General features: G+C 39.1%; 4 protein-coding genes across 4 annotated transcripts; 3 read left to right on the forward strand and 1 right to left on the reverse strand.

The window, feature by feature from the left end:
- The first annotated feature begins 7,549 nt into the window (after nt 1-7,549).
- On the forward strand, nt 7,550-15,446 carry samd10a (sterile alpha motif domain containing 10a). The gene is made up of 5 exons (XM_062427801.1): nt 7,550-7,562; nt 9,317-9,498; nt 14,911-15,079; nt 15,189-15,329; nt 15,424-15,446. Exons 1-5 carry the CDS (start codon nt 7,550-7,552, stop codon nt 15,444-15,446), a joined length of 528 nt encoding a protein of 175 aa, XP_062283785.1.
- Nucleotides 15,447-15,934: 488 nt separating this feature from the next.
- Nucleotides 15,935-29,299, forward strand: uckl1a (uridine-cytidine kinase 1-like 1a). Its single transcript, XM_062427137.1, has 15 exons — nt 15,935-16,023; nt 21,016-21,203; nt 21,417-21,523; nt 23,734-23,904; nt 24,233-24,304; nt 24,464-24,653; nt 24,753-24,814; nt 25,419-25,435; nt 25,641-25,739; nt 25,829-25,922; nt 27,634-27,696; nt 27,802-27,924; nt 28,141-28,248; nt 28,510-28,666; nt 29,223-29,299. Exons 1-15 carry the CDS (start codon nt 15,935-15,937, stop codon nt 29,297-29,299), a joined length of 1,617 nt encoding a protein of 538 aa, XP_062283121.1.
- Nucleotides 29,300-34,337: 5,038 nt separating this feature from the next.
- si:dkey-70p6.1 (uncharacterized protein LOC570575 homolog) lies at nt 34,338-41,417 on the reverse strand. The gene is made up of 7 exons (XM_062427139.1): nt 41,284-41,417; nt 40,964-41,021; nt 40,705-40,783; nt 39,826-39,884; nt 39,128-39,649; nt 35,492-35,629; nt 34,338-34,877 (listed from the first exon to the last, which is right to left on the reverse strand). Exons 1-7 carry the CDS (start codon nt 41,415-41,417, stop codon nt 34,338-34,340), a joined length of 1,530 nt encoding a protein of 509 aa, XP_062283123.1.
- A 9,827-nt stretch (nt 41,418-51,244) lies between these two features.
- On the forward strand, nt 51,245-58,355 carry nkain5 (sodium/potassium transporting ATPase interacting 5). Its single transcript, XM_062427418.1, has 6 exons — nt 51,245-51,311; nt 52,653-52,790; nt 53,757-53,837; nt 54,989-55,186; nt 58,027-58,087; nt 58,300-58,355. Exons 1-6 carry the CDS (start codon nt 51,258-51,260, stop codon nt 58,353-58,355), a joined length of 588 nt encoding a protein of 195 aa, XP_062283402.1. The 5' UTR covers nt 51,245-51,257.
- The last annotated feature ends 2,593 nt before the right edge of the window (nt 58,356-60,948 follow it).

A 60,948-nucleotide genomic window follows, 5' to 3' on the forward strand; every position in this document is an offset into this window, starting at 1 on the left:
TAACGCTTACGTCATGCTGAAGCTGTTCGTGGACTTCTCAACATTGCCACTTTATGAACAGGGTGCGGCCTAATTTGCCTGCATGCTCATGAAAAAAAGCAGATTCAGAAACGTTTTACACTGGTATCTGTCTCTGTAACATACACGTTGATTTAAAGGTGCAGTGTGTAGAATTTAGCATTATCAAGCTGAACCAACCAAATTGGACCCATTTTAACGTGAGAGCTGTAAAAATACTCTACACATTTCTGCTAGGTGGACTTTTCCTAATGTGACGCCGAATATACAGAAATGGAGACAAAATGCTCCCTTTTCTTTTTTTTTTGCAGCTGATACACATTTTTGTACACGCAAAAGTCCGAATTTGAACTGTGTTTATTACAACATTTTTTCATATTCTATACAATGTCCCCCTGGACTATAACATAGTGATTGTGAATGTATTTTTTCCCATGAATAAATAAAATACATTCTGACGCTCTCTGACAGCTTCATTAAGGATTCATCAACATTTTTTTTATGAATTTATGAATTTTATGAATGTCAAGTGGTGTAAAGACTACTTATGAGTCAGAATATGAAAACGAGCCCTTTATATCTACACAGGGAGCAGGTCCGCATCCACAGAGTCCACTATGTAGCACCAACATGTCTCTAGCTCAGAACGGACAAAAATTGTCTCTAGAGAGGTCCTTTCACATTTTTTGCAAATTTCACGGTCACCGTGAGTTCCCCTACACACTTGGGAAGGATATTCAGTTTGTTGTATTCTGCAGCCTCACTGCTAGATGCCATTAAATCCTTAACACTGGTCTTTTTAATCACTCACACAAATAAACACTATGAATGAGTCTATGATGGTTTGTGGACTGTGGGGAGTTACATTTTTGTTTATCCCTTCCTCATTTCTCTGTGTCTATTTAGTTTTAACACCAGCTGTCCACATTCTGAGCCAGCCTGTAAATCCTGTTTTGTGTGTCTCGTGTTTTCAACAAGGTCAGCGTGTTACAGGACTGGACTGTGTGGCTTTGGCAGAGTTTTCACATCAGAGCCAGTTCACATAATATTTGCATATCAGTTTTTTGCATTCATTTTTAAATTGGATTGAATAGCAGATGAGTTCAGTTTGCCACAGAGAATAATCCAAACAGTAAGAGAGGGGAACACAATCAAACCGACAGGAGACTGATATAAATTCATTTATAATCAACACCCAGATCTGTTCATTATGCCAGCTTATTAAACAGGTCCACATTTTTTAAAAAGTAAGTAGTTAATGTTGCTTTTATTTATCAGTATAAAGAGGAAAATATAAGAGGTGCAGGTTTTGGGTACTGCTTGAACTCTTGTTTAATTTGGAGCACTGTTTGTTTGTTAAGGAGCAGCCTATATCCGCTCCTGTATGTTCACAGCCATGTAAAAGAACAAACAGGAGTAATTGGTCATAACACTTCACAGACCCGAACCTTGTTTCCTGTGCCAGTGACCCCATATCTGTTTTTTTTTAATTATTTTTTTTTTTATTTCTTCTTGTAAGCTTTTTCTTTTTTAGTTTAATCCGGTTTGGGACATGTATTGTCTTTTGATGCTTGTCAAAATTAATTAATTCTGGGTTGTTATCACTGTAAGAAATTAGTCATTTAGTAAGACAAATATTGTCCTGAACAAACGTAATTTGGTGGCCACATGGGGAGCCAAAGGTCATGGCACACTTCACACATTAGCCAAGAGGATTAGTGTGTTTGCTGTTGCCAGGCTCATGGCAGTGTGTACACATCTGGACAGCCCCACATGTGCACACACATACAAACAAACACACACACACACACACACACATACTCAAACACACACACACACACATACTCACACACACACACCTCTCCATAACACTAGAAACCCTTTTGCTCATAATTGGCTTTCAGAGCTTTCCATTGTGACCTCCATGTTTCCATATTAAAAGTGAAGATAAGTAACTGACTCTGTGAAGCTAAACTGCTCGCTGGCAGGTTTTCTTCCAACAAACCCAGAGTTTCTTTCTGTCTCTTCCTTAATTTACAGCCAGACACACATTTAATTTCCTCATTCATTCAGTCCGTTTCACAGCACATTCATTAGTGGAGGTTTACTGGCCGTTGGATATTAGTTTGTTACTGAAGACTTTATAAAGTTACCGCTTTAATGCACATCAGTCATTTCTTTGAATGGCAGTTTTTGCCTCCACATTCAAATATTAAACAGCGTGAATTCACCCTCAGCTCAGAATAAAACCTCTGCGTGTCTTTTTATAACTCTGTGACTCTGAACAAAGACAGCTGTTAGTTTGTTACAGCAGCTCCTCATAATGTGTAATCTCAGTTTAAATTTAAAAAATCAATATGAAGCTGAAGACACATAGGTAAGATCAGAGAATAATTATCTCCATCACTCATGATAGTGCAGTATGGAACATCATTTCTATACTGGAGATTATATGTTAATGTTATTTGAGTGAGCAGGATCAAATAGATTGTTAAAGATTTAAAATCCATATCTGTATTTTAACCTTAATGCCCTTTCAAGTACAAAACCCCAACGTATTTTACTGGATCAGATTGAGAGTTTATAGGCATGTCACTATGTCTTTAATCTATATAGTTTTTAAATCTTTAACTGTATGTTTAATCTTCAATTGCTGCCTGCTGTGTTTTGTCCAAATAAGATTAAAGCTGAACAAATATATTTAAAATGTAATGTAGCCTAATACACAGTCAGATTCCACTTTATCATCAGTAAGGAAATGTAAGTCAGGTAAACAATGAATTAATGGACAACACTGAATAAAACTTTGTTGTTTGTTGTACTTGATGAAATGGAGGCTCTGTCTTTTGTTTACCTGTTGCCATGGTGAATCATGGTATCGGAGCACCATTGATGATCGCTTTTCTTCACTTAACTCAGAGTTGATCGAACTAACTGAGATTAACTCAGAGTTCAGGGTTAAACTCGTTGAACCTACTTTCTGGAATGAACCCCAGAACTCAAAGATATTCAGTTTACTATCATAGATGACTAAAGAAACCAGAAAATATTTACATTTAAGAAGCTGGAACCAAAGAAATGTGGCTTTTTTTTCACTCAAAATGATGAATCAGTCTTCTGAATAGTTCACATTTAATTTTCTGTTAATCGACTAATCATTGCAGCTCTAATAGTATTATTCTATAGTATTAATAGTAAAATATATTTAAACACAACTCTCAACACTGAATTTACATTCTTGAAGTAATATGGAAAACAGCAGCGGACTGAACTGTGGATTATTGGATTATAGAAAAGCTTAAAATACATTTTACTTTTTACATTTGTTGAACTTAGATTCAAATGTGATGCAGCAAAACTGAATGACATAGTAACTCAGTGTTGCACTCTTGATGCCTTATTAAAATCCAAATATGTATCATACCAGTCAGATGTTTGGACACCTTCTCGTTTAATAAGGGAATGATAATCTAATTCATTACTATGTTAAAATGTATACGATCATTTCGGGTGGTTACTTAGTTTTTGTAGATATTACTTTGTTTTTTTAAGCAAAAATTCCCCCCAAAAATAAGAATTGTGTAGCATATTGAAGCATTTTCCCTTAATATAGACTTTAATAAAGACTTATAGTATAGAGTACATGCCTTAATGTGAAGAGGTGCCATTCTTGTTTTGTAACTGAATATTGGTTTATGTTAAAAAATTAGATACTTAAAAGAATAACGTGATAACCGTTTCGTCTTTTGAGTGCCAAATTTAAGTTGCTTTTGATGCACACAATATATTATGTGTTTAAGTACTTTGTGCATTTGAACTATTGTGTGAAGCTCCATGTTTTCCTCTGTGAACTTGACATGATGAAATAGTGTCACATAGTCCTCAAAACCATCACAAGTCTGACTGCTGACAGCATGTCACTGCCCCCTTGTGTTAACTTCTGGTTTAGACATTGACTGATTTAGTTTCTTCCTCCTTTCTGCCAAATGTTCTGACTTTTCTATTAACTACTAATATGTTTTAATGTTTGGTCATCTAAAAGTAATAGACTGGGCAGGACTTTCTGGATCTGGATCAGTCTGAAATGACCATAAAACAATTGATGAACAAGAACTTTTTTGTTAAACATTAAACAAAAGTCTGCTCAGTGTAAACCTCAAATGTATACTATTAATATTTGAGGCTCTTTGATGTTGTCTCCTGTGGAAACTGTTCAGCCCCTTTCATCTTGTAGCACTCTATGCAAGCCAAATGTGCCCACGCGTGAAGTTTAAGAGGAGCCCCAATGCTGCACACTGTCTTTTTCTTTTCTTTTTTTTCTTCAGAAACATCTGCAGAAACTACTCATGCACACACACTGGCAATTAAACTCAAACTAGTCAGCTGTGTTTATTATCCCATGTGCAGTTTGTGGTGTAACTTGGAGAAACTACAATGCATTTCTGTGGCGACTGTTTTTTAAAAATCAGGCTGATTGTGGGAGGATGTGGGAGAAAGCTGGCAGATGTTTTTTGGGGGGTTTTTTTTGTATCTAGTGTGAATTTCAAATTAAACACCAATCGCATGATGCAATGTCAAAAACAGCAGGGAGCCCCGGTACATCCACTCTTGGCATCTTTTGATTATATATTTTAAAAAAGAGACAGCATGAAACCATGACATTAAAGGCACCCAGTATGACACACCCTTCATCACAAACCGGCTCCCTGTTGTCGTTGTTGTTGTTGTTTTGAGCAGGAGTAACCACAGAAAGCCAGAAGGGGCCCCTCCTCTGACCAGGATCATGTAAAGTCAATTTTATTTGGATAGCGCAGCATCACAAATCACACATTTGCCTCAGGGCGTTTTACAATTTATACAGCAACACAACATCCTCTGTCCTTAGACTCTCAATTCAGATAATGATGAAAAATAAACTCTAAAACACCGGCTAAAACAGCACCAGAGCTGCAGCCATGACTAAAACTACAGCTTCTGTGTATATCACCATCAGACTCTATTGTGGACAATGCTTTTACTCACTATTTGTATTAATGATATGTTAATTTATCGTTCATAATGTTTATTTTACTATTTTTCTTTCTCTCTTTTCTTTTTTTGAATCGTCCTTGGCTAAGTTATTGACCTGCCCGGCGATTACAGATGAAAACTAGTCTCTTGGCTAAATACTCTAACTAAAATGTTGATTGATGTGTTACTGTACCTGCTAAATAAATCGTAAAACATAAATTAAAATAAATGAGAGAAGAAATTCTTTAAGAAAAAAATTAAGACATGTCAATTTTTGTTTTTTTCATAGTTAGGGTTTCAGCCTTGAAGGAATAATTAAACATTTTTGTGAATTTTTAACGTTTTTTTGAACGCAGAGTTGGATGAAAAGATCATAACCACTCTCTTATCTTAGCTTAGCAACTAGCCTAGTTTTGTATTGCTTGTTTGACACCTTTAATTCTCACTAAGCAAAACACAACTTGTCATTTTTACACTTCATATTATGTACAGATTAAAAAACAAGGTATGGAGTGTGTTTCCGTATGTTTTATGCTAAGTTAAGCTAACTGTCCCCTGGCTCCTGATTAATATTCAACAGACAGATATGAGAAAAAGGTTGAAACTATTTAAGTCCATTTACTCTAGCACAATTTTTCAACTCATCTTTTATGCAATGCAACTTAATACTTCTTTCCCACAACATTTTAGAGGAAAATATTGTACCTTTAACTCGACTTTGTGTATTATATAGTACACTAATGGAGCAGTTTATTATGAGCAACAGTGAAATGTAATACAATCCTATACAACAGCTCTGCCTTAAATTCTACTTTTACGAAGCTTTTACATTTTCAGTGCTTGCACATCAGTCAAGAGTACACTAGGTGGCGGTATAACATGTGTGGCTGTAATCTGCATTCTAACCACACTGTTTATAAGTAAATATTTATATATACAGTCTAATATTATAACCCAGAAGAAGAAAAAGAAGAAGGTTAACTTTGATTTTAGCTATTTCTGGCAGGAGAGTATTATTTTATTTCTTTTGGGGTGTCACTCAGAACTCATCGAAGTTATTAAACTCAAAGGATGCAGATTACCTGTGACAAACATCTGCGTCTGTCATCAGTGCACAACAGAGCACCTGCACACATTCACCGATCATACAAAGCCCTGTTTAATATTTTTGGGTTTTATGTGCTACCTGTCCTTGATCTCTCTAATCTGCTTTCATCATCACACTTTCACCTACTCTAGTCTTGTGCCAAAATCTGTCTCTGGACAATCATTTCCTCCTGCTTGTTCCAGTTTGATAACACAACAGCTGCAATGTCAGATTTTTTTTTTTGACAAGGTTTTGTTTTCTGTTTTGTAGATGTCAACCAAACCGTATCAAAGCCAGAGCAGCCTGATCCAACACTATTAAATATTTATACATTTACAGATGAGCACTACATATTTTATTTTAGTCAAGACCCTTTAGGGGCAGTCAGCTATCCCCTGAAGCTCTACTGGGGGTTGTAGCAGTGGATAAACAAAATATAGTTTGCCCCCCTTTTTAAAAAATACTTTTTGGGACTTTTCGGATGCAATAAGTCGCCTGGAAGCTGATGCATCGTGGTCTGAATTTGAAAGGTTAAAAATAAGTAAATTTATTTGTTTTTCTGAATAATTATGGGTGGTTTGTGTTTTTTTAGTGCTTTTATGCTCATAAACTGCGAGACTATATATATGTAATTATAACTCTCCATTACTGAACGACCAAAATGTGATCAATAAAGTGACTCTGTGTGGCAGGTGACAGCAGGATCAGTGCTCTCTTCATATCTGCTCTCATGTCCTCAAGCTCCTCTGGACAAAACTCCACACAGAGGGTCCATCACAGAGAAGGGCCCACTGCCCACAGGCCTGCACAGAGCTCCCTTTCTTTAAGAAAAAGGGGCAAAGGGAATTCCTTATGGTGGATGCTGCAGTGATGAGAAGGCTTTTCATCCGGCGGTTTTCAGAGTCTCCACTGGTTGCGTTAATTATAGGGCCCGCGGCTGCACTTTGAGCTTCCTGCGCTCATGCAGGCTCTTGAGAAAAAGCCGCGTGTCTGATTCTCACGACACCAGATAGAAGGGAAAAAAACAGAGAAAAAACAACACATGCAGAAAAACACACTGAGACGCACACTCATACACGCCTCACGCACGCACGCATGCATTATGTCAGAGCCAGAGGAACCAGTCAGCCGCTGGGGGACATTCCTGTCTGTCTTCAACAACTTCACCTCACACACAAACACACACCGCCAGCAGCTAATGAGAGCAGCGGACGACGTGAGCTGGTTTTAAGGCATTTTCCCAGTCAGACCAGTTGAGACTTCAAAGGATGTGGAGCAGCGTCACTACCACTGTCAGATCTCATTGAAACTTTTGTCAGTTAACACAGCGACCAGAGGAGGAAGAGAGGTGGACGCAGGACTCGCAGGGACTGGGTGTCGGTCACCGGAGACGATGGGAGACTTTCACTAGATCCACAACGGAGCTGAAACACCATGGCTGTGGACGGTAGGCAGCTTGTTGCGGCTTATTTTTCGATATAGAAACGAGAAATGTTAAAATAGTCATAGGAGAAACTTCAATTTTCCGCTGCGCATTTAGTTCGTTACTATAACCAAATACTTGCAAGACCGGTTTTCCAGGTCTGTTAATCCTCCTATATGTCAACAAAACGACAGCTGTAGGATCATTTCCTCATGATGAAGTATTTGAATGCGGTCAGAACATTCAAATAACTCCTAAAGACTCAGAATATCTAACAAAAACATAAAGAATAATAATAAATAAGCCCTACTACACAGCTCTTACATGTCATGTTACATCCAGTTCCTTTAAAAATATATTACAGGAGCTTTTAGGGAAATGATGGGGAGTTTAAGATACAGGGGTGTCTGCTGATGGACAGTGACTGGGTGCTGAAATGGACAGCGCACCAGTAGAGACCAGCATCACCAGTAACATGGTTTTACTACTGTGGTCAGTTTTTGGCAGCCGACTGCATTGAACCCCTGTGAAGCCCTCATGTAGAAATTGCATGTTTATTATAGCATCTTCTGCATCATTTCAGTAAAAATGGGCAATGCTGATGGAAATCAGTGTAGTCTATGTGTTGCTTTTTGTGCAAGTTTTTCCAAACCTTCAAATAGGAGATTTAATTCACACCAGAAATGCTTAAAGTACTGCAGGCAGGCTCTTCACAGTATGTGTTGTAAGAAAGAATTTTCCTATCCGGTGCTGCGAGTTAATGAGGACTTTCTCCTCATGTTAGACGTGCAAAACTGTGAAGAAAAAGACTCAGTCTGACAAGTGGTCTTAATTATCCTTATTTAATTCGGGGAAAGAGGCATATTTATGTTTACAGCAGTAGCCCGGAGGAGTAATAACCCTGTGAAAGAGGTTTCATGCATGCATGCATAGTCTTAAGAGGCATAGCTCAAAGAAATAAAAATCATTTGGAAAGAAAACTGCTGCAGAGTTTTATTCATAATAATCAGATGTTGCTGATTCGCCTTGATGATTGCAGAGCTGGGCTTTGCGCCGCTTTCATTGGGAGATGCTGAATGACAGAAAGGAGAAGCACAAAGCTAGAAATCCTAAAGACACTTTCATCTACTCAAACCCTGGTCCCCCTCTTGACAGTCTTGCTCACTGTGTCCTCCTTTCAAATTCTCTTAGTCAATTTAAGATATTGAAAATGCATGTTAGGCACAAACACAGCTGCACACATAGCTTCAAACACGATGAAAAATCCTTCCAATCTGGCACATGAATCAGTAATGACCCATGGCTTTCTGCCAGGATCTGTGCCAGTAACAGCATGTTTACTGTAGTTCCACACTTTCTTTAATCACTGGATGTTGGGAAGCCACCTGCTGTTGAGTGGGCTTGGATGTCTGCCTGCAGGCCTCCTCGTAATGATGAGAAAGTTGCTCGCCTAACAGCTTCGACATTCACCTACAAGCTCAGCGAAAATTAACAGTTGTACCTGAACACTGGTTTCTGGGACTTGCCCAGGAGCCTGTACAGAGAACTTTGAAAGTTGCCTCGTGTCCTCTGTGTTTAAACTGAGCAGGTACGAGCAGGTATTTTATAATGAGATCACGACTAAATGACAGGATGTCCAGGTGGGTTCAACTCTGGCTTTTGTTTCCTAGTCATGTTGAGTTTTTTTGAAGAGTGTGTCTCATGCTGTTTTATGTTGTCAGTGGTAATAGTCAGATCCAGCTTTCTAATCTTTACACCGCCTGCTTTTATCTCGCCAGCTGCATCCAGTTTCAGTTTCTGCAGGCCAGCTGTGGAGTACAGGGCGCTGCCTGAAGACTTCAAGCACCAGCTGAGTCGACGGACAGGTGGGAACCTAACCTGGCATGACGGGCGTGGACAGAAGACAGCGGGAGGCAGAACAGTGAAGCTGCTGCAGCAGCCGGGCACAGAGGCCCTGCAGGTACTCAACACCTACATTACCGGAACATGTCAGACAGCACACCTGGCTCATGGACTTATGCGGTGTGATACACCCTGAGGTTTTTTTTACTCCCAGAGCTAATGCTGCTTAAATAGAGGACAAGGCAGGTGTTATTTTATATATTTTTAATATCCAATTTAAAAACCAGTCATCAATGCATTAGAGAGTCTGTCTTGATACTTTCCAACTTCCCTACTCTTAGAGATCTTTAAAGCAGTTAACAAATATATGGTTTCATTTTGAATGTAATAATGTCAAAAGGCTAAAACAGCTGCTTAATGTAGTTTAAGCAAACTCAATCAGGAGGAAATTGTGCATTTGTTAGAGACTATTTTCAGCTGCGTACTTCATGCTTTAGTAAGTACAGCTGCAGGTTTGTATGTGTGATGTGTGATTGAGTCAAAATTAACTACAGTGTGTTTTGTAGTATCTCCAAAAGCAGAGCCATCAGTTATCAGGCTCCTCTCCAGAGGAACCATCTTCTGGATTTAGTCCCTGTCTACGTTTAAAAGGAGGCTTTAAACTTTCCTTTATGATAAAGTTAGGACTGGCCAGGCTTACCTTGGACCAGCCCACTATCTTTGTCTCTTTAAATTAAATCAAAGAGTTCTTTCTAAACCTGCTCTATGTGAAAATTGCCTTGAGATAACTTTTGTTGTGTGTTTTAATAGATTTTGATCAACAATGGAGGTCTACAGCAAGCATATCAGGCTTTGTATACACAGGCAATACTTGTTGGTAGGATCAGTTCATTGTGGATTTGGTGTTTTCGTGGGATTTGTTGAATAAAAAGCAGCCAGCCTTTAGCTTTAAGTAATCTGATTCTTGATAAGGTAAAAGCAATATTTCTCAAACCGCGGAAGAAGCAACGAAATGGATTATTTTTGTTCACATCCTTTTGTTCCATCAATATAAAGTGACTGCTAATACTGTAATGAAAATCAACAGAATTGATTGTAATATATGGAATAAAAGATCATTATAGCTATATACTAAACAACAGCAATACGCTCATTGATCTTACAGCACACTGATGCAGTTTCTAGTGTTTGTACATTTTTCAGATTTTTTTGCCATTTTAAGATTTGTTTTTATCAATGAATCTGTCATCCTGCATTCCTGCCTGTCAGTCATGCAGACACAAAACAAATATTAGATTACTTAACTTAAGCACTTTTTTCTTTGTTGACTCATCAACTTGAGAGTACATGCCAATGATCCTCTCTGGTGCTCAGTAACTCTTCTCTGAGATTTCTGCTCAGAAAAGTCTGAAAAGAAAGATTCATAGTCTGGGAAATGCAGCCGGTCACCATCCATTGTTGCAAATGGGCACTTTGTTAGAAGAGAATGGAAGTTGCTCTCTCCCCGGCGGGTTGGTGGGTTCTAACAGCCTTTTAGCATGGCTTTAAATAGCATAGATCCTCCAACACTCTCGTTACGCTGCTGCTGCACTGTGTGTGTTGACGAAGAGCAGAAAGAAGCAGCATTTAGTTTGAAACCGAATTACTGATTTTTATGCATGCTGTGATGTCTGCTGCAGAGTAATAAAACATTATGCAAAGCCTTTTTTATAGCTCTCTTTATGAAAAGCATCGTCAGATCTACTTCCAGTGTGCTATTCTGTTCCAGTTTAAATTTAATTTTTTTGTTGATATTCGTTGTGTTATCTGATCAAAAAGAGCATTGTCTGATCACACAGTCAGCGTCGACAGACACAATCCATTTGTGCTGTAAACTGGCCTCATTTAAAGCCCTCGGTTACAAGTCAGAGAGCCCATGCCTTTGTCTTCACCCCATGAAAGGCTCTTTAAAAGGCGGTCATGAGCTGAGGCTAAAGCTGCAAACATAGAACTGGGCTGGGCTGATAACAGAGTTGTATACAATGCGTTGTTTGTTTGCTTCAATCCTCTTGGATGCACATAATGTAGTGGTCGCTTTATTTTTGTCTTGAGGAGCATGAATTTAATCAGTGCTGTGTGTTTGGGAGATGGGCTGCACCGAACACATTACTCCTCTATCTTCACTTTGTCCAAAGTTCACAGCATTTCCTCCTACAGTTAGGTTCATGTAGTCTTTTTCTCTACTGTCCACAGTCTCCTCACTGTACTGTACATGATGTTCCTGAGAAAAGCAGAAAAAAAGCAGTAAACACTCATTATAGTCTCTCTCTTTGTCACCTATAGTAATACCTCTATGTTTCTGCTGCACCACAGTAGATGGAGAGCCACACAATACATTCAGAGATTTTTGATTAACCAAAGGCAGTGAGTGAGTATGTTGAAATGAGATAAATTATCAATTAATCAATCACCAGAAACATAATTGGCTGTTGATCGTTTTGATAAGAAAGAAGGCCAAACATTGTTTCATTCCAGCTCGTAAATTGTGTAAATTGTGAGGATTTCTTGCTTTTCTTTCTCCTATTTGCATATGTTACATTCGGCTTTAGATCTCTTTGTCTAGATCACATTTGTCTCTATTTCAAAACGATTAAATGACAAAATAAGCAGGAAATGTATTGATAGTGAAGATAATTGTTATTCGCAGCCCAGGAAATGGTCACATGTTGGTGTTTGGGGTAACTGCCTGTTGTCACATTCATAAAACAATTCATTTAGATGAACTGAGGAAAGCGTTCACTCCGTCTCAGATATGTTAGCAACATTATTATGATTTGTGGTGTAATTCAAAGTCTATGCAACCATAAAGAAGTCTGATTCAGCGGTCAAAACATTCACACACTGACCCGTTAATGGCAACAGGACAGAATTTTAAGCAGCACCTATGAGTGAAGCTGTAATGCTAAATGTTAGAGTTGAGATGTGAAGTGGAAATACTAAAAAAAAGGAAAGGAGAAAAAAGACATCAAAAAACAAGAGCATGCTGGGCCAAGTTAAAAGAAGGAAGTCAAATCAAAAGAACGGAAACCCAGTGCTGCTCCTCGTGTGTGGAGCAGGAAGTGCAAAGATAAAAACAAAAAAAGTTTTGGCGAAATTTAAAGAACTTTGGTGGATTGAAGACGAGTCAGGAAGCAGAAAAATACTTAATTTAGTCTGGAGGGAAACCAGCAGTACGTCGTTACTCTAAATGAGACTATCAGGGAGCAAAATGAGCTGGATTTATGTTTAACTTGTAAGAAAACATTGATGAGTTTTTGTGGTAAAATGTAACTCAACATGTTAGATTTTATGTAAAGCTGACATGATCGGTCAATGAATCGATTAGCTGATTGATAGAAAAAATTCACCTTCAACCATTTTGATTATTAATTAACAAATTTAAAGTAATTTATTAAGCAAAAATTAACTGGTTTCAACTTGTCCAAAGTGACCATTTGCTGTCTTTCTCTGTGTTGTGTCACTATAAAGTGAATGCCTCTTTTGGACTGTTTCAGTCGTCGTGTTTTGTTGGACAAAACAAAACTTTTTCACAACTTTCTAATGTTCTGTGGACTAAATGATTCACTGATTAACAGAAAAAATGCTGATGCTTATCCTATCTTAATCTATCCATAATTTTGAGCCACACAAGAATGCAATTTCCGTTGTTTATGTCCCTTATCAGATCACAATAGATACTGAGTTTTAAGATATTTAATAGATGACAAAAAGAATTGACGCAAAGCAGAACTTTATCTTCAGCAGATGAAGTCATCAGCATATTTGGACACATTAAACAGACCTCCAGCACAAACTTTGCCCCAATGACATTTAAATATTAACCAGCTTTTTTTTCTCCTTTTTTTTCGAGCACCTCCTCTTTCCTGCACCAAAAAAAAAAGAAATCTGAGTTGGAGAAATGCTGAGCTTGCTGAATTTTTTAAACCGATTGACTGATCAAAGGCCCAGTTTGATTAGTCCTCCACAGTTTTACATCCAGTACATCTATAAGATTAAAGAGCTGGATCTCATGATTACACTGGCCTACATGCTCCTCTGCCTGTTCTGTTACTTTTACAGGAGCTGCTGCATGTTCGCTGATCCTTCAGACAACTCACAGGCTCACGTCTACATAGAGCGTTTGATCTGCGAGCACATATGATCAGGATCATCCGTGTGTGCTTTAATGAGTTAGAAACCTGTTCTGATTAGGCAGATCTTGTGAGTTCCCCATGTTTAGGCCTTTGTATGTATGTGTGTATGTATATGTATATGTGTGTGTGTGTGTGTGTGTGTGTGTGTGTGTGTGTGTGTGTGTGTGTGTGTGTGTGTGTGTGTGTGTGTGTGTGTGTGTGTGTGTGTGTCTTTATCTCAGCCTGTCTGTGTTTGATACAAAATGTTCAGCATATACATATATATATATAATTTTTTTTTTTAAACTGAGCAGCTGTTAAAAGATCACACATTATGCTCAGTTAAGAAAAGTCACGTCTGTTAGCGGATCTGATAAACATAAACATACTTCAAAAACATCAAACGGGGAGTTGAACAGGACAAAAAGCAGCTTTGAAGGAATAGTTTGACATTACAATAACACAAGATAAAAAGCATCATATGTCAGGATTTCTCAGGAGTTACATGTAGTTGGTAGATGTGTGAATATGCCATTTCATGAGATATATGCTTGAGGTAGGTTGAGCTCAGTACTCCACAGAAATGTATGTAATTTGAATTAATAGGTCCCATCTGTGAACATGTTGGTGTTCTATGAAGTGTATTAAGTGGACATAATGTATTTTACAGTGATAAATTCACCATAACGTTGTGGATCTTTTATATTATGTTTGGTTTTAGCCAACTGTGATACCAAACTTAAGATAAGATGAGATAAGATATTCTTTTATTAGTCCCACAGTGGGGAAATTGGATTTATGTCAGCAAGTTGGTAGCAAAACAATATAGTAAAAAAAAAAAAGAGTAAAAATGAAGTTGAATGATAAGATAGCCTACCTAAGTTTGAGTCTATCCATCCATCCATCCATCCATCCATCCATCCATCCATCCATCCACCTACCTACCTACCTACCTATCGATCTATCGATCTAGTACTTCAGCATGGTTGAACTGAAGTAATAGTTTAAAATTGTCCAGGTCAGGGGTGTGTGAGGTTTACTGGGAATTATTAGCACAGCACCTCGCTAAGAAATAGTCCTGCATATAAAACCAAAACTGACACTTTTAAACAAGATTAAGAAAATGAAACAGAACATGGTAATTCATGAGCTTTAGAGGTGCTGGTAGGCAGATTTTGTTACATTTTGTAGCCAGGCTAGCTGTATCCCTCTGTTTCTAGTGTCTGTGCTAAGCTAGGCTAACTGCTCCAGCTTTATATTTACCCTACAGATATGAGAGTGGTATTAATCTTTTCATTTAATGCTCTACAAAAAGAGTCAATATGTGTATTTCTTATAATACATATCCATCTTCTCTGTGTTTATCTGTTTATCTGCAGTATCATTCCACCGACAGTTATGGGATATATCACACCAGCCCGACACAGCCCAGCCTGATCCGGCCCGTTGTGCTCTGGTCTCAACAAGATGTTTGTAAATGGCTGAAGAAACACTGTCCGCACAACTATCTAACCTACGTAGAGGCATTCTCGCATCATGCCATCACAGGTAACACTGCAAAAATAACCACAAGATATTTTTATGGAAGATATATTAAAAATATACATAAAACAAAACCCAAATACATTTTTTTTAACTCCCTGCTTTCAACTTCCAGGTCGGGCGTTGCTGCGTCTGAATGGAGAGAAGCTGCAGAGGATGGGACTCGTGCAGGAGACCCTTCGACAGGAGCTGCTGCAACAGGTGCTGCAGCTTCAGGTTCAGGAGGAAGGACGCAATCTGCAGCTGCTCAGCAGAGGTGAGGGTGTGTGAGCTTTTTGTTTTAACACCACTTCAGTCTCAAACCTTGCCTTTTTAAACATTTAAAATATTAATCTGCCTGCCTTTCACAGGTTCCTTTGGGAGGATATCATAACCAGGTTGTTTGAAGATGTGGACGAAGGGAAATCGTTGGATTTATGATTAAAAAAACTCAAATGTGAATCAGATACGTGGGATAAATGCGACAAACAGTGGAGCACTCTCTTGGATTGTGTTGCTACGTGGAAGATGGCAGCTTTTCATTCCCTATCTGCACGATAAACAGACTATGAACTGTGATGAAAAAGCATCATGACAATCTGTTTTGTCAATTTATTGCTCTATTCCGTGATTTCTGATCATATCTATTCTTCTCTTAAACTCTCTGCCTCTTTCAATCTCTCTCTAATCTCTCTCTCTCATTTTTTTTAATGTAAAAAGGACAAATAAATAAAATTAAATAAAAAATTAAATATAATAGTGCATCTTTTGCTTAAAAGCTAGAAATGTGAAAGCTATCCCGGAAACAGAGGCTGCAGTGGACACGTGATTATAAACTACATTACCCATAATCCCTCGGTGCGGTTAAGAAAGAACCCATCCATGGTGTTAACCAGCCGATGCCGGCTCCGAGGTCGCAGGATCCCCATGGAAACGGAGTGCGGGACAATAATGTCATCCCGCTCGGACAGGTACATGAAAATATGAGTATTTTTTTACCTGTGTTTGAGTTACCGAAATGATTCCTGTGGTTTTTACATTTTTTTAAATTTATTTTTTCTTTTGTAGTCCGCAGCAGCGTCCTGCTTCTGTAATAACCACACTGACTCCCCCCTCTCTTCTCTCCTGCTCGTCCAAACAGAGCGAATATATGGTGATACTATTAAATGTTTAAAAAAAAAAAAAAAACCTGTTTGTCAGTGGATTAAGTTATTTGCACAGTGGTAGTGACAGGATAATAGAAGTAGGTTAATTAAATCTGTTGAAACACGAAGCTCTCCAGAAGTGGGAGAGCTGCATGCTGACACAGTTGTGCGTCACCGGCTGCCTACTGAGAAACCACTAGAATATCCCTATAATAATATATAATACACATATGTGGGTTATTAATGGTTTGTTTTAGTTTTTAGTGTGTCCTCACAGAGATAATGAAGATAGATTTGTCACCTTGTATTTATTTTCAATATTATTATATTAGATGTTTTTTTTAGTGATGTAATAGTATTTGCGAGTAACCTTCAAAATGTATTAAAGGACATTTTTTGTTTAAAATAAAGCAACTATACCCATTATAACTTGTTAAACATAATATCAGCCAGTCTGTGTAGCTGCAGATGTGCAGTAGTGGTCTTACTCAAATACTGTAGTGGGGAAAAAATATTTTAGTAAAGTAAAAGAGGCAATAGTACGCTTTAAAAACGCTAATTTGCATGTAAAAAGTCATATGCTAATACATAAATGTGCTTTGAGTATCAAAAGTAAAAGCCCTCATTGGTTTATTTTTTATTATTTTTACGTTATTATACTATTGGATCATTATTCTCAGTATTAACTTTTACAGTATGCATTACTTTAAATTTATAGTTGATTTAGGTGGAGCTTATTTAAATTATTTCTAATTTTTCAATACTGTAGGGATCGATTAAGTCTATAATGACTCATCAAATGTTTTGTGCTCAAAATCTTATCCTGCATAGTCATTTTTATAGCTGTCAGATGAATGTAGTTTAGTCAAAAGTACAATATTAATACTCTGAAATCTACTAGTTTGGAAGAATAAAGTAGCAGCAAATAGAAATACTCAAGTAAAATCAGTAAAATACATAAAAAATTATGCTTAAGTACTTGTACAATGTCCACATTATAATTTTATTTTATTGAACGTCTCTCCTTGAGGAAAGATACAGTATCTTCTCTGTTGCTCTCTCTGAGGTTTCCTGCTTTTTCCCTTTTTAAAGGGTTTTTTGGGAGTTGTTTCTTATCTGAACTGAGCATGTAAGGATAGAGGATGTGTTATTCTGTACAGATTGTGAAGTCCCTTGAGGCAAATTAATGATTTTCGGCCTTGCAGATAAAAACTGACTAGACCTGAGCAGAAAATTGAGCAGTCATTAGTGCTGTGGCTATGAAGGCCATGCAGGTAAAAGCATTTCACTCTGTTCACACAAGCAAAGAAAATGTCTATAATGGAGCCTTTTGAGGGCAGGAAAAGACTTTTCTTACAAAGGCTGAAAGGATTTGTCGATTCCTCGTTAAGTCATGTTTTTCAAGGGACAACTTCTCCATTGTGAGGATGTTCTTGCTTTTTTATGTTATATAATTGTAAACTGATTATCTTTGAGTTTTGGATTGTTGGTCAGACAAAACAAAACTCAAGACTTCATTTAGGAAACTAAGATGGGCATTTTTCACCTTTTCCCCCAGATGATATATATTCTTCAACGTGACTTTTAGGGTTGTAACCATACATGAGTGCGGCCGTGTGACTCTTGTGTCAATCAGATCAAGAGGAAGGATCAGCACAAGACGTCCGTCCCGTCCTGTGTTTGCTTACAGGTGCCTCTATTAATACCAGCCAAGCAGATCTTCACTGCCAGCGTTACAGTGATCCTCTTAGTCTCTGTCACACACAGGAAGAGTTGCACAGAGAGAAACGAGGGCACATGGACAGTCACAGATGATCATTTCAGATGCACGGATAAAGACGCGTGAATGGAGTGAAAGCAGACCAGAAACAGACGTATAATTTACACAGTTTTCCAGTTTTAGTCTGTTACTCCATTGAGAGGCCTGTCGTTGTTGTTTTGTGGAGGTTGCCAGGGTGACAGGCGACCTGGAGGGTAGAAAGTTGGCGTTTGAAGCAGATATGACTCTGCTGGACTGCACCGGAGCCCGAATCTCTGGGTGTTGGTCCCTGAGATCTGACCGCAGGTAAGATCTGACTGCAATGTTTGTGCTTTTTTTTTTTTATCTCCGAGCCGGCAGGGCGCCAGGTTTTCCCCACACTCACAAAGAGCACAAACATATTGTGCAATGTTGTGTGTTTGTGAGCTATAAATAGTCACGACGGGGGTTGTCGAGAGGTCAGGGGAAGTGCAGGATCTAGGTTAGTTTACAGGGATTTTGGTGCAATAGTGGTTTTATTTGTGCTCAGTCTCGGAGGGTCGCCTGTAGTGTGTCATTACTGAACAAGCATCTGAAACATTCATTAGTCTGGAATTGCAAGAGTCCTCAAAGACTGTGACGCAAAAGCTAAGCTGACTTTTAAATGTTCAATAGTAAACAGTAGTGTGGGAGCCTAATCTTAATCACAGTGATCCAGGCTGTGATGTGCTGGTTAAAGTATTAAACAGCAAGGAAACACCCTCTAGTTTACATTACAAACCAATGATAACATTAGAAAACATCAGAGCTCTGTTTCGTTTGGTCATTTGGTTTCATATGGTTCAGCGGTTCAGCCGGAAGACTCAAAAACAAACTTACACAACAAACATAACAATGTGTTTGTGTAACTGCCCAGAAAATATTTTCTTCTTGCACCACAGGTTTTGGTGTCCATGCAATTATGTCTTCATGCTTTGTTGTTCACTGCGCTGTCATATGTTGAGTTCTTTTCTTTTTCTCGTTCATTATGAAACATCTTTTCTTTTCATACATACATAAATAAGACAAATAATCTACACCCATGCTTGTGGCTGCGTGAGGCTGAAATGCTCATTAAGAAAACCAAACTAATCCTTATTAGTTTTTTATCTATAGCAGTAAAGCAGTAAAACCTTTAGTAACACCAAGGACAACAATGGAAATAAGTCAAACAACAGGGATGTAAGAAGATGTAGATGCTCTGGCACCCGAATTGGTATCGACTCCAGCACTGGTCCATGGTTGGCAGTGACCAAACCTGGTGCGAGTGGAAAGTCCGGTAGCTGTGGAGAACGGACTATCCTATGTGCATGAAGCTTATGTGATGGTGTAGAGCATCATCGCTGCTATTGGAGCCGTGGATCTACGCCAGACCCAAGGACTCAGTTCTTACCTCCACACTTTATCAGATCAACATCCAGACACAACCATACTGGTCCAAGGTAGCTTGTGGTGGCAGGAGCTACTCAGGCACAGCGACCTCACAACCCTGGACCTGTCAAACTGATATGCAGTTCTGCCGGATGGCCGTACTTGGATGCAACACCTTCTGATGCTGCCGTCACCCCTCCAACACCATTGGATGTTGCTCGGTAGATTCCCAGCATCAGAAAACAAAGTAAATAACCCCTTCCAGTGGTCAAGTTCTTCTCTGCCGTTACTGAAGGAGGTTGTGATCAGGAAAAGCTCTGGAGGTTGATCCCATATGTTTCTTTAATGCCGTCGCACTCTGTTTCCCCGCTGCCTCTAACACTCTAAAAAAAAAAAGCTCCAGGGTTTACTGCCATCACTCCTGTCCTCCATTGAAAGAGTAATAGTCCACGTGGGAACAAATGACACAGTTCTCCACCGGTCCGAGTTGACCAAATCTGATTTAATCGTCTTTTTAATTTCCTGAAGTATTGTGGAAAGTCTGATTTTTTTCATCTCAGGTCCCAATCCCACAGTAAACCACGTTACTGGTCATTTTAGCAGATTCCTTAGCCTTCACAACTGGCTAGAGTCCACTTATAGGGCTCATGATGTGGATTTTATTGACACATTTAATATGTTTTGGGACCTTTAAGAGAGATTGAATTCAACTAAACAAACTGGGTTCATAAATGCTGGCTGCTAACATACATCACGCAGTACACTCTCCCCGTGACTGATGATTTACACTATATACACCTACCATCTCCCCAGAATCTCCCTCAATACTCCATCGTTATATCACTAGTAGGTCAGTTAGGTCTTCTGATCAGGGTTTACTGGTTGTCCCACGCCCTTAACTGAAACAAACAAAAGGCGATCGTGCCTTTGCAGCAGTGGCTCAGACACTGTGGAACGCTCTTCCTATTCAGATACGATCTGCCGTCTGTGTTGATGCCTATAAAAAGCAGCTGACTCATTTATTCAAACTGGCCTTTATCTCATATCATGTCTGGTATTTGTTTTTAAGGTGTGTTGTTGCTTATGTGTTATTGTTTGGGTTTCTTTTTTACTATTTTTATGGTCTTATCTTTTTTTTTAAATTCTACTCTTGTGAAGCACTTTGTGACCTTGCGCTGTGGAAAACCTTGAATGTTGGCACCACATTTCATGGTAATCCACCCAGCAGTAGACTCTTAAATCTAAAGTGGCACCAGAGGAAAATTCCTAATCCTACAATTCCTAAAAGTAATCCTCTGGAGACCATGAATGTCTGGATTAAATTTCATGGCAATCTCTTTAATAGTTGTTGAGATATTTCAACAAGAGTAAGGGACATACTAAACAACATACTACAACATACTAAATCTTTGCGAAAAGTCTACACATGTTGTATATTACCTGGACTCCATATAGAAAATACATATATCTGTGTTGTGAAACTGTATAAACGTATAGAAAAATTACATTTTACCACATTTCAGATTTTTAGGTGATTCTCAAAATGAAGTTTTATAAGATTTATGTGAAAGAGGAATGTTTTTTGATACTGGTGTAACTTTATCAAACTTTGGTGTGAAGCTGATGGTGTGTTCAGGCTGTAACCTGCCCTTCTGTGTGCCGTTTTGCAGTGGGAGTGGGGAGGACTCGTTGGACCGGCTCCTGCCCCCCACAGGGGCCCCTCGCAGAAAGAGTGCTACCTCTCTCAGTAAAACTGAGCCTCCATTGCTCCGCACAGGCACACGCACCATCTACACCGCTGGCCGACCTCCCTGGTATGACGAGCACGGAGCACAGTCAAAAGAGGCCTTTGTCATTGGTATGACGCTCACTGATGATGTATTTACTCCGCTTGACTGTTTTTCCACGTTTGCTACCTTGGTGCCAAGTTGTGGCATTGAGCTGCAGAACCTGTCCTTTTGTCCCATTCTGTATTATTATACACATAAACACATGCATACCGCCAGACAAAATTAGACACACTCTAAAAAACACACATAATGGGCCATTGATATGCTGTGTGGATTTACAGGGTTGTGTGGGGGCAGCGCCTCAGGGAAGACCACCGTGGCCAATAAGATCATTGAGGCTCTGGATGTGCCGTGGGTTGTGCTGTTGTCTATGGATTCTTTCTACAAGGTGAGAGATTCATGCATTTTACTCATTTTTGTGTTGTTTTATTTGGTTGTTACTGATTAGCTGTGGGTTCATTGTAGGAAGAAATTATCATCTTTAGGATGAAATGTTTTGTTAGTCATGACAACATGATTTGTTATCACAACACTACAAAATAATCATTATTCTGCCGTCACAGTTTTGAGTGTTGTGGTAACACTTTAAATTACAGTGTTGATATTTTGTACATTTGGAGCACAGATGAGGTTTAGGTTGTACTTTCTGAAGTACAGGGATAAAGGGGTGACACATTTGTATTTAGGAGGGACATAGACATAAATGACAACAAATAAACAAATTTAATGCATGATTAAAAATTCATTTTAAGCCAACTGTCCATAAATAAAGGCATTTATATACACTCACAAGTGAATTCTGCCAAAAACAGATCCAGCGACTGCAACAATGCCTCTGTCCTCCCTTAAGTACTTACAACTTGTGTTTGCAAAGTTTAGATTTTATTTTCTGTAACAGTTCTTTAATATAAGCAGGAAAACTAATAATTGTGTTTTCATTTGACAATCTGATCGCTAATCATATTTATTCATGTTGTCCAGTAAATCTTAATGAAGTCTGTTTGTGAGTTCAGCTCCATTAACCGTTTATGCTATGATGATATGACAGGACATATAAGCTGGTCTAGCTTCTTCTCTAACATCAATAATGATCATGAGATGGATCTGACGTTGGACCCCAAAACTTCATTACTATACCCCTAAAAATGTGTTTTTTAAAAACACTTTATAACTGTCACTATGAATAAAGGTAAACTGTTCTTCCCATGCTAAATGTTTTATTCCCCAGCAACAATAATCTAAGCCATATTAATGACCATAAGTACTGTATTTTAAAAACTCTTTGTAATTTTCACACATATATGGTGAAAAATATGAAAAATCCCCATCACATCTTCATAGAGCTCATTTTGATGCCCTCATTTCCCATTTTGTCGAATAGCACAGCACAAAAACACAAAGCTGGTTCGATTTTTTGTCACAGAAAACTAAGAAAACCAATGAATATTTTAATTTGAGCAGTGGGAACCAATTAATTTTTGGCTTTTTCTTTTATTTACCAAAAAAAAAGACAATTAATTGATTATCAAAGTACTTTCTGAATTTTAACCACTAATATCAGGCGTGCCAAATGCTCCACATGTAAAAAGCTTCAGTTCCTTCGAGGTTTTAGTGCTCCGTTGAGAGGAGATTTATATCTGCTGATGGCAAATGCTTCTTTAAGTAGAAGGCTGTCTAAATATTTACTTTGATCAATTATTTACATGTTTTTGTTTTTGTTCAAGTGTCTTTTTCATAGGTCGTCTCCACCTACTGTACGATATGTTCCAGGTGTCGAGTCGATTCAACAGGAAGCTTCATTATGTCAGTTAGACGTTTGAATTCATTACCTGATGTTCGGGTCCTCTGATGAATTCACTAAAGATAGAAATGTTTCAGAAATTCAGTTTTGCTCATGTAATCAACATACAGCCAGAACATTTGAACTTGATACTTAAGGTGTTTCATCTTTAGTGAAAGTGTGAAACATAACAGCTCCACGCAGTCCTGTATTGAGTTGGTCCGAGTCTTCCAGTTTTGTTTTGTTTTTAGAGAAGGATTTATCAATATTTTAGAATGTGCGTGTTACTGGAAGGTTTTCAGAACAGTTTTTTTGATCTTATCTTTAATGTTGTATGGAAATCTTTTTTATTTACGTTCTTGATTAAGATCGATTTCTCAGGAAACTACTCGGTTACGGCAGCTACAGCCACACATAAAATAAAACATATCTGTAACAATCCAGAGGAAATCTAAAAATAATGACTAAAATACTATAAAAACAAAAATATATGTAATAAATAACAATATAATACTCTAAATGTGTGCAAAAAAGTGCCAGAAAAAGGGAGAAGTTTCTTTTTATTAGCTGTTGCTTTTCAAGTAAAACTGCATCGTTGCCTGTCTGTCTAGAGTAACTCCACCTTCATATATATTTTAAATATGAGTGGATCTCCTGGTTTCAAGTCAAATATAAAAACCAAAAATGGAAAATTAAACTCAAAGATTGCATAGAAAACTATTATCACTGACATTTGATACAAATGTACTTCCTCTTTTGTCCTTAAAAAAATACCCATAATGTTTCTGTTATTTTTACATTATTTCTGTTTTTCACAGGTTTTATCTCCTGAGGAGCAAAACTTGGCAGCAAGCAACGACTACAACTTCGATCATCCGGGGGCATTTGACTTTGAGCTGCTGGTTGCCACTGTGAGAAAGCTGAAGCAGGGCAAGAGTGTGAAGATCCCAGTGTATGATTTCACCACACATGGAAGACAGAAAGACTGGGTGAGCTGGGTTTACATCACAGCATGCAGCCTCATTTCTGAAGACTTCTCTTCAGTGTGCATTTTCTCAAAGGCTGTAACTGCTTAAACTTTAAATATACATCCTTTCATATTGCAAAGAAGAAAGAACATTCAGTTTTTCTCTTTGTTAATTTTTCAAAGCTGAAAATATATTATAGAGTTAAATTAAACATTATTTTTTTAAGACAATGTTTCTCACAGTGACATTATGCAGCTTTAATCTTGTAAACACTGAACTGACTGTTCTCGAAGCAGGTTTCACTGCCTTCTGCTTTGAAGACTTTTCGTTTTCTCTCCTCTTTATGCAGAAGAATGTGTATGGTGCCAGTGTAATCATATTTGAGGGAATTATGTCTTTCGCAGACAAAGAGCTTCTTCAGGTAAAGCCATACGTTTTTCTTTTTTCTTTTCTTTTTGAATTTTTGAATTTGTGAGTGTGAAAGAAAGTAAATTAATCATCTCCAGGTTGTTTGAGCAGCTGCTGTGCTGAAGTGAATATTATTGAACCGTTCAGGTGTGTTTGCTGTCTCCACCTGCAGCTTCTGGATATGAAAATCTTTGTGGACACAGACTCAGACATTCGGCTGGTCCGCCGGCTCCGCAGGGACATCACAGAGCGAGGACGGGACATCGAAGGCGTCATCAAGCAATACAACAAGTTTGTGAAGCCAGCCTTCGAGCAGTACATTGAGCCGGCCATGAGAATGGCTGATATTGTCGTGCCGAGAGGTGAGACAGGCGGACTTTTGGCATTTTGATCAATCGGTGAGAATATACCATCAACGTACTCCAACTATACTGCTCTTTTCATTGTTTTCTCTTTTGAAGGTGGTGGCAACATGGTGGCCATTGATCTGATAGTCCAGCACGTTCACAGCCAGCTGGAAGAGGTGAGGGCCAAAACACTGATGGTACATTAGAGGGTGGCGCCACCATGTGTCAGAAAGCTGCAACAAACAGACAGAAAGATATTTAACTGTTCGTACATGATTTCAATCAAATCAGAGCATCTCAGTTACCCACTTTCAGACTTGTATCCCTCTGATTTAAAGGATGAGTCTGGTTTTTCTTTATATGTTTCTTATTGTCAACAAACTACATGAAAAAAGACAAAACCAAAAAATGCTCCTGTGTGTCACAGAGCTCCACTGCTGCCCAAAAATGTTTAAAAACTTATAATTATGCTGCACTGTTGCACTGAGTGACATGTTCCTGTCCATAAATATTCAGTTGTACAAAATCTGTGCTTGAAAACAGTCCCCAAAAATGCACAATTTTTGGTAATAATCGATAAAAAATAAGACTATAGATTTGTGTCAGCTAGATTGGATGGGTTGAGTCAGAGAGAGTAGGGAAGTCAGAAAGTATTAAGAGACAGATTGAGGTTTTGGTCTTTTCATAGGATTTGCTGCTAAAAAAAGAAATACATCCTTATCCTTTAAGATACTTTTTCTTCTCACTCTCTGTATTTTCTCTTACCTTTTCTTCATGCAGCGTGAACTCAGTGTCAGGTATGCTGATATGTGTTTTGACTTCACTTTCTCTGGTTTTGCTCCACTTATTGTGATTGGAAATGTATCAGTGCTCTGTACAGTGTGTCTCTGGTATGTGTTTGTGTGTTAAGTGAAGGTTAAGTGAAGCTGAAATTTCTAATGTCTCAAAGTCAGAAAAACAACTTAAAACGTTTTGACCCGACCGACCTGTCCTTTGCCTCAGGGCGCTCCTGGCCTCCGCCCAGCAGACACAGCCGCTGCCCCAGACGCTCAGTGTGTTGGAGAGTACTCCGCAGGTCAGAGGCCTCCACACCATCATCAGGTACTGACCTGCGCTCATGTTCACCTCTTTGTCTTCACCGCAGTGCAAACAATATGACTTCTTAAATCATTTCCTTTTCTTTAATGCAGGGATAAAGAAACCAGTCGGGATGAATTCATCTTCTACTCAAAGAGATTAATGCGGCTTCTCATTGAACACGCGCTAACATTTCTACCATCTCAGGTGGGTGGACTTTTAACTACTTAGTGGATATTAAAGTGGTTATAATCAATAATCTTAATTGAATGTGAAAGCTGCGATTCATTATGATGAACTCACAGGAGAATAATCACCCAGCTCTGCAGTTCTCCTCGGCTCTGTGGAGTTTTATCACATCTTTTACCTGATTGGTCCGCAGCTTTACTGTTTGGTTTTTGGTTGCTGCAGACAACAGTTTTTCAATGAAAAAGCTCTAAAAACTGACTGTACACTTCCTTCCCGCCACCAAATGGCAAAGTTAACAAGAAACTGAACATAACAGAGCAATTAGCAGCTACACTTCCACCTTAATGGAGGAGACCAAAACAGAGTTAAAAGGAGAGTGACTATTGGACTTTGCTAATGATGCTTCATATCAGCTGTAAACACACTCTTTGCTTCAACATATGAACTTAAAAGTTGATAATAGTTTAGTGTTGTGTTACAGCTTGTTTCTGCTGCCCCCAAAGGGCAAAAAAAACAGCTATTGCAGACTTTTCCAAAAGACCACTGCAGCGATGCTGCAATTATTAGACCATTAAATATACTTTAAATACCAAACATGTGTTTTTTGTCTATTTATATACTACCTTTCATGCAGCCATCAATTCTAGTTTTGAAACACTGATACATTGAATAACATTTGTTTGAACATCTCTTCAAGACATCCCATAAAGGTTCAAATATCCTGTTATAAGTTTTAACAATGTGCCGCTTTCAAGATAATGCTGATAAGCTTGAAATCGACATGCAGAAACATGCAATTTGCTTATGATAATAAATCAAACCTTGACTTTTATAATTATGGTTGTTGTCACATGATCATGAAAATGAAAACAGACTCCAGCTCTTCCCCTCCAGCTGCCAAACAAAACTTCACTACATCTTCATGTTTTCACAATATTCATGTTTGTGTTTTATCTCTCAACATTTAAAAAAACTCATAAAACATTCAATTCAATAAAACTTTATTTATCTCTGTAAGAACAATTGTATGCAACAGGTCGCCACCCAGATGAAAATATACACACAGTTGATAGGTAAATCAGAAAAACAATTACAAAGCTAAAAACAATGAAAGGCTTTAAGTCTTAAAATAACTAGGTGTTGAATTGCTAAACATAGCTCAGCTATTAATCAGCAAGCTCTCAAATGTCAGTTGTCGTTTTAATGTATCAACAAAGCAGAATTTTAAAAACAGGTAAAACAGCTCTCAGCGTCTATCTGTCAAAAGATAAAGATTGATGCTCATTGTGAAGGCTCACATGTGGTGTCTCAAGCAAAGTTCAAGTCTCTGCAAGTGTTATACCAAAAACCACTGTCTGCCTGGAAGGTATCACATAAAAATCCTTCGGAGGTTGGTTGGTGTTAAAGTTAAGTGTACATCATTTGTAGTGAATGAACTAAAGCAAACAAACCATCATCTTTTAAGGTGAATTTTGTTGCAGTAATAAAATATTAAAGATAGAAAGATAAAGATTATCTTTACTGCCCCGGAAGGAAAATAGTTTTTTCAGTACCGACTCTGCACATATCTCACATAAACACAAGACATACCGGGACACATTTATACAAAAACATGCACAGATACATCAACGTTTTGGCACTTTTTTGTGTCAGTATGTGTGGAGGTAGTGTGTTTGTATAATAAAATCTCTTTAAAAAACTAACTGTGTTCTTCTGTATTTTATAACAGCCATGTATAGTTCAGACTCCGCAGGGCCAAGAGTACGAGGGCCGCAGTAACAACGGGAAAGGGGTGAGCGATGTTCTTCTTTCACAAGGTCTTGTTAACTTCCAGTCGAGTGTGTCCTCTGTCCTCTGTTCATGTCATCACACTTGCTCCGCTGCCTCATCTCCACAGATCACCGGTGTGTCGGTCCTGCGGGCAGGAGAGACCATGGAGCCCGCCCTGAGGGCCGTGTGCAAGGACGTCCGCATCGGCAAGATCCTAATCCAAACCAACCTGGACTCAGGCGAACCAGAGGTAGATAAACTGAGTATCTGTCCATCATCAATGTCTTCAAGATGCTCGTGTGTGCTGCATTTTTTGACATTGTCAGGTTTTGTCTCAAAAATCACATCAAACAAAAGATGAAAATGTTTTGATTGTTTTTCTCCACATGATGTGTGTCTCCCTGGTAACTACCCTTCCTGCTTTCGTAACCATGGTAACCTGTCTCCTCCTCTCCGGCCTCGCCAGCTGCATTACCTGCGTCTGCCCAAAGACATCAGTGACGATCATGTCATCCTAATGGACAGCACAGTATCTACCGGCGCTGCGGCCATGATGGCAGTCCGAGTCCTATTGGTGGGTGGAGATTAGCGTCATTATTCTTCAGTGAGACATCAGTAGAAACCCTCTCCTCTTGGTCAGTCACATGTGCTTTAGTGCTCATCAATGTGGTTATTGATCTGAGGGTTTGTTTTTTTCTAGCTGAGGTTAGATTATAAATGTGTCTGATGAGAGAATAATGTTAAAATCTTACTTTTCTCAATTCAATCAATTATCCTTCTGGTGACGATCAAGCAGCTGTTGACAATCGTTGCTGTGATGTGTGAATCTGAGCAGGATCACGAGGTGCAGGAGGATAGGATTGTGCTGGTATCGCTGTTGATGGCCGAGCTCGGCGTGCACTCTGTGGCCTACGCCTTCCCGAAGGTCAAAATCATCACCACCGCTGTGGACAAGAGTCTGGACGATTTATTACATGTAATTCCTGGTATCGGTAAGTAATTACACGCATTTCTTCAGTCTTTCTGCAGGTGTAGACTGAACTCAGATGGTGTGAGTCACTCATTTAGTCTGAAGTTGAACTTGTTTTTTGTTTGATTTGTGTCATCCTGAGAAGGATTATTGTTGATGTACAAAAATGCTAACTTTTCATTTTCAGCATATAAGCCTTTTTTAAGTGATTTTAGTGTTATGCAGGAAATGAAGGTGTCCACAGTTTTTGCATAAGATGAAAGAAAATAAACATCTGTGTTTCAAGCTGACAGAACATTTAATTTCATGTCTCAGCAGATTCTAATTTTATGGTTGTCACTTTACATATAAAGTGAACGTTGCTCTCCATCATCACTGTAACATAACTAAATAACACAAGGCTGTCTGTAAATATAAATAATTACATAATTAAACATTAATTGCTAACATATTCAAATGTTTTATGTTACACCACTTAGGTTTGTTAGGTGTGAAACAATCACAGAAATCTGTCATAATGTCAGATAACCATCACTGAGTTATCATTTCTAACTCAGTCCACTTTTTTGTGTTTTCAGGGGACTTCGGGGATCGCTACTTTGGGACGGACGGATCCGACAGCTGGAGTGACGAGGAGGACCAGCCGTCATACTGACACAAACATCTGTGTGAGCCTCTGTGTGACAGAAACAACAAAAACTACTTGAAAACTTCTGTTATTGTGTGTCCTCTTCTTCAGGCCAAGACCAGCAAAAATAATTTATTATATTCACTTTTTGTGTACTGTACATGATATTTTGTACTCTTATGCAACAGATTAATCTCGGTCGGGCCGTATGCATGAAGGGTATCTGGTAAAAGGTCACTATGAGACAGAGGTAAAGCAGTGCCATTACTGTTCAGGTAAAATAATGCAAAAGCAGTATGTAAGAGATTATTTTGCACCCACTATTCTTAAATCCACCACTTTATTTTTCAAGTCTTTCCTGTGTTGCACCATTAAAACTTGTGTGAGGACTTCAGTAATGAGTACATCTGCTAACGAACATCTGCAGCGCTGTCCAATCAAGAATAATCAACGGTTAAAAAAGGAAGTTACTGTAGCTCAAAAATGCTGCAGTGCTTTCAAAAACACCCAATTTAAGGGCCAAATTATACATTTAACTTAACTGCCAATCCTTTGCAAATGTAGACGTGACTTTATTTAATTTATTTATATTATATCTTGTTTTATATTATATATTTATATGCATACAAGGACACATGAGTGTGTTTCAGAGTGAAGACTATTTGTGTAAAATTGATCAGGAAATATTTTATTTGAGTTATTCTGTGTTCATTTTGTGAAACTTAATTTAAGATCTTCACAGTTTACTTGGTTACTAAGCAACATCTGATCGTGTCCAGTCGAACATGGCGAGCAAAACCTGTTAACTCTTCATTAACAATTGAATGTTACTTTTATCATTTTGATACTTAAGCTCTATAACAGTCTGACTGGCATTTACTTTGTGCAATATTTCATTACATCTCATCTCTATGTGTGATCCAATCTGTTTTAATTGTGTGATTCATAAATCTCCACTTAGTAAACACATTATAATTTAGCTCCAGTTTGCACCTCTCATGTATTACATCTGAAATACAGAATTAAGCATCAGATTTTTCAGTGTGGATAAATAAATAAATACATCTTTAAAAATAAGTTTGTTAACCAACACTTCCCTCTCTTCTTGATCTATTTCCAGCTTCCTTAAAAAAAGTTAACATCAAATAATACGATTATAATGTAAACTTACATTTTGGGTTTACATCGTACCACATGAGAAAGGAGATAAGTCAAATCCTAAATATATTTGCCTGGATTCAGTTTAGGAAACTGAAAGTTAAAAATCGTGTAATCAGGGCAGCGGACAGAATATTTTCATCTCGATGAGTCTTTGCCGCTCAGAAAATCTGATGTGAGCTCTGTGACTTAAACATAGTCTTAATCAATGAGAGGCACACACTGGGGCTACCTAGTAAACTTGAACTTGTGAACATCTGGTGACACTGACATGTTCGGATATCAATTAATCCACCCTTTACGCTGCTCTAATAAGACATTTTCATGTATGTTATGTGACAAATTCACATCACAAATAGTTGCAAAATGACAGTAAATACACAATATATCTTAAATTCAGGGTATTAAAAAAAACATTTTAGAGATTTAATTCATATGTATTTTTCAGTTCTCACTGCCACTCTCAACTTCAGCTGGAAACTGACACAACATGCTGCTCGCTAAACGTCCAGACTGATCATTGAGTGGTGAACCGGCTCATCAGTGTGAGGTCACGGACGGTCACACGCTCACTCCTGAATAATTTCCACACTCCTGTTTCAGACACAGGCTGCTTCACCTTTCCCCTCTGTGATGCACTTTAAGGCCTGAAGGGGTCAGTATAGCTCACATTTAGCTTCTCTCAGAGTGATTTATAGTGTGTCCCTTTGAGGAATCTGTGTGTCTTTACAGTACAGAAGAGCGGATACGGACTTACCTCAAACACCTCCATCACACATGTTGGAATATGTTGAGATTTGTTGTCATGAATGGCAGATTGTGGCAGAAATGTGTAAAGATCTTTCTGGTTTCAGGTGTTACTGGATGATGATCTGGTGCAGAATGCATTGTGTTGATACTACTTACTACATGTAAGATAATGATGATAATAATGTAATTTCAGGGTTGCAAAATGAGCAGTAAAAACCTCAAGCCTCTCCATTGTGTTCATACTGTTTAGTCCCAAACATGAGCACGCCTTGTGTTGCCTGTGATGAGCCACCTTTTGGTAATAATATAATTCCTCAGCCAGTTTTGTGACCTTACGCTCAGTATTATCTCTCCTCTCTTCTCTCTGATCTCGTGTTTTTCTCACTCCTGTACCATCAATGAGTCTGACTGTCTCATTCATGCATTTATTCAGTCATTCATACTCCTCACAGTGCGATTAACACATCACATAAGCTGTGAGTGTCGTATCATCTCCACACCTACAGTATATTCTTGCTCCTACACGTTTGTTTTGGGCTGGGGGTTTTGTGTGCGATAGCTCCTTGCCGAGCGGGTGACACTGTGATCACGGATGTCATACGACTCACACTGTATTCTCCAAGACAGCAGAAGACTGGCTTGCCCATGTGACTACTGCCTCAAGGTTAACCTGTTACCATGGAGACAAGCCCACCAATGAAAATTCAGCAGACGGTTGCGATGTTGACTGCAAGCTTTTTGTTTTAAGGGGTGACCTATTTCCCCCCCCACCCCCCTCTGCACAGCTACTCAGACGCAGACCCTGCTACTCTGGCACATGTGCACGTGCACACAGACATTCACCCAGATTAAAAAAAAACATAGGAAGGCTACTCTCACACACACATACACACACACTCCGTGTGAAATGAGGTTGTAAGGTTGAACACAAAAGAAGCAAAGAATGATGGAAGAAACAAGCAGAAAAACATTTTAAAATGACACTTTTTTTTTTTTAAAGGTTTTTTTTGTTTAGTTTAATTTGTCCCGTAGGTATGTTCAGATTTTTCTTTTACTTTGAAAGAACTGAAGACATGAAGCTTTTTGAGATCAGAAGAAAAAGTTAAATTAAAAAGAGCCTTTGATCCCTCTGTAGTAGACGGCAAAGTGAGCTCTTCAGAAATGTACTTGGTAATATTTTAGGCCTAAGAGAAAGTTGTCCTCAGCGTCACTCTCTCGATTTCTGCTTCCTCTCCATTTTAATAACCGAGACTATGAGATAAAATGTATTTTTTTTAAAGTGCCACTTTATTACAAAAGTATAAACTTGACTGACATTTCATGAATAGTAATCTTGATATAAAACATTACAATCTTTTGCACTTAGCACTTAATTACACGCTTTTGAGTACAAGACCCTGTAGTCTGAATAGCAAACACACAACATTAGCTGCCACATTTAACTTAGCTGGGCTTTCCAAGAACACACCGTAGCTTCATGGCTTCAAAAACAACAAACAGAATACACTGAAATTTACATTGCAGCTGTTTTGCAGTTTGTGTCACAAGATAAGTCATTCCATAACACAATTAAACATAATAGAAAAAGATAGATTTCTTGACACTGATGATATATTTATTATTCTTTCTCTTTTGTAATGTACATACACATTGCATCAACATACAGTATAATCACATTGTTTGCTGGGGATATTTGGTCAAATGAAATCATCATCATCCAGGATTTGGATGTAATTTTGTATGTGTGTGTGAGTGTAAGATCCTCAGGGTGATGCTCTGCTTGCTTAGCAAATTACTTGCTCACATTTTGTCATTTCTGCAATATTTTAACACTGATAACAGAGAAAGGAGAGAGAGAGAGAGAGAGAGAATGACCGTCAATGGATTGATGATGAGACATGACGTTTGCTAATACACATCAGTTCTACTGTAGCTTTCCAAGCTGCACTATGGTGAAACCCAAGCAGAATCATATGACCACAAGGCAGGGACTACGTGGATGAACGGTCCACAGACGTGAGTGAGGACTGAGCAGAGGGAAGGGGTGGGTGGTGGTGGTGTGTGTGTGGAGGGGGGGTGAGTGGACTGTCTCCACCTTTAGGACTCAAGCAGTTCTCTTTAGTCTTGTTTCATTTGTACCATGTGCGTTGTAGGGCGTCGGAGAGGAAAATGAACTCTCATCCCTGCAGCACAGAGTCCCACTGAGCCAAAGACATCCTTAATCTAACTGGCATTATGCTCTACAGAGAAATAAAGAAACACACTTAAAAAAAAAAACCAAATCAACAAAAAAAAAAACAACCAACAACAATAGAAAATAAAGAAAAACATTCATATAGGTACCACATGACAGTGCTTGATTTTTTGTGTTTTTTTTCACATTTTTAGCATGCAACTTGTAGCAGGCAAAGTGCAGAAACAGGATCAACAAAGTAAAACACTTCATTTACAGACGGCAGTGGAGACAGTGTTCAGTCCATGTAAGATGAAACAAAACATGACAGGGAAGTATCTGGTCTGTTTTTAAATGCGAAAATGGTCTAAATTAGTAGAAGCTTTTAGGAGGAATGCAAAATGTGTGCAATTTATATTTAATACTCTCATAATTGTTTCTCTTGGTCCCTGAGCTTTCAAGTATTTTGATTAGTAATTCATTCCTTTATATCATTTAAATGCCGTCCTGAATCACATCTTGACCAACTACAGGGAAGGCCTGTTCACGACAGACTAAGTGCTACCAAAAGATTTCACACAATGTTGTGCCTTTTCCCCAAATAAGAGTCCTGCTCGGACCAGATAAACGACTACTTTTACCCGCTAGAATTGAGGAAGAACTCTTCACTTTATTGTGCTTTGCACATATGTATCAGTAAAATAGTGCTACTGTTACCTACAGATCGCTCTGTAATGGTCTTGTGCTCATTTATTATTCACTACCTTTGGATTCCTTATAAGGTTTATAGATTGGACTTTGTATTCAGCCCAGGTCATAACAGATCAGCATTATTGCCCCAAGGCCTCTGGAGCCTGTGAAAGGCATGACTTGAATGTAAACAGTATGTGTGGGTGAGCATGACAGGGGCTCAGCCGTCACTCCTTGTGGTGTTAGCTCAGCTCCTTGTGTTGGAAGGGTAGGGGTCACAGTGCAGCAGCCGCCTCAGAGCCCAGTTACATACATCTCCATGCCATCGTTGAAAGTGAAGATGGTGGTGGTGCTGGAGGTGGCGGAGCCCTGCTTCAGGTCGCCGATGCTCTCGTACAGGTTCTCCCCCGGCAACAGCAGGGCTTTGGCAGGCAGGTGCTGTAACTTGGGGGTTTGCTGCGTCGGCGGCGGTGGAGGGGGCTGCTGCTGCTGCAAGGGCTGCTGGGCTTTCTTCCTCCTCGGCCGCAGGGTGGCACATGTGTTAGGTGGCCTCTCTCGCTTCCAGGCGCCTCCGCCTTCCACGTTCTCATAGGCCAGATCGCACTCTTCTGTCCCGAAGGACTCATAGCAGTGGTCATCAAGGGACCCTCCAATTGCTTTGCCCTCCTGAGGGGCCCAGGTCTGGGGTTTGACTACTACACTAAACCCCCCATCCCGGTCTCGGTCCCGGTCGCCACGACCCAAGGTCCGAAAGCCAGGATTGGCCGGTGGAGACCCCGGCACAGCTCTCTTCTTCTTTCCTGGTTTACACACCTTTGAGTACATCTCGGCCACCTGCAATCCAACAACATCATTACTGAGATTTTGGACTGTAAAGAGTAATTTAAAGGAAAAGTGACATTTTGGGAAATGCATACAAATGGGGAACAGCTAGCCTGGCTCTCTCCACAGATTGTCGTCATTGTGAGATTTTCCAACTGAGACTCCAGGAGGTCAAGAAATAGTTCAGCACAGACACCCCTGCAACGCCACAACCTGTCGTTTTTACACTTATTTAATGGATTTAACAAACAAGATGTAACGTGTTAATTAGTGAGCTTTAGAGGTGCTAGTAGGCAGATTGTGTTACCTATGGCAACCTCACCCTGACATAAATAGACTCCAGGATGTCATAAAGAAATAGTTACCTCACAAAGATGCACCACTTGACGTTTTTACACTTCAGTTTTGGTACAGATCAAACAAAACAAAAAATACATTCATTAGTGATCTTTAGAGGTGTTGGTAGGCAGATTCTGTTACATTAGGACAGAGCCACGCTAATGTTTTCCCTCTGTGTCAAGTCATTATGCTAAGCTGACCAACTACTGTATACTACTATATTTTTAAATGTATCAAAAGGAATTTAACAAATAAACCAGGTTAATGCACAGATTGAAGTTTCCCACCACAGCAGCGGACGGTTGTATATTCTCCATTGTGTGAGCAGCCAGTGGGCCCAGGGCTTTATTTTGGAGCAAGGCGAGTTCCTCATCCTCGGGAGGCTTCCAGATGTACTGCTCTCCATTCCCCATAAACATCACTTCCTGTCAACAGAACAAGAAATTACATTTGGGGAAGAGCTGAACGGTCACATGTCCACGCATCTGATGCTCAGCTCGTGTCAGTAAATGTAAAGACCACACTATCAAAACAATTTAAATTCATTTTTAGTTATTTCAAGGCTCTTTTCACATAGACTGTACTCCTCAGTTTAAATTAAAGACGCACATTTCTCCATGAGAAAACACTTGGTGACAGCAGCAAGAAAAACCTCCCTTTAATGGGAAGAAACGTCAAGCAAAACCAGACTCCAATTATCTTGACCAGTTGGGTTGAGAGAGAAAGAAGGAGAGAGAGAGACACAGAGAAGCACAGTAACAACAATGATAATAATAGAAGTATGACTGATGATAATAATAATAGGAGCATGCATCGATGTCAAGCAGGACGAGGTCAACACATCTAACTAGATGGTCTCTGGCTCCGATCCACAGGAACCACACCTAACAGGACTCATACAAGGCAAATTAACCACTAAAGGATGGGTTCACAATTCTTCAAGTCTTTCTTAAAACAACCCAAATTAGCATTGCAATAGGTTTTTTCTTGCTGTAATCATTCCTCCTGTTCACACTGACCATTAGAGGATCCATTCATAATGCATTTACAATGTAAGTGATGGGGGACAAATCCACAGTCATCCTTCTGTGCAAAAATGTATTTAAAAATGTATCTGGGGCTAATATGTCAGTCCAAATGAGTCAAATCAAGTAGATATCTTTCAACATGACAACATTAATCTTTTTAGTGCTCAACTGGGAGACACTGTCTGAGGAAACACAAAAGAGGGAATTTGATGCTTAAAAAAAGACTAAATGTGGCAGATATCCACTTGATATGACTAACTCAGACTGCTGAAGCCTCATATAAGCTTCAGATACACATTTAAATGCATTCTTAAGCTAAATGACTGTATGAACACACTGTGAGTTTTTACTCCCATCACTTACATTAAAAGCACATTTAAAGGATATATTTTATTCAGCAGTATGAACAGGAGGAATGATTACAGTGAAGAAAACATCTTTCAGTGTTCATATATGGACACCTGACTATTTTTACCTGACTTGAAAAATTGTGACGCTCTCCTTTTAAACGTGTTGAACCATAAAGCGGACACACCAAATGTACTTTATGGATTTCATGCAGTATTGAATAAATTTTCCCTGGAAGGTGGAGCCTGTAACATGAAGAACCATGTGCTTATATTCTGGATGACTAAATTTCAACATGTTGCGTCATCCACAAGAAAGTCAGTGGTGATCAGCCCTGCAAGCAGACTGCATACACATGTAAGCCTGTGAACTGTGCGTGTTACTGAGCTCGGGTCACAGCAGATAGCGCAACCTCACTGACCTCACACAAGGCAACAAATGGTCTCCCACTGTCACCTGGAGGGGGGAGCTTGTAGCCTTATATCCACAGTAATAACTACACAGTCCTGCTGCTGCGAATATATAGAGGAGGTGACACTGCTGAGAGCAGAAATACCCCATTATCACCAAGAACACTTGGACAAATAAACACCTCTCACTGCCTGGACTTTAAAGAAATCTCTACAGAAGTGCATACATATCACAACACCATGCATGATGTAACTGAGTGCAGGAAAAACTGCAACACTGGCACATTTACAACCGCAGCATCAACAGGAAATCTGACAGAAATACTCCCCACATGCTGCTCCCCGTACCTGGACAACAAACTAAATATTAATAAACTGACTACAGAATTTGTTACATGTCAACACAGCCAGCAACCGAAACCTGAGCCCTGAACAGAGAGCTCAAGGAAACCCGACAAATAAACTGAAGCATCTTTTAGAAAAGAAAAAACTCTACCAGTGATTCCAGTGCACGAGATATCAACTCAGTCTTTATCGACCGTTTATGATCTTGTGCTGCTCAAGTCAGACCTCTGGAGGACCAACACCAACCCAAACACTGTAAACTTCTTCTCACGATACAATTTGTGAAAAATATCTATATCATCTCCAAATTGTTGTGGGAATCAGGTTATATTTATTGATTACATTTTAAATATTACATGTTTATGTAATATGACTGCATATACAGCATATGACTGTAAATGTGTCAAATCAGTGCAAAAATGTCGCAAAAAATATTACATGAAATCTAACAAAATCCTAGCAAGCATGTCAATGTGGGCCCCATAAGGGTTACATTTGGGCTGCAACATTGGTGTGTTTGCCCATATGGGCTTCAAGTGGGTCGTGACTGGGTTTCAGGTGCGGCCCAACTCGGTGAGTTACACGTGTGTTTCTGAAATAATATGAGGCCCACACAATTCGCCCTATTTATGTCCATGCCCGCTTAGCCCTCATGGGGCTCATACAGTCAGCCCACGTGGGCTTCACATGTGGGGTCCATTTTACTGAAATCATGTGGGACCCGCAAAATTTGCCCAGCTCAAGCCCATGTCCACTCAGTACCCACGTAGCCCACATTTAACCCATGTGGGGTCCACATGGATATGTTGGCTGTGATGTTTTATTGCTTTTTCTAATCTTTTCTCCTTCTAAGATCAACACTAAAAATCTGATATCACTTCCCCTGAAAAGACCTCTTGTAAAGATTACCAATAACTTACATGTATCATAAATAAACATTAAAGTAAAACCAAATTCACCCTACACAAGAACTGTTTTAAAGATTTCATTTCATCATTTTGGGGCTTTTTTTGCCTTTATTTGATAGTGGATGGCATAGTGGCCAACAGGAAACGAGGAGAGAGAGAGAGAGAGAGAGAGAGAGAGAGAGAGAGAGAGAGAGAGAGAGAGAGAGAGAGAGAGAGAGAGAGAGAGAGAGAGAGGGAGGAATGACCTGCAGCAAAGGTGCCAGAATCGAACCCGGGATGCTGCCATTATGTGGCATGCACAGTAACCACTCAGCTACCAAGGCGCTCCCCAATAACTGTTTTAAAGGAATAGTTTGACATTTTGGGAAATACGCTTTTTCACTTTCTTGCCGAGAGTTCAATGAAACGATTGAAACCAACTCTCGTGTCTGTACGCTGACTATGAAACTGCAGCCAGGAGACTTTTAGCTTAGCTTAGCTTAGCATAAAGACTGGAAACATGGGGGAACTAAAAATAATATAAATAATCTACCAACCAACACCTCTAAAGATCACTAATGAACATGTTATATTTTGTTTGTTTAATCTATTAAAATTTGAGTGTAAAAATTCCAAATTGTGATTTCAAGGTTGAACTATTTCTCTCTGGATGTTGTGATGTCCTGTAGTCTCGTCCTCAATGTGAGATTTTTGTCAAACATGCATAGGACCAGGGTTGCTCTTTCCCCCAGGCTTTTAGTCTTTATAGCTTATGGTATCAGTCTTTTATATCTAACTCTTGGTAAAAAGTGAATACAAATATTTCCATAATGTCAAACTATTCCTTTCCGCCATGTGATCAAAAACAGTAATTCCTCTGCATGCAAAAAATGAACTCTTCTAACCTTTGGGAACGCGGGGACGTTGAAGGCATCCATGTTTCTACGGGGCAGCTTTGTGCTGTGAGGGTGTGGCGGAGGAGGGGCAGGGTGTGACGGCGGGGCATGTCGTGGCGGTGGCGCCGGCGGCTCCCCCATATCCGTCCCGCTGTCCCTCTTTTGAGGTGCCTTGTCGGCCTTCCTCAGCTTCCTGACACAAGCGTACTCAGCCGTCTCCGGGGGGTGTGGTGGAGACATGACCTGGGCCTCGGGTTCAGGCAGCCCTCCTTCCACATCCCCATCTGGGTCTGGTGGCGCCGGTGTGTTGGCAGGGACGGCCGGAGGGGCCGGGGTGTCCGTCTGCCCGGCCCTGCCTACCATGGCGTACAGGGCATCATCAGTACGAGAGGTGGAAGAGCGTCGACCCACTTCAGAATAAGTGTGCTCTCCGTCCTCTCCAGTCCCAGAGGGAATCTGGGGAAGCTGCCTGCCTTGAGAACGAAGCTCAGAGTTAGACCTACAGCTTGAGCGGCTGCAGAAAGGTCCATTCTGGCTGTACGTTTGTTTTTAAGTTGCCTTTGAAAGGCACAAACAAGCTGCTACTACTGTCTGTACAGCCAACGTCCACCATAAAACAGATTTCACATACTCTTTTTCTACTGTACAACTCAACAAACATTTGAGGCCAAGAATCTCTCACTATAAAGAGAAAATCTGGAGCTGACAGTGAACTGGGAACTGACGTAGATGTTTGTGAATATGCCTCCAAATTGGCTTCCATCCACTGCAGTGGAAACAGGACAAGTATGAAGCAGGACATATGCTTATATTTCTTCAAACCCTCTCAGGCTACTGTCACACTGCCCACAAACGCAGTTCCCTGTTGACTGTCAGTGATGGAGCTCCAGGATTTGTCTTGGCGCTCTGATTTCTGTCTTTGAGAGAGAGAGATGAGTGCTCATAAATCAAGCTTTAACAGGCGGCAGAGTTGTAAATGTAATGTGAATTCTGTTTTAGGGTGAATTTCTCCTCTATAATCTTGTCACGGAAAGGTTTTGCATGAATTTAGGGCCGAATCAAATGCTGGACAATCTGGAGAAAAAGTGTGTGGCGGAAAGTGTCTTTTAGCAACAACCTATGTGACTATTTAACTAAATGTTCAGTTGCGTTATCTGTCAATAATTAATGAGAGTAAGGCTAAATCAGAGCATGCTAGAGCTCAATTTATTTGCAGATATTCATCAAATTTATGTATTTACTCGTCATGTTATTAATACGTTGCCAAATTTCCCGATTGATTTTCCATTTATGCCATTGTATGGACTTGATGTTTGTCTTCAGTGAAAACTAGCATCCCTAATTTTAGTGATTTTCACACTACCGAGATCACAATCTCTTCATGTGTTTCGCAAAAAAATTTCAGTCCCTTAGGCTCAGAAAATTTCCCCATCATTCCCCCTCGGATGATGCCAAAAATGCATTGTCATGCAGCTAAAAACAAGACTGGGCCGATCAGTCCCTGAAAAGCTGACATTTGGGAGATTCAGTGAGGTGCAGTTCATAGAGCGCACAGGTCAGGATTTGTATTTGAAGGATGCACTCACTTTTCCCATTGCAGTTCATCTTGTTCATCTCAGTGTCTGATTTACTGATGGACCGCAGCTTCGACTGCCTGAGTATACCCTGGAAACACACGCACACAACACACACACACACACACACACACACGCAGGCAGTTAAACACTAATTAAGACTGAAGAGGTGTCCTCTGTATGATACTGTTCCCTGCTGAATTGAGTTGCTTCAGCTACCTCTGCTGCAATACAAACAAAACATCGAGGAGTTGTGTCGCCTTATACATACCATATCCATGAGACGGTGTTTTCCGCCCTCGCTGGGAACATTGTGTGTCTTTCCCTTCCTGTGGTAAACAAAACCTCTCTGTCATACAGGTTGACACTTACTACAGTGATGCACGTCTGTGTGTGTCTGTGTGTGTGAGTCATTGTCCATGTGTGTCTGACTCATGTTATGACTGTGCACATGTTTGTCTAAAGGGAGGCATCAAGGGTATATTTGCTTGTCTTTGCATGTGCTAATGAGCATCCTGGGTCAACACATGCGTATATCCACATATGTGTGTATGTGTGTGTTGTCATATGTGTATGTATGCATGCTCTCACCTCTGGCAGCCCACGCAGAGGACCACAATGAGGATTGTAACAACAAAGGCTGAGGCAGCAGCGATAGCACCCAGCAGCAGGACCTTGCCGTAGGGAGGAGCCGTGAAGTTCAGCCCGTCCTGCATGGAGGCCATGTGGGAGCGCTGACGCTCACTTGCTCTCACACACTCACACTCTCACCCTTACACTCATGCACGCAGGGAAGTGCCACAGTCTCACTGGGATCTGCAGTGAGAAGGCACAGAGTGGTACTTAATTACAAAATGATCTAACCTTTACAAAGCATTAAGTAGGTTAACAAAGCAGCAGAACCAGAAGTAAAATATTCAGGGTGGAAAAGCAGAGAGAAAGCCGCAGTTTAAAAAGAGGAAAAGTGAGATTTCCTGCCCAGTGATGAGGCAGTGAAGTGAGCAGACATTAGCCTGCGGCATGTGCTGCTGCTTTACCTTGTTTGAGGGATAACCGAGCTTTCTGTGTCACACTTACACAGACATGAACATCATACCTGCTCACCAACAGAGCTTTTCATGTAGGTCTATGTAACATAATGGATAGCTTGTCACAACAGCAATACAGCAAGTATACATCTAACAGCTGCTTTATAACTGAGATAAACCAGAAAAAACTATAAATTTCTTTCACTGACCTTCCACCAGCTGCTTTTCTGCTGTCAATAAATCTGTGGATTATTTTCTCAATCCAGCAATTAGTTGTTTTCTGTATAAAATGTCACAAAATAAGTTCCGATTTTAGTTTCTTAGTGCTCAGTGACATCTTAAAATGTTGTGGTTTATCTGATCATCAATGCTAAATCAACATAGTTTACTATCTTCTATCATCACATTTGAGAAACTGCAGCCTGCTGCCTAAAAAATCACTAAAACGATGATTCAGTTATTAAAATAGTTGCATATTAATTGTTGCACCTCTAGTTTCACAAGAATATAATGCAAATCTATTTGTAAAGTAGCTCCTATGATGCATACTTGAACATAGGATTTCCCAACGGTTTTAACCACTCTGACAGAAAAAATAAAAACTACAAAAAAGAAAGAAAAAAAAAAAGTACAGTGAGTCACAGCACATCTGAACATGCCAGCAGGCAGAGTAACCTGAAACACTGAAGGAGACAAGATGAAAGCAGAGGGAGCAGACAGAAACATCTTTCTTGCTTCCTCTCTACTCGTTGCTGCTTGCCAGACGATTTCACATTTGGCAGTGTAATATGTTTCAAATAAACAATAAAAATGCGGAGCTATAACAAAAAGACCAAACAAACAAACCCCTTGTAATCTCTGTCGAATCATGCCATCTGTCTACTGTGACAGTGTGTTGTCATGTGCGTTGATTGGCTGAGCTGTCATTTGTCCATCAGACTGCAGGAAACATACTGCCTGGTTTTGTACAGTGTAGCTGCACTTAAGTTTTGGGACATAATATTTATGTCTGTCTGTCTATTCAGTTTAAACCAAACAAAACCCTCTCAGCTATTTCCATTTGTGAAGACGACTATGGATCTCGTCCTTTTAGACAAAGTCTTTGTGAGGTTTGTGTATCGGCATCATCACCGCTCAAGATCAAATCTGACACTTGAAACAACACATTTTAGTATTGGATTCCACGTAGATGCTTTCTATCCAGACAGAATGTAATCTTCACAGCCCAAATTACTTTAACAATTTGTCTGTAGTCTGGTGATACAACGCGTGTCTTCTCTGAAAGTAGCAGAAGCCTCGGACACCTCGAGACTGTTGTTGCGTCACGTTACTGTTGGGATTTTTCAACATGTCTGTCTGGTCCATCCTGCTGTGGCTCGCATAGAGCATGTTGTTACTGTGATCTGATGGCCAATAGCTGAAGAGGTTCAAATAGTTTATTTATTTATTTTAAATTATTTATTATGGTTTATTTAATAGGGACAGAGACAATATACATAGATAGAATGACTGTCTGATGCATATCACAGTATTTATAGGGCTTTTGTAAAAGTAAGAGATGAAAATATTTAAAAAAATAAATAAAAATGGAAATGAAAAAGTAAAAAGTAAAAAAGAAAGTTAACCAAGTACATCAGCACAATATATACAATATAGCACAGAATAAAAGAATAATTTAGTTTTAGCTTTATACTGTTAGTAATGTTTCTGAGGTGTAATTAGGATTCATGCAGCATACACTTCTACACTTTAATTTCTGGCACACCCCTCTTCACTCTGCTTTACTAAAATCATCAGTTCAGGAACTTGTAATTTGGTTACATTGAGTTTTGGCCTGATAAAGATTTAATATCAAATCTCAGACACTCACTTAAAGTATAAAATAATGATACTAATCAGTCACACTCTTTCATTTCTTCCATATATTCCTGCGTCCAGCTGGCTCTCCAAACACAAGCCACACCTGTCCCCACCTGGATACATTTGCTTGAAATTTACAAATTATGCAAAACCTACTTTTGCTATATCTAGTCCATTCTCTTAACCCAAGAGGGACCGTGTGGATCTTAACATAAAAGACTCTCTGGAGTCTGAAAGGCAGTGATTATTCAAAAGAAGGCAAATGTCTAATTTCATTAAGATTTGTCTGCACATGCAGCTCTGCACCCAACAGATGATCCTGAGCATAACTTCACACAAAGCATTAGAGACTCACAGAGAATTGAGTTTTAGTCAAAGTGGATCCAGTAGAAATATTTTACTGTAGCAGCTGCAGGAAGTGTTGAGTTAGCTTGTAAAAAACAAGAACGTGATGTCTCCATTGTTACACTGGAGCTACAAAACTAACAATCATTTTCATTATTGATTAATCTCCCAATTATTTTCAAAAACCTCACTTAAATGTTAAGACCAACCAACAAATGTTTGACACTTTTGCTTAAAAACTAACTTTCATTCCTGTACTTCATACTGACCATTAGATCCCTTTATAATACCCTTATAATGTAAGTGATGGGGGGTCAAGTCCTCGTTTTGAGCCAAAATGTGTTTGAAGGTTTTTCTGAAGGTATTTGAGTTAGACAGCTATGTTAGGACAGTGTTTTCCTTTTCAACTGCAATGGAAGGAACAAAAAGGGGGGGTTTGGCATTAAAATGACTAACTTTGAAAGATATTGCCTTGATTTGACTCATTGGGACATCTGAAGCTTCATATTAGCTTCAAGTAAAATTGTACATACATTTCTGTATTGAAGGAGACTGTGCACTTTATCCTCCATCACTTACATTGTAAAAGCATTATGAAGGGATCTTCTAATGGCCAGTATGAACAGGAGGATGAATACAGGAAGAAACACACATGTCAGTGTTCATTTGGGCGCCTGACTGAGTTGGAAAAACGGTGAACCCTTCCTTTAAATAATTAGTCAAATATCAAGATTTCATTTTCTGTTTATCAATTAATCAACTAATCTTTGGAGCTCCTCTACTGAAAAATGAACATGGGAAGTTTTTTTTTTTAAATGGCGCTTTCTCTCAAGTTGCCTCTTTGTGTGTTTTGATACAACTGAGGAAAGGACATGGTCTGTTAAATCTGTAGTAGTTTATCCATGTGCTATTGCCTTTTCTTCTTTTATTATTGAACTAAATGAATCCAGCAGAGTGAAGGTATGCCAGACGTTTATCAGGCTCTGTACTGTCAAAGTTTTGTAGACATTTCTTTTTGTATCTCCAGCCATGAACCCAACTGTTCCCCAGCATGAAATCTAATTTGCGGCTCATTTTTATACACACACATGACTTGGCGATTCATTTCATGCTGCCTTTAGTTTCTTTTGTATGTTCCCAATCAAACAACAAGTGCTTTGTTTCCCAAAATCAAATTAATATTAATGATCTATCAATTGGTCATGTTTCCAACTGTGGATTTTCCTCTTTGAGCGTGTCTTTTAAAAAGTGATTTCAGCAGCGAACATGTTTGCTCAGCACGTCTATCAAAAGCTATTTTGTGTATTTTAACAAACACGTTGAGGATGTGACAAACTGTGACCTGCTTTTTAAAACATGACTGATTCATCCTCCAGTGCTCCATCTTAACCAGAGCAGTTCATGAGTAGTCTGCATCGTTATATTGGATATGAAGAGCAATATGCACCTACAAGGCAACGATCATTTAATTCACAGTTGCAACAGTGTCAGTGTAATTACATCTATTCTGATTTGACAACAGAGCCGAGGAGAGGAGATGGAGGGCGGTAATGAGAGAGAAGAAAGGGGAGAGATGTAGGTGTGGAGGAGAAGAAAAAGAGGAGCAGAGAAGATGGGAAGGAGGACATGCGTGGGAGTCCTGTGGCAGGTGTTTGAAGACGTTGAAAGCAGATGATGAGAAGAGGCTGTCACGTTTCCCTACGAGGTTTCCGGGCCTCCCTTCCCCGTGTCTCACTCGGCGTGTCCACACCTCCCCACCCATTCTTCTTCTCTGCCTCTATCCCTTCTGCCTCCGCCTGCGGTGTTTCAGCCAGAGTGACGCCTCAGCACTGCAGTGTAATCTCTGGCCCTCGAGCTGCCTAGTCTGAGCCAACCAATTGGACGTAGTGCTCAGAGCAGAGCAAGAAATGGCCCTCCACCGGCTGCTTTTCTGCTAAACAAAGCTCCTTCTCCCTCACCCACTCACCCCCTCCTCTCATCTGCCTGTTCATTAGAAACTACCAGCGCTCCCAAGAATACCTGCAGGTGCAGATTTGCCAGGTGTTGCCCTGACCATGTATCACAGACCAGCAGGGGCCAAACAGGAAACTGGAGCATCATCAATCATTACTTTCTGATTTATTTTATGCCTCAAATGCATTTTTTCCTGATAGATTAAACTCCAAAGTGCATTCTTGACATTTGGAAACAGTATATTTGACAAAATATGAGCAAATAAAGACTGTAAGGTGTGGTTGAAAGCTCTAAAGGTAAATAAGTGGACCTCTGAGGTTAGATTATTAATAAAAAACAGATTTCTCTTTAATTCTTGTACATTTGTTCTCTTCTTGTATGAGATTGATGTCTATGGGGGGTACAGGTGCGAGTGAATGAAAGGATGAACGTTTTGGTCACAGCAGCCATGATGGATGGATGACTAAACAAATGACAGCAGCAGATCACCTGTTGACTCGTTAATTAAATGCTTTTAAAGGGAGAATGAAACCTGCAGGGTGACACATTTCAGATCATATTTCAGGGGCAAAATGTAACTAAATATATACATCATTTCTTTTTTTTTCTTTTTTTTAACACAAAACAAATGCTCACACTTAAACTGTAAAGAAGAGCTTCATGTTTCCTGCTCACAGCACATGATGAGGCCACAAAGCCAACAAGGAATTATGGTGTCAATCTGCATAAAAATGGAGTATAAAAACACATTTATCCCTCGCTATCAGTACTAGGATTTTCTAGGAACATGCCCTGCATTTACGTGTGTGTGTGTGTGTGTGAGAGAGAGTGAGTGAGTGAGTGAGTGAGTGAGTGAGTGAGTGTGTGTTCATTATTATTAATAATACTGGAGCTCCTTTGCGACAAGCCCAGCCAGCCAGCAGTGGCCTCTCTGCCAATCTGCTCAGGTTTTGATAAACCACCTGGGAGTTCATGTGGAGCAAAAAAAAAAAAACCTCACCCTCTGTGTGACACAAATAAACGCGATGTGTGTGTGTGTTTGTGTGTGTGTGTGTGTGTGTGTGTGTGTGTGAGAGTGTGTGTTGGAGAGAGAGAGAGAGAGAGCGGGAGAGGGAGAGATGGGGGGAGAGAGAGAGAGGAGGCTGCTATTGTGTGAGAATGTGAATTAGGTCAAATGTTTGCTTGCAACAACGATTAACCATGCCCCTGTGAGGAAGAAAGCCTTGTGTGGAAGAGGCTCTGTCTTTATCCGTGCAACGCTGCCTCTGACACAAACACCGCCTGACATTATTTATCTAAAAAAAAAAAAAATGAATAAATAAATACATAATTAAAATAACAATAATTTCAAGTAATCGCATCCTTTTCCAGTAGCTATGGCAAAGTGATGGACCTTTAAACAGGCTGGCGAGCAACTATACAGATGCTGGAGGTTAAAGAGGAATCATCAGCAGCATGGTTTTTACACTGTAGGTCTAATATGTCCTCTTTTTTTTTTAAAGAGAGAGACAAAAAAACATAAAGAAATCCTCCATAAAGGGCTTGTATGTGGCTCATGATGGCACCCACTCAGCAGGCATCAATCACACACACTGGAGGTGACGGTTCGGATGCTGGCTATACTGGAGCTGCAGTGATGCTGCTGGTGACAACAGGTTAGAAACCACGACTCACACTGATGCCGGCTCATATAGAAAAAAACCAGGGTGTGAACAAGGGGGGTAATTTCTTTTCTTTTTTTTCTCTTTTTTTTTAAGGGTGGACATGCCCGCGCACAGGTGGAGGCTCATATATAGGCGTTGGAGACTCCCGTGGTCACAGAAAAACGACAGATTTCAAGCTGATGCAGTGTGCTTTTTTATATCATGGTTTTGTTTCATTAAGCCTATAGAGAGAGAGAAAGAGAGAGAGAGAGAGAAAGAGAAAGAGAGAGATCCCCCCTCCTCATCATCCACCACCACCACCTCCGCCTCCTTTTCTTCTCCTCTAATCATCAAAGCGTTTCCGATTCATTTCCAGATCAAAGTGAGGATGGTAAAGGATGTTGTGTCCCTGAGGTCAGCTGGCAACTTACACGACAAAGCCAGTCCCCCCCTCCACCCTTCTTTCTCTCTCTCTCTCTCCCCAACACCCCCTATTTATGAGGGGAGGGGGCTGCAAATGTTAACGGAAGGTCTAACGTTAATTATCTTTTATGCTTCGCAGTCGGCAGCGATATTACGCATGAAAACTGCGTAATTGGAGGGCTCCTGCGCCTTCCTCTCGTCAAATCACAATGAAGTTCTCTGATCAATCCCGTCAATTTCGTGCTTAAATCACAAAAAAGGCAATGCAGTAAGGCTTGAGGTGGGTTGCACACGTGTCTGTGTGTTAAATGTATGTATGACCAGTGGATGTGGAGCACAAAGAAGAGGAGGAGGGGAGGAAAAACAGGGTCGGCTATATTTCCTGCATGAATATATAAAAGGATGCTGGGTACCAACTGTGTGTGTGCAACTTATCAAGATGGATCTATAGGCACATATGAATGACCCCCCCCCCCCCCTCCCTCTCTCCCTCCAGCCTGTCACATAGCCACGGGCACAGAGCATTTGCGCTATAGCATCCCCTATACTCACTCAGCTCACAGATTTTGGGAGGTGCAGCGTCAACCCTGGTCGCTTCCTTCAGTTTCCACTCGGGCCAGTTGCTCCCTGCGAGCATAATCAATCACAGGCGATAACTTGGCTTTCTTGGGCTCCACAAAACAGGAATGCAGCATATTGCATGTGGCATCCTCTGGCTCCCGCTGACCCCCCTTGTGCGCCCTGTCCGTGCTCCTCTCTGCTCCCCAGCCAGAAGGGAGGCTGGGAAGTGTCTAAAACCTGCAGTTTCCTGCCGCCGCTGCTGCTGGATCTCCCGATATTATCTCCAAGTGCTAGGTTCTCCTCCACAGTCCCTCAAGCCCCCTCCATCTCTACTCGCATCCCCTCGGCTCAGCTACTGTGCTTCCATGTGACACAGGCAGAGCTGGAGACCCCCCCACCCCCAATTATAATTTTTTCTTTTGATTCTAGCGCCATCCATCGGAAGGGATGGGAAGTGCGGGGTTGTTTTTTTTAATCGTCTAATATAAATGAGCTTTAGGAGGATTTTATCAGTCATCCCCGCTGTGCATTTACAGTTTGGGTAATTCCAGATGCAGATAAGGGACATTTAGAGTCTATGGTATATTGTAATTTGGACATTCAGGGTCCAAATTAAGCCACCAGACTCTAGTTTTCTTGCGTAAAGTGTCGAGTTAAATGAGATAAACTGTTGAAACTGTTGTCATTGTGTCTTTTGAATGGCTACATGTTGGTTGTATGAGGCCAGAATTTGATATAGTAACACTGAGACCCTTTAAGATCCCTTAAAACCTGCAAGAAGAGTTAGTTAGAGCAACACAATCAACACTAATAACCCAGTATGACCCATTGTTATACGATTACGAATTTTGAATGAAAGTTAATCTAAGTACACTTGAACTATGAGGCTTTAAGTAATACATTATTTCTGACACGCTGTCTTATTTGTCTATGACCCAGTTTGAGCCTATATTTTTGTAAGAGATAGTTAAATAAAAGTGGGCCAGCAATGTATTTTTCTTTGGTGTAGCATCTTTTAACCTTGCCACTCAACTCATACCTCCACCACTACCACCACCTACTGGAGTCTTCATAGCATTGTGGAAGAATAACCACCTATCAGGGTGGAGGAGACAGTGTTGCTGTATGAGAGTCGATCCATGCCACAGAGAGGGAAGTAGAGGCATCCAGAAGACATACAGCAGGTGTTTTAAAGGATTATGGTAGAAACTGTCTCATCCAAACAAAACAAAACAGGTTACAGGAAAATGTGAAAATATAGTTCACAATTAAATCTCAAAATAACTCCTGGCACCTTAAGGCTGTGCAACAACAACAATCATGTACGTTTACTGTATGTCTTATTGTGCAAGGTGTCTAAAACAAAATAGATAGTCACATCAGTTTGGTGCTGTCAGGTTGCTGAATGTTTGGGGAATCATGAAAATGAAAATGCAGCAAAGTCATATAAATGTCTTGTTTGTTTCACTTCTATTATTTAGTTTTCATGTTCTGTGGACGTATTTAGGAGAATGAGCCTTTTCCCTCTAAACTTTATTTAACAGTAACAAATTCTGATTGGTTTGTTTGTAGTCTTGGTTTGTGGAAGCAGTAACATTGTGAGAATGTGTGAGTCTTACATTTCTGACACTATCACAGTTTTACTTCAAAATGTCTTTGGTCGCCAAAGCTCCAAATCTTTGGTCGGTGGATGACTTTCTGTTTGGATTGACTACTTTAAATTTTACCACATTTCTCTCATGATTGTCAACTTTCGTCTCAGTTAAAATGTGTCCTGTGTTCTACAAAAAATTAATGTGATTTAATTGTAAGACATTAACCAGTTGGGGCAGTATCAGAGTTTAAGGTCTGAGCACCTCGGCAGCTTACTGGTTAAAACAAATAACATAACTGCAGTTTGTGGTCTGATTCCAGCAGCTATTCTTTGTTGCTTGTTGCTCACATCGTTCTTTCTCCTCATTTCCTGTCATCTCTCTACTGTTGCTTTAATAAAGGCATAAAACACCCCACAAAAAAAAAGAAAGAGAAGAAAGCAGCACTCTAGTATCACCTGAACAGTAGCTGAAACTTCTGAAGAGAAACTTACAGAGTTTGTCCGCAAATACTCACATTTAGGCTACAGAGTATCTCTATGCTGCTCCACAGTGACAAATATCCAGCGTGAACTCAATATGATGTCGACGCTGACATTTTTTCTGCTGTAATCTCAGTAAAGCTATCTCTTCGAGTGTTGCCATGGTTTCTGTTCATGTTGTGCAAAAGCAAAGGTTCACAACAAAGACATTATGGCCTTGGCCAGGGATGATAAGGCCCCTAATCTGCCACCAGCTGGATATACTCTGGTTTACACAAAGTACGCAAGTATGTGAAAGATGAAGTCGGTGTTGCAGCTGTTAAATATGTGAAGATGTTGGTAAAAAAGCAAATATATGCAACCTTACTGAGCATCACAGATGTGTCATTTAAAAAAAAAAAGCATCCTGTGGCTGATTTTGTCCTTCAGGGTTTCCCTCTCAGCTGCTGTGTGGCACTAATCGCCCCTCATACAGCCTCCCCTCCCCCTTCTCTGTAGTTTTCGCACAGGGACTAAGTGTTTTCCTCATGAGGTAAAGTGCACTGAGCGTTTCCCACACGTCTGGCAATGGATCTGAAGCTTTGCAGGTTGGCCCTTGTGTTGGAGTAGTTTTACAAATCCAGTCACTGCATTGCTGTTATTCACATCATCAGACTCAGCGGGAGCAGACAGGAAAACATGGGGTGCTGCTCTGCACGATGCATGCTGATCCTCCTGTGCTGCCTGCAGTTGGTAAGATGTTTTTCTCTCTCACACATGATGCTTCGACAAAAACACAGATCCGCTTACACACCAGGCCACCTCCTCTGTTCGCCCTCTGAGGAGATGATACTTGGTAGAAACTTATACTCATTAAAACCACTTAAATATACTCCTTAAATCTACATGATCAATGAGTCAAATGGTTGAAATGACTTGTAGATTATTATGAAAAGAAAAGCTCCATTTGTTGTTGTTTTTAATGCTTCACCTTTCATATTTTTCTGAAGATGTAAAATCTTAAAAATTATGAATCACATGCATTGAAATCCAAAATCAGTTTAAATACACCAAAAACAGATGATTTGATGACCTTCTGTTCTCATTGTCATTGTTAATTGAGCTTTCTTTCTAACTTTCTACTAAAAATTAGAGCTTAAATTGTTAGTAGATTAACTGATTAATAGATTAGTTTAAGGACAGAACAAACATCAGCAACAGTTTTAATAATTTAATCAAAACTGTAATCATTTCATTTAAGTTTAAGTCATTTTTGAAGCAAAAATACCCCCAAATTCACTTGTTCCAGCTTCTCAAAAGCAAATATTTTCAGGTTTTCTTGGTCTTAGGTTTTAATAAATTGAATATCTTTGAGTTTTGGACGTTGATCAGACAAAACAAAAGCAGTCTGAAGGTGTCACTAAGAGCTGTTTACTACTTTATGACATTTTAAAGACCAAACATCTAATCTAATTCATCAGAAAAACAACCAGTAGACTGATTGATAATGAAAAGAATTGTTTTATATGTTTGTTTTTTGTGTGAACTATCTTCATAGTAAGCCTGTTATAGTGAGAGGTGTTGATGAAAGGCAACGGCCGCCCACAGCTAAGACCACCACAATGAAGGGCCTCTCTCACTTTGTCCTCCTCCTCTCTGTTTCCCACCCTGCCCCCCTCCCCCCTTCCCCCATCCTGCACCTTTCATGACTGACTGGGGCTCCGACCTCAGAGGACATAAACCCACATCTGTGCTTTGTCCCTCTTGTGGATCAGTTGCCTTGACAACTTATAAGGAAATAAATAATAAAGCAAAATGTTGTGTGTTGCACAAGCAGGAGATCTGCATGTATCAAGCAAGAGCAACACCAAGTGAATGTATTCTTGTAATTAAATCATCAAAAGACATCTGCAAATATCCTGTTTTATAAGATTAACAGTGAAAAATCCAAAGATATTCAGTTTACTATCATGTAAGACACAGAAAAGCTTCAAATTCTCACATATAGAGAAGCTGCAATCACTGAATATTTGTCTTTATTTGCTTTTAAAATCTGTGTCTTAACTCTGCTTCTGCTCCCGTCTGCACCCTCAGGTCACTGCGCTGGAGAGGCAGGTGTTCGACTTCCTCGGCTATCAGTGGGCGCCGATCATGATCAACTTCTTTCACATCATCATGGTCATCCTGGGCCTGTTTGGTACCATCCAGTACAGGTCATGTTATGTTGTTATGGTGAGGGAACCGTCCGATTTTCATTTTAAAGCTTGCAAACAGTTTGTGTTAAAGCATTAAATACTGACTGGTAAGTTTCACATAAAGGCTAATTTGCACATACACTAATTTACTTGTCCCTTTTTCCTTTGTGTTTAATTTAGTTTGTACATCTTGTGTTTAATAGTTTGTTATAGTTGTTCTGCTTAATTTGTGTGTTTTTTATATAAATTTAAATTATGTTTAATTATCTATGGCAGCTGGAGCCCAAAGTAAGATTTTCTCTGTGTTTTAAAACAATACAAATTTGATTTTATTTGAGTTAGATGTCAAGATTGACACCACTCTCTAAATATGAAAGTGACGGATTTGAAAGTGGTGTCAATAAATCTTCTCAGAGACAAATAAGAGTATTTCCAAATTTCAAACTATTTTTCATCACAGGTTTTGGTGTTGGTCGAGTTTTTAGCAGTTCAACTAAAGAGTGATTTTCTTTTCTTTTTGGTTGAATTTCCTTTTTGGATTGTTTCATGTGAAGGGTTAGTGGTCTGAAATGGAAAACACAAGCTACATTTAGATACAATTAAACATAATTTTGTGTCACAGAAACACATTTCTTTCTTTCTTTCTTTTCTCTTTAGATTAGACTCAACTTTTCATTGCACAAGTGGAAAATAGGGCAAAAAAGACCAAAACATTTACAGGCATGTAAAGAATATTGGGCGGTATAAATATGTATATAATGTACATTTAAATACGTTTACATATAATTATACACATCACAAAGAAAAAACATATTATGGGTTCGGACGGATTTGTGCAATAGAATATATTTATTTTTGTCATGACACCTCTGATTTATTTTGGGATTATACAGACGAGGACATTAGTAAGAAAAGAGAGGAGCTCCGTGCAGCACTATGACCACATTAAAGCATTGTTAGTTTCCTTCATGTCGATCACGGCGTTGTGTTTCTGTCGTCTCAGTACCTGCTGTGGACCATGTTGTGGGTCGGCTGGAATGTCTTTGTCAGCTGCCTCTACCTGGATTTGGGAGGGCTTTCAAAGGTAAGTCTAATGGTCACATTAAAGCGCCAGATAATTAGAGACCCGCACAGCTACAAACGCCTAAATACACAGCGTTCGTCTCTGTCCGTGTCACAAGCTCCTCTCAGGACCTTTGTGTAGTTACAGACATAAAAGTGCCTTTACAGTGTGGCTTCACTTTGTAGTTAAACATATTTAGTGTCATTAGCTGTTTATGTCTCCTCTCTGCACTGGAAAACACACTGAATAGATGATGAGTTAGTTATTATGATTATAATTAATTTATCTTTTATTTTTACATTCATGCTCCTTGTAAACTTTATATTCACCTTTTTTTTGTTAGTTTTGCTTCGCATTATCTACTTATCTCTTGTGGCTGTGGGTTTTTTGGGGGGGAATGATGTGTGAGTGGGTCGATAATTTAGAGCCCTTTTGTGTAGTTTGTTTTGTGTTGCGCCCCCTAGAAAAACAAGATGCTTCATCTCAAAGCACTATCATTTAAATACATTTTGTGTAGTATTAACATTAAAATTATAATGATGATGACAGAGAAGACTCTTTCTTAAGTAATTCATTTATTATTCGATTAGCTGATGAATCCTTTTAACTTTTCTGAATTGAATTACGTCTTAAGTCAATCGTAAAATAAGAATATAGAATATTTGTTGAATTCATCTCCACAAATACATTTTTGTAAACATTATAAATCAATTCAATCAATCAATCAATAGATTTGTATGTATATAGCACCAAATCTTAACAAAAGTTATCTCAAGGCACTTTTCACATAGAGCAGGTCCAGACCTCTTACATTTTTATTGAAAGAGACCCAACGTCAAGCTTTAATTTCAATATTTTAAACACTTTTTCCACTGATGGTCAGACAGAATGTGTAGTTTTAAAACATCTTTGGGGTCCGATGACATCTGATGGGTGTTTTATGTTATTTTTTAACATTTTATACACAAATCACATAAATCAAACGATAGCTCAATCAATACTAAAAAAATAATCATAGGTTTTTGCCCCAGACAGGAAGGAAGGTGAATATTAAACCATATCAGGTTCACCTTGCTGTATGTCATCTTCCTCTCTGTACAGCACACAGTAAAATGATTTAGAAATAAACGTTGCCTTCACATCTCATCTGCCTGTTTTGTCACCGTCTGCAGGACAGCGACGTTCTCTCGCTGGGTGTGTCGTCACATCGCTCCTGGTGGAAGGACAACGGGCCGGGCTGTGAGAGCGACGGCCTTCCCTCCACTGGATGGCAGAACCAGCAAAACCCCGAGCTGACCACAGTGCTGAGCTGCTGGCTGGAATACCAATACATAGAAATCCTGCACTGCATCGTCCAGCTGCTCATATCAGTGAGTGCACTCTCTGTGTCTGTGTGGGGCGTTACGAAAAAACTCACTCATCACATTAACTGTAGAGCTCCGATGACGAGCCGGTTATTACAACAGCTGAAAATTTACTGTTTTAATAATCAAAAAGAATTTAATAAAAAAATAACAAACATTGAGTTACTGCAGCATCCTAAACATGTCATACATGATAGTAAACTGAGTATCTTTGGTTTTTGAACAGTTTATTAGAAAAAACAGGATTAAAAGCTTTAAAAAATAATGATAGGCATTTTCTTCATTTTCTGACATTTTATAGGCAAAACAATTAATTGATTAATTGAGAAAATAATTGAGAGATTAATGGATGATGACAATAATCTTTAGTTGCAGCCCTCATTAGTTTTGTGTGATACATGACTGTTTCAGTAATCACATTAACAAAATGAAATGGAAAGCACAATACAGAATATTGTTTTACAGGTTTTTACATTGTCTACACGCAGGTTACATGTATTGTAAATTGTGGATAATGTTTCATTGCTTTGACACAAAATACAGTTAGTGACCACATCAAAACTCTGTATATCTGGAGTCCAATTTTCTAATGTTTACTTACTTTTTAGAAACTATCAAATGTGTATTAATGTACATAATGTTACACAGAATTACTGAAAATCCGTTAAGTCTGCAGCTTTCTACATCTAAATGAAACATAAACATACGTAAACATAATTAGGCCGTACAACACTGAGCATCTCTTTTTTATTCTCTGATGATCACTGTGGAAGACTATTGAGGAAAGAGAGAACATAACAAGTATGTAAAGTAAGATGTGGATGAGAACAGGGTTGTCTTGCACTGCTGTAAATCTTCATCTGTAGCTGCTCTATAGAAAGTCGATATTAAGACATTAGTTTTCATTACTGGAGTTACTATAGGTTAAATAAATGTATGTATTTATGTAAACCTTAAACCATAAAGAAAATCTTTTTTTAGACGCCTTAAAAAACAATTCTTAAATTTCATTTTGTGCTGTAAAGTTGCACAAATCAATGAGTAATAGTATTATTCTTTTTATTGTAATGAAATCTTGGTTTAAATAGATACAAGCTACTTCAAATACAATAGTTTTAACAGTTATTGTAATTCTGCCGGTTGTTAGTGTTTAGTTTAGGTTTAGTTTATATTGAGTGACAAAATGTTCCCAGACTTAGATCTGAGGTGTGTCGTTTGCTTTGGTTGCATCAGTTTTGGATGTGACATTAACTGTTCGTCTGAGCTGTACGTTGGTAAAGAAAACTGAGTAAACTGTGTGAAGAGTTTTAAAAAGTAAAGAGGAATGTGTGTATCTAATTGTAAAAATTAAACTGTAGTATCAGTAAATGTGCATCTGCACACACAGGATGGAGCCGTTGCTTAGCAACAGCAACTATAAATTGGAAAACCCAAACTAGAACACTGAAGGATGGCATCACATTATCACACTGATATCTACTGTTAGTTAGTGTGTTACTGAGCCTCACAGCCATCAGTATTATTTACACGTTATCTATTGACACACTGTAGAGGTTTTTAAAGTGGGGGGCGGGCCTCCTCAGGGGGGGCTCAAACACTTTCAGGGGAGGCTCAGTGAATGGAAGTGAAAAAAATATGACATTAGTTATAACATCAGTAACTTAAATGTGTGTGTTTGGTTATATAGATGGTTCAGGGATACAGAGCTTTGGGGGAAATTGTGGTTTTTCCACTTTTAGAGTCAGAAACAAATAAATACCTTTAGACCTTTTTTTATGTATTTGATGTCTGAAATGATGTCAAACAGGAACAGGCTATTTTATTAGGCTTGGCTCAATTGTTGAGTGTTTATGGGATAAATAACATAATCATGACCTCATAGGTATCCAGGGTGAGGGGCGCCTTTTTAAAAGCTTTGTCTGAGAGGCGGCCCACAGTCTCAGACATACTGTATCTGCCAGTTTGCAGCAGGTGCTGAAGAAAATCTGGTTTTGATCATTACAAGCTTCTGCGTGATTTGTTTTTGTAAAGACGTCAATCAGTCTGACGTCAGTCAGCACACACTGAGTTTGTTTCACTTTGTGTTGTGTCTGTAGTTAGTTTTCTCATCACCCTCAGCATGTACGTGTTTAATGGAAACCACAGACTGTTTCATCATATCCTACAAAGGGTGACATGCCCTATTTTATGTAACATTAATATGAATTTGTACTTCAGTGAAATCAATACAGAAAATGACACCAACATTTTTTCAGGTTTACTGCTGTGTTTTAAAGTTTGGGTTGAAATATTCTAGTCAATGGTTATGCTACTGAAAAACACAGATTTAGTTTATTTCTTTTTGCACAAGTAAGCACTAATTCTCTGTGGGATCAACTGAATTCGCCATGAACTATTACATATACTATTACCTGCCTAATAATGCACCACGTTTTTATTTTTTTATCAGTGCACTTTCTGTTTTGAAATGTATTGATGTGAGTTTTCTCTCAGGACTCCTGCAGATCTGCAGATAGAAGATGCCCTCTTCACTGCAGACATTTTTACTTGTCACAGCAGGAAATGCACAGGTGTTACTAATAATATTAACAATGGATCCGGTCTATTAAAGTGTCCCAGTAGCCACGACAGTCATTATGTTATTACTTACTTGTGTGCTTCACCTACTGCGGCATGTCAAAATGAAACAAAATGAAAAGGCCTATTAAATATTCAATGCAGTCACTCTCAAGAGAATCTTTATGCATTTAAGTATGCTTTGTAATCAATAATGTACTTTTAAAAATTTAAAACACTTTTCACTGTATGCAATTCAGTTTTCTCCACATTTGTGTTAATCTCCACAGCTCCTGGGATTCGTTTATGCCTGCTACATCGTCAGCACTTCCTCAGATGAGGAGGACAGCTGTAAGTATGATCGATAATATCCACACACAGAGGAGAGCGCGTGAAGCCACAGATATCATTAATCTGCCAAATGTCATTTCACATTTGTTATGTAATAATCAACTATGAAAAATCATCATCACGTTTCCCCCAAGAACAAAGATTTGCATGTATTGCATCACCTTTGTTTTGTTTTGGACATCATGTTTATGTTCTTCTCCCACACATTTTAGTTAATTTCATTGGTGAATTTCATCATCCATCCAAACCCTCTCAGTTGCTCTTCTAGTATTAAAGATCTGCTGGTAAGGTGTACCTCTTATTCGCATCCATTTTAATCCATCTTATTTGTTCAGCATCTCATCTACAGCACAGTGTATGTTTCTATGTTTCTTTTTAGATTATAAATAATTAACCTCACGCAAAGAAAGTGGTTGAAAGAAGCCGAGAAGGAACCCAGCAGAAGATACAAGGACTCTGAAGACGCCGTCATCGGGTTATTGCTTCGGTCCGACCTCAGTGTGCCACACAGACTGTCCTGAGTCAGGAGGGGGAATTCCACTACAACACTGTTTAAAACATGTAGGCTACCTCGGTGTGTGTGTGTGAGAGTGTGTGTGTGAGAGTGTGTGTGTGAGAGTGTGTGTGTGTGTGTGTGAATGAGATGGAAACCACTAGACACTATTAAGCACTCAAGTTCAGCAGCTATCTTAAGGAAAGTTGTGATTTGAAAGATGTAAGTAAAGCTCTGTTTCTTTATGATGTTGTTTTTTTGTAAAATGCATAAATAATTAATGTGTGTCATTTCAGTTAGAAACAAAATGCCCTTACCAGCTTGTGTAGTGTATGATATTCAGTAAGTGGAATAAATACAGCTTATACTGGAGTGTTTCACAAATGTTTCACTATTTAATATTTAAAGACTAGAAAGTACTGATTCATCTATACTTTCTGCTGCTAGCTCCCTAAAAAAATATATACTTTTTTTGTTTCTATTTTCTTCTTTTATTTGAAGCAACAAAAAAAATTGGCTAAAAATACCAAAGTACAGCTAGGCTACAAATGAAAGACAACTCTTAAGGATCCCCCCCAGACATATAGCCAAAAATACTCTGAGCAATAGTTTGTGTCTAATGTAGGGTTTCCACAAAAAAAGAATTGAAGGGTTTAACATTGACTCTCCCTTGTTGCAAAATACAGAAATGTGCAAATATTTTTCATCCTAAGAGTTGAACTGCTGATCACAAGATGTCTCCTCCTTCACTGTAAAGTCCATTTTCAGTGTTTGTTCACAGCAGGCTTCTAGTTTTCACTTCTTATGTGTGTAAGTTGAATATTTAACCACAGTTGGCCTCAAACCAGGTTGTGATGTAACAAATCATACACAAAGGCACATGTGTTAAAGTCAAATATATATTGTGCTTCTTGTTCCTACAGTTTGGACGTTTGAGCTTCACTGTGCAGAATAATGTACGTGCAGTTCGACACTAGAAGGCTGTTTTCACATTCATCTGCTGAAGAAGAAAAGTTTCTCTGTTTTGAGTTTACAGTGTGGGTCTATGAGCATGATTAATGACTCATAACTAGTTTGGTGCCAATTGTGCAACTTACACGAGTGTGGTATGTAAACTTGAAGCCTCCAGTGCACAAACACTGAGAATAGACTTTACAGATGAAGACGGAGACATCTTGTGTCCAGCAGTCAAGCTTTTAAAATGATACACACGCTATTTGCATATTCAGAGGCAGGAGAAAACGTCATTTTAAGGTTTTCTAATGTGGTGACTAAACATCTTTATTGTGGGAAAATCATCTCAAACACAGTTTATTATTCCAAACGTTATGTGTCCTAAAGCATCTCTGGAGAGGATCTTTTCTGTGAACTCAGAGAAACTTTCAGCTCTTAGTAGTGAAATGTGAAAACAGCCTTCTAGTGTCAAACTGCACATACATAAATAATAAGAAAAAAACATTTTTGAGCAGAGGGGGGACTTTAAGAAAAAAAAGGAACAGATTTCATAGTTGGCAGACCAGCCTTTGTGAATAGATGGAAAAATATAAATCAGTATTTTAAATCTATATTTGTGACATAAACACAGGCATATTTGGCCAACTAGAAGGTTTGAAATCAACATATTACTGCACACGTAGCCTTTTTATTTTTATTTTTTTTAAACAATTTTTCTATTATTCTATTATTTTTATTCTGTGAACAGCTTTATTGAAACAAGTAGACAAGTTTCCAGCACCTTGTGTCTACAAACACATTAGTGGGACTAAAGGTTGCAGTAAAGCAAAAAAAGTGAAGTAAATATCTTATAAAGCTTACAGTGTTTGTATGTTTTAACAGCTTTTTTATTTGTTCATTCAGATTTTGGACAAAATGTATTGATTGATAAGGAGAATCAGCTCTGAAAAGTTTGGCTTTCTGATTAAGAATATTGATTTCTGAATACAGAATTTGGTTCAAATAGAAAGTAAATGAATCAAACAGAACAGCAGACAGGTTTCTGTCATATTCAATGAATCCAAACGATACTTTTCTCCACAGTAATGTAAAGTAAGGGGTTGATATGATCAGTAATAAATTGTGACAATTGACTCCACATTTGTTTTGCATGACGGGCAAAATAAATGTACCAATGTTTCTTCTCCCCACAAACGGCACAACTAACATCAATGTCTGAGTTTCTGCATTAGATAAAAGCTCATTTTAAAAGAAATAAAAGACTTTGTTAGTTAGAAAAACATTTTATCCAGCAATAGCCGAACTGTTTCCTAACAAATATCTCCAACAAATGTGGACCAGTAAGGTAAGACGGATGGTTTGAGTGTCAAATAAGTTTAACATCAGAATCCTCTTTATGGGTCAAGTTAGCTTA

The sequence above is a fragment of the Scomber scombrus genome, chromosome 10 (assembly GCF_963691925.1).
Source record: "Scomber scombrus chromosome 10, fScoSco1.1, whole genome shotgun sequence".
Classification (NCBI taxonomy): domain Eukaryota; kingdom Metazoa; phylum Chordata; class Actinopteri; order Scombriformes; family Scombridae; genus Scomber; species Scomber scombrus.

Coding starts and splice junctions, on each gene's coding strand:
- samd10a (XM_062427801.1), top strand. Junction 9,499..14,910: donor CGGGCACAGAGGCCCTGCAG/GTACTCAACACC, acceptor GTTTATCTGCAG/TATCATTCCACCGACAGTTA. Junction 15,330..15,423: donor TCTGCAGCTGCTCAGCAGAG/GTGAGGGTGTGT, acceptor TGCCTTTCACAG/GTTCCTTTGGGAGGATATCA.
- uckl1a (XM_062427137.1), top strand. CDS start 15,935: ATGGTGTTAACCAGCCGATGCCGGCTCCGAGGTCGCAGGATCCCCATG. Junction 16,024..21,015: donor ATGTCATCCCGCTCGGACAG/GTACATGAAAAT, acceptor GCCGTTTTGCAG/TGGGAGTGGGGAGGACTCGT. Junction 25,740..25,828: donor GGCCTCCACACCATCATCAG/GTACTGACCTGC, acceptor TCTTTAATGCAG/GGATAAAGAAACCAGTCGGG.
- si:dkey-70p6.1 (XM_062427139.1), bottom strand. CDS start 41,417: ATGGCCTCCATGCAGGACGGGCTGAACTTCACGGCTCCTCCCTACGGC. Junction 39,885..40,704: donor GATGAACTGCAATGGGAAAA/GTGAGTGCATCC, acceptor TTTCCACTGCAG/TGGATGGAAGCCAATTTGGA. Junction 34,878..35,491: donor TACAACCGTCCGCTGCTGTG/GTGGGAAACTTC, acceptor GTTGGATTGCAG/GTGGCCGAGATGTACTCAAA.
- nkain5 (XM_062427418.1), top strand. CDS start 51,258: ATGGGGTGCTGCTCTGCACGATGCATGCTGATCCTCCTGTGCTGCCTG. Junction 52,791..53,756: donor GGTCATGTTATGTTGTTATG/GTGAGGGAACCG, acceptor CTGTCGTCTCAG/TACCTGCTGTGGACCATGTT. Junction 55,187..58,026: donor TCGTCCAGCTGCTCATATCA/GTGAGTGCACTC, acceptor TAATCTCCACAG/CTCCTGGGATTCGTTTATGC.